We start from the raw sequence: 72,089 nt of genomic DNA, 5'->3' as shown, positions 1-72,089 counted from the left end.
CCTTTTTTATCGTTGCAGGGACCTGTCCCTTGCACCATGGAGGTGCCCACCAGATGCCCTAGAATCCTTTGTCACTGGGGGCAAAGGAAAAAGAACATGTGCCTCAGACAACTTTAATCATGTTGTATAAGCAGCTAAATTAGGCGGCTGATCTTCCTTCCATCTCTTTATAATCTCTGTAGAGAGATCTTTCTTCCAGTGAGAAATTCAGAGCAGGAATTAACCTCATGCATAGGGAAGAGCCTTACAGAGTAACCTTTCTCTCTCCCCTGTATAGAGGAGCTGTTGAGCAGTCTAAGCCAGGCAGCTAAGTTAGACACCTTAAGTAGACACCTGGAGGTGGATGAGAAAAATACTTCTCTGGTACTCTACCCTTTGTGTCTCCATCCCAGTGGGCAATGCCTCATCTGCGCTTCAAAATCTGGACAACATCTTTCTCAACACCAAACTGACCAAGAATTGATACTGGACAGAAAAGTGACCTGAAACTCTTGTTCCAGGGGGTCAGAGAGGAGAGAAGCAGTTGCTTTCTTCGGTCTGCGGTGATATTCACAGCTTTCTCTGTATGTCATACTGAGGCAAAAATTACACAATGCCCTGACCGTACATTTATCCACACTTCTGATGCTTTAGCAATCTGGTTTCTCAGCTAGAGGCTGGAGCCAAAGTATATCAAGAAATGAGCCTGTGAGTTGAACATATGCTATCAGCAAAGTCTCATTTTATTGTTGCCACTTACTATTTCCTAACAGAAGGAGAATGCACATGGGGCTGTCTTGAGACAGGAACGATGTAGGGCAAAGCCCTGAATTGTTTTGCACCTTCAGGCCACTTGCTGCCACTCAGTCTGCATTGCAGAGGTGTCCAATTTTGACCTACCCAGTTAGGGCTAATGGAAGTAATCATTAACAACAAAAACACTACAGCAAGGACCTGAGATGATGGCAATCACCCCACCACCACGTTGCAGGCTAATACGGAATAAGAATGACTAAGCTGCAGATGAGCTCAAGATGGAAGATGGCTTAGGGACAGCTGTTCACTGCAGTCCAGGAGAGCAACGGGCTTGGCTAGCAGTCCCCGGCTAATGCCGAGTCCATCCTGTTTGGCTATAAACACAGAGCAGCACTTGGCTGCTGCTCTTTCTTGTATTTCCATTTGTGCTGATAATACACATTTTTAAAGGCGATGTTAATTGCAGCACTAGATTTATTAGCATGAATATTATCCATCCTTTCCTTTCACTCCCCGCCCCCCCCTTCAGCTCAATTCATCATTTTTACGAGAGGGCGAGTTGAGGACCACACCTCCTCTGCTTCCTGGGGATGGCACTACGAACATCAGCTTCAAGATCACCCATAGATCGAAGAGGATGAGTTCATAGAAAGTTGTGGGTAAGTGACGGAACTGAGCTCTGAGAGGCCAATTGCATGATTTTCTCCTGATAAACCCTGAGCAGCTCGAGGTGCCAGTAACATTGCATCCAGTTTGCAGCAGGGTAATGAGAACAAAGAGCTTTTGGGGTGGAATCCAAACCACATCCTCCTATCAAACCCCACCGAGCAAGTACGCTAAAATGGCTGAGCGTGCAGCATGAAGCTATATAAAGCTGCAAGGATAATAGCCATTGTTTGGTGCCAGGCTTGAAGCTGAAGTGAGTTTTACAGGAGGAAGGTTATGGGCCTCTAACGGGACGTAAATTGTGTTTCTGCGTGCAGCAGAAAGTGTGTGCCTGGTGTCTGTGCGGATCCTTGCAAATTGCATCTTTAAATGTAAGCATCGGTGGTGCCAAACAATTACGATGTTTATAGAAACTGATGGCCTACATCTGTTTAAAATACTTCTCAGTGTTTAGACTGACAGAACAGAAAACATTCTGCAAAGAGTAAGCATAAATTGGATGGTTTGATTTTTTTTTTTTAAGCAAGAAGAACTCACACTAAATTGATTAACTACTCAAACTCATTAGCACTGTAAGCACTGTAGAGTGAATGCACGCCATAAACCTGCCTTCCTGCGTGACAGAGAATTAACAAAATGTAAGAAAATTCTTCCAGAGGGTAAACCCTGTTTGGGACTAGAATGTAGTCTCCTATCCCAGCACCGTTAGAGTGTTCCTGCTTGATCTTAAGCAAGGCAAAGCTTGTTCTCCATTGAGAAATCAGCCTTGTACATCTTTGCCTCAGCTCCCAGTCTCTGCAATGGAGATAATTCTTACTCCAATTTAGCTATTTACAGCCAGAAAGAGCAGAAGAGCAAGCTGAGGTCTCAATGTGACCTGCTTGCAAAGGATAACTGGATTAGTTGCACCACACAGAAGCCGGACCAAACCCCTTGGCTTCATCTCACCTGCCTGAAGCGGCTTTTTATCTCCACCCCAACGCTTTCCTCCTTCCAGGGGGCTCTGCAGAGTCAGTGGTCCCTCTTCACGCCAGCATCCTGCTGGCACCATAGGATGTACCTTCTTTCATCCGGGCAGCTCTGGACGTGAGCAAAATTTCCACATGATTTGGGGATCAAAGAAGCAGAGATTTTGTAGATCATGACCATGAAAGCAAAGAGAGCAGAGCTATATGGTCCTGCAGTCCAACAGCCCTCAATGACACAGTGGCTCTTGAGGGACCTCAAGAAGCCAGTGCAAACCATAGCCAGCTTCAGAAAACCAGGCACTGCTTCAGCAATGGCCAGACCCCAGGACATACTGGGCTTTGGCAAACCGTCTTCCCTCGGCCACAGCAGCTCTCTAAGCAATGCATACAACACTGCAATACCCAAATTCTCATGCACGTACCCATAGGCTTGCTTGTACGGCCATCCTTAGCTTGCTCTTCCTTGAATGCGGACTGCTGTGCTGTAGTCCTTTGCCACCTGACTAATCAAAGAAACCTTCCTTCACTAGGAGCTTGAAATCTTGCTATAAATCTCCCCATAGGTCTCACTCTTGGGTGACAGTGTTTCAGAAGAAAGAGCCCCATTCATCAGACAAGCCTTTGGTGTTCACTTTCTAATTTTTAATGTTAGTCTTAGAGGGAGGTGCAACTTTTATGGGCAAAGCACACAGATACCCTAGAAGGGACACCCTGCTCTGGAACTAGTTATAATCAAGTCCCCTCAGGCATGGCTGCTGTGCGGCAAGTGGGAAGGTCTCTCCTCTCTCAGTTATACTGAAAACAAATGTATGGCAGAAAAAAAATCGAGCTCTGGAGCTTTCCCATAGTTAATTGCCAGGATTATTATGGTATATAGCTTAGTAAAAGACTTGCAGTTTCCATTCTTCTTTTCCTCCCACCCAGCCCCTTGTATTTTTAAGGCCACTTATGTCTCACACACACACGCAAAACTCCAGCACGAAAAGGCAGCCACATCAAACACAACATCACAAATAAGCAGCCTCCATCTCTTCCAAGCCCTCATTCCTTCTCTGTCGATGTGCTGTAAATTAGTATGCAAATTATGTCTATTAGAAGCATGTGCAGAGTGGAAGTCATTCTCCCTGGCACTGGCAGCAGGCCCTGCGTAAGCACTGCAGACTTCAGAGCGTTATCGTGACCACCGACATCTCCGGGTGAAGCATTGCATCTGTCAGAGCAGCTCCCTGAACCAACACGGGGGGGCACAGAGGAGATACCCCAGAGCAGCGCGCTCTGCAGATGAGCAAGGAGCAAGAAGAGCCCTTGCTTTTCCTGCTCAGCTCCACAATATCAAGCAGTTCTCTGCCAAGCACCACGCGAGTCCAGCTTGGGGCAGCCAGACTCATGCAGGAAGAGGACCGCATCTCCCATCAGGAAGCTCTCTGGGGCATTGGGACGGTGTTAGTGCTACACTTTGCAGCAAAGCTACTGCAAAAGCCCTGCACATGCCCAGCTCTGCGACACTGATGCTTTGTCCTGCTCGCCTCAGGTGCCCAGCTTGTGCTTGCTCCCCCGGGAGAGCATCCTGTCCCCTCAGCCATGACACTGTCTGCATGGGGCTCTGTGTGTTGTTCCAGCACTGCTGCCTCTCCCCTAGTCCTGGAGCGGAGCTGTGTAAAACACGCAGACATTTTCATCACTTAACTTATGGCTGCCCTGAGGGAATCTGCATAAGATTACCCAGTGCTCTTTAAATCAGTCCCAGAACAACCTTTTCCAACCACTGCCAAACAAAAGCTTTTCCAGCAGAGTTGCATTCTTCTTTTCTCTGTAAGAAACCCCCCTTTTTCAGACCAGCTCAGCTGTTACACTTGGGTACTAGTTGGTGGAAACACACACAAATACCTGTGACCCCACTGAAATTAATGGAAAAAACTGCTGTTAAATTCAAGGAAAGTGGAACAGAATTTTACATTCATTTTTCTCAGGAAGGAAAAAAAAGAAAGGAAGGAAGGAAGGAAAAGATCTGTTGAAGCCCAACTTTAGTCCACGCTGAAGCAAAGCTTGACTGCTTTCATATCACCTGTGAATGACATGTAAATCCTACAGAAGTGTGCTGCTGCTGCTCCACCACGATTGTAAGAGCTGCAAGGATGCAGTCTGCACTAGGCTAAGCCTTCGACCTGCTCCTCCTTGTGTCCAAGCTTGCCTGTTCCTGTATGCATTGCTGCTGCAGTGATGTAAACACGGTGAAGTGCTGGTCATAGGCAGAGCCTGGTTTTGTATAGCACCTGCATTGCTAAAGAAAGCGCCAGACAGGTAGGTGCAACATCTACCAAGCATCATCCATCAGGGGGTGGGGTATTTTTAGACCTTTATTCTCCTACCAAAATAATTCAGCCACTGACATCTCAGAGTGGGCTTTATAGGGTGAGGCTACACTACATTTCCATTCAGTTTGATGAGAACCAGAGGATGCACTATTCTGCACCCAGTTTGCACCCATTATCACCAGTCCAAAGGATCACCTAGGCTTTCAGGGAATGAAGACTCTTGTGCTTCCCCAGAAGCAACCCCCTGTTAGAGACCTGTTTGCTCTGTCCTCCCTCTCTGATTCTCTCACTCATAACTGCAGCTTCACACCAGGCAAGTCAATCAGAAATGCCAGTACCACATGAGAAGGGGTGTCCCTGCCAGGTAAAGGAGTGCTACGAATGGGCAGCACTTTAGGGCTCCCCTCAGTGATATCTGTTTACACCAGCCAAAGAGGTTGTTCCTTCCACCGGGATGGATAGGTGGATTTTAGGTGAAGCCAACCTAACAGGTCCGCTGCCAGCTCTCAGTCTGGCTATGCAGCCACTTTCAGACATCTGACATGATCACACACACCGGAGCTTTTAAAGTTTCCCTTGGTATCGGCTTGGACTGATTAATGTCTAAGGCTTATGAGGATGCCCAGCATGACTGTGTACTAGAGCAAGGCCAAGCCACCGCTGTCCATTATATGGGGACAATCCTGGGGACATCTCTAGCCAATGCTGAAGGACCTCAGCAGCTTCAGAGACTAGCTCCATCTGAAGGGATGTGGCATTGCCATCCGTGTGAGGAGACACATCAGGGTCAGGGCTCTGAGGTAACAAGTTGTCCCTACACAGCCAGTTGTTGGATCTGCTACACATTGATATTTCTATACAAATAGACTTGGAAGCTGCTCACATCAGCATTTAGTTGGAGGAAATCCCAGCCGCGAGCCCACCGGGATCAGGGGAATCAAAGTGTTACTAATAAAGAGCCATTTCTCACCCTTCCAAATCCACACTCCAAACAGTAGGATGCAAGAGGGAGGATTTCTCATAAGCTGAACTGCTCCAGCAGGAAACGGCACATTTAGCACTTCTTTCATGACTTTCTTTTCACCACATTTCCTTCGTGCCCTCTCCCGAACTCTGCTGATGGCGACGGCAGCACACTATCTCTGTAAGCAGACCCCTTCATCTTTAAGGGCAGCACCACGCACTTCTGCCAAAGCAACCTGCACCCCGGGTGCCTGCACACACCTTCTGCCTGGCTGGTCCCCGGCAGCGTGGCCACAACCCCGTCTCTCCAACTTAGCTCTACAAATCACAGTGGCACCAGATTAAGCCTTTGGCTGTGTTATTTCTTGAGGTTTACTCATCACAAATGTTGACAGTAAGGATCAGCTTTAAGTAACAAACCAGAAAACCAATTCCCTTCCATATATTCAATAAAATCCTGTTGCTTCCTTCAGAAGAAAACATGCTGCACTACGTTATTATACAGGCACAAGAGGAAATCACTCTCTGGATTTGGAGAGTTGATATTAATGGGCTCAGACTGCAATAGAGGGCACGTTCATTTTGCAATTGAGTTACTTTCTCTGATACACTCTTGATTCTATTTTCCTGGCAAATTGTGATTGCTAATAAATTGCAATAACTTTGAGTTTACATTATGACTCACAGAAGATTATTTTGGGCAGTAATGACATTCCCAAAGCAGAGGGTCTCTCCAGTGAAATACCTGGCATATGGAAGAAATTCAGTATTTACAGATTCAGATGAAACCTACATATTACTGATGAAGAAACCATATTTTGATAAGATAATCGGCAGCAGTGCAAGCCGACAGACATATTTCTTAAAGGGAAGAAAATATGAAGCTCCTAATGTCTACTAGGAAGTCAGGCTTCACCCAGAGCTTACTGAAGCCAATAGATTGAGTCCTCCAGGCTTCGCCGGGGTTGAAAGTCAAGTCTTCACCCTTCTTCACAACAAGAACATGTTCTGGGTCAGCTTGCTCCATCCCAGAACACTTTATCCTACAATAATATTCCAGCCTCCTGCTTATTATATGCTGAAATCTGTTTATTTCCTCTAATATCTAGCTCTCCCTCAGTGTCTCATTTTGAAACCCCCAGGGCAGCTAAAGCGGGAATTTTAATTTTATTGCTCTGTTAGTCAAACTTTTCCTTTTTTTTTTTTTTAAACACTGTTTACACAGAGCAGCCTTCCTCCCTGATCCCCTCTGGTTTGTCTTTCGCTTCGCAGGCATTTCCTAGCTGCTGTGCTTGGGCTCCACCTTGTCATGTAAATCCAATTTAATTTGCACAGTTCTGCTTGACTGGGGCTGTTTTCTAACAAATTCAAGCTCCATGAAAAATTCCAACCAGGTGATACACTCAGAGGCAGCAGCTCCTAATGCAGTATGTGGTAAGGATCTTCAAAACACACTCTAAGAGGAGGCAGGTGGCTTTCAAGGCCATTTGGCCTTTTACTTCTAATATTGACTTCTAATTACCAACAGCTAAACCTTGTTTTTCTATATAATCCATCGCTGCCTCAAAATTCATTTTGTCCTAGGGTTATTGACACAGTTGGAAAACTTACCATGTTTACTTTTTTCGAGAAAACAGTTTATTTTTCATGCATTAATTTCAAACCAAGACTATGCCCATGCTCACACTACAAGCTCTAATTCTGCTCTTCCCTAGGTTTTGGGCTTCTTCATCCCTATCCTTCATAGGGAGTTGTCTTCAGAAACCTCCAGTGCAGAGATGACAGCATGCAGGAAACAAGGACAAAGGATAAGTTTTATTTTATGGTTTTACTGCTTCTGCTTCTCAGCGGGTGAAATTTTGCGAATATTCAATAGACTAAAAAGCAAAAATCTCTTTGCAAAAGGGGGATGGTTGAGTCTATAAGCCCCAGTACAACACCACTCTGAGTTAGCACCAAGCAGGATCTGAACTGGGTGGCAACAGAAATAAGCGAGCACTGTGCTCTGCCCAGCCTAACACGGGCCAGGAAATTAAAGTCCAAAAAACCTCTTCTGCTATAAGCAGAGTCTGGGAGGCTTCAGAGCAGTGCCTACGAACAGAAAAAGGCCCTTTGCTCCATGCCTCACATTTCAGTGCAGGCTGGTGCCTCCCCACAAAACCCATTTTCGGCTGCGGGCTCAGCCCTGAGTGCAGGTTAGGCAATGCACGTGGCTTGCGACCACCGAGCAACTGCTGCTCCACCTCGCCTCTGAACTGGGTTTGATCCCCTGTGAAATACCTCCAAAAATAGCAGCATTACATACCTCGAGTACAAGAGGCCAGCTTGAGGTTTAGGTGGCATTTAATCTACTCTCCTGGGTACAAAAAAAACCCCAAAACTCAAAAAAACTCACAAAACAAGAGAGCCTCAGCTTTTGTTCTACTTGGTCAATAAACCCCCAAAATACTCCTCTAACAGCTTTGCAAATAAATACAGGGCACCACGACAGTTCAGGTGATTTATTGGCACTTAACATTATGAGGACGATAGAAAGCACTGCAATAGTTAAGTACCACAGTCATGGCCATTATAAACATTTTTTTTAAAGGGGTTTATTACAGAGCTGTAAAAGTAAGCTCTAGGCTAGAAGTTGGCATGTGAGTTCTCTCTACCTTTGAAGTATTTATTGACATTAGAAATTTGGAAGGGAAAAAAATATCAATTTGGAAACTATGGTTTCATCAGATTTTGAATAGCAAGTGTAAAAAAGCAAGCAGATAAGAAAGTGGGGAAAGAAGAGAGGGAGCAGTACCGTTAAAATGAATAACATTCAGCAAATCATTTGCCAGGGAGATCTTTTTGGTTCACCTTTTTCCATCTATAAGTGACTCACAAAGCAGTGGTTTCCACAAAGTTTCTCCGTCTTTCAAAATATTTGCCCAGCCATTTCCATGCAGTTATTGGTGTGTAATTTACAGCTTTTCACAGCAGGGAATGCAAGTCGCCCTGGGGTACGGCATGCCATTGAGCGCTGCTGGGAAAGCTGCAGCTCTCCGCCTGGCTCCCTGCTTTCACCAGAGAAGGAATTTGAATCCAAGTGGCTCAGCCCTGCCAGGTTACACATTGGCAAGAGCAAGGGGTAAATCTCACCTGGCCTGATTCTCCGGCTGCAAGGCTAGAGAGCTTCAGAAGGCTGATCCAGGCGGGAGGGGGCTGCTTTTCCGTTCCTGCAAGTACTCACCAAATGCAGGTACCTCTCAGATTTCAAATCCAGAAGGGACCATTGTGAGCTCCCTATGCAAGAGAGGCCATTCCATTTTTTGCTTACATATATTTGGTTAAATGTCGCCACAGCATTGCTCCTGCTCATCAGTTACTCAAGGCACCTGCACAGCATCACTGTACCACCAGTGCACATTGGAGCATCCCTGGGAAGATCTGTGCTCAGTGTTACCTTTGAAGACAACTATAGAAAAGGGCTGCATATAGAAAACACTTGGGAATGGGTTTTCCACAGAGGAGGACAGTAAGGGAACATTAACTCCTCTATTAGCACCACCCAGGGTTGCACTCTGAGCATGCTGCAGCTCAGCATCCCGTTTTGATGGCTTGTGTGTGCCCATCTGCACTTGGTGCACCACTGAGCACTGGATTCACGAAGCCCAGTTCAGAGAGACAAGAAGCTTTCTTCATTCATTGTCTCACTCCTCCAGGACAAACCCCACAGTGAAACCTACTGGGATGGGAGAAACAATCTGGAAAATCAGCTTGGAACATCTCAAACCAAACCGGTAAGGTGTGGGGAAGATGAACCACGCCTTGAGCAGGCAGCGCAGGAGAGGAGACACCCTGACTTACACCAGCTGGCAGCCTGGCCTTACACCCTGGGAAGCTGATGCTATTTTTGTCCGCCCTTTTCGCAGCCACGTTCACCACTGAAATCCTCCCACATGCTGAATTACGGGCTGGATGGATGAGTCCAGCTTGGAGCAAATGTTTATCTGATTTGCTTCCACATGTTTTTAAACATTTCACATGTAGGAAAACGATAAAAGCAAGAAGATTAAACATGGATGTCCAAAGTCTAATTAACATCCCCACTGGTAAGCTGGGTGTGTTTTATCTTTAAAACAGAGTGACACCAGCTTCCTTTGTAACACGCATGAGTCCCAGGGGGAGGCGATCAGAAATAACATATTGATGTTGTTAAGAAACATTTATTATTACTGTTACAAAGCTTGGGTGAATCAACTCAGTAAGACCAATACAACCTCTGTGAATCAGTTAAACTCTATTTTAAGGTCTTGAATAAAACTTTGATGGGACTGAGTGTAAAAACCTACATACAGGCAAGATGCAATTAAGGAATTTTGGCAAGGGCATTTGATCAACCCAAAAAATCCATGCATCAAACTGTCATCTTCACCAAATGTGCATGCCTCAGATTTTCCAGTTCAGCAAGATTATAGAACATTAGGGCTTTTTATATATTTAAAAGTGCGAGCTAAAATATAATTATAATATAAAAATGTTATAAAATAAAAAGCTTATGTTTTATAAGCGCGCCACACTGGAAAATTTGAGGCACAATAATCTTCTCTGTAGCAGTCTCCATATTACGGTTCCAAGTTTCTCACACCTTGTAATATAATTAAGCGTCCTCCTGAATGCTTTGTCACACTTCGATTTTTGCAGACTATCGTCAGAAATGGCTGATCAGGCTCCGCTCTCACCAACCATCCCAACACTTGGTGGCTTGGAAATAGATTGCTCTGAGAGCAAGTATGAGAAGTGAGCCCTAGGGGTAGCTTTGGCTCTATAAACTAACTGCATACAGAGAAAGAGAGAGAAGGGACAAAAATATTTTCTTCCCAGATGCAAATGTGCAGGCAGGTGCCAAAGGCTTCTAACTACATGACTTTATTTGGCCTGGTGACAAAATAAACCCCTGTGTAGGAAGATACAGTAGTTCTAAGCAATAGGTTAGGGTTTTCAGTTTAAGCAAGGCCTAAATAAGTTCTTTATCAGAGGGAACAGCGTTAATATATATATATATTCTTTAATAAAATGTTGGCCCTGAGGTCATGTGTCTGAACTGTTTTCTTTTTCTTATGTTCTAACAGTGCTTTCAGATGTTCATATCCTGCAGCTGCAGTTCCCATGTAAGCATGGTCCACGCTGCCAATCCTGTGGCAAAGGGATATTAGCACCTCATGGCCACTTGTTGCAAATTGGCTATTCTTTGGCTCAAAGGCTCGTGCATCTTTGAACTTCTGGGCTGAAGACGTTAGTGAAATAAATAAGAGTGAACCTCCTGATAATTACAGGAAATTCTGGACATGGTAGAGGTTCCTTGGTTGACTGATTGCAAGAAGTGTGCATGTCAAAAATCTCTCTAGTTATGAGCCTAGGGCTTGACTAAAGGAGCGCAGAGGATGTTTGGAGTATGGATTAGATCATTCTGCACCATAAGGACACCCCATCATCCCTATTTGTTGTCGTTCTCTTTCTTCCTGGCTCTGTGGGCTGGATTATCCAAGCAGAGCACAGTTGCCTCTCAGGACCCATAATCTACAGTCGTGATGAAATCAAGTCTTGAATTCTCAGACACTGTATGGGCCACGATGTTCACCTGGGAACCAAGGGATGAAGTGGAGAAAAGGACAGAAAGGTTGTGCTGTCCTGCCCAGATAAGGAAGAGACTAAATGGGTCTGACTGAGGGGGCAGGGAAAGTGTCCCAGTCCTGGTTCCCAGCTAAAACCCTGTATGTGTGCTGACTCCATGCCATTCCTCCATAGGGTTTGGTTTTCTTTATAAGGAGATCCAGGAAGGGGGTCAAAGAAGAGCTACAAGAGGCTCCATTATGCCCCAGCTTCTGGATGATGTCCTGTGCATTGGCTGTATTCCTTCCCGATTCAGCCCCAAATGATCCTGACACAGGAGGGACTACAAGGGTAAGGACCATCTCTATTGCATCTCTTGGGACAACTCACAGAGCGTGGACACAACGCTGCTAATCCAGCTGCAGGTGGTTGGGCGAAACTGGGTGGACCATGACAATTTAGGATGGATAAAAATAATCTGCAGCATGTCCAGGACTGACTCTTAGGTGTTAGGGAGGGCCATAAAGAGTGATATTCAAGTTTTGGAAGACTGAGTGGAACGTTCCAGTTCTTCCCAAAATACACAGTGGAAATAGTTGGGCTCAGAGAGAATGACTATAGCCAGGACAGCAAGAGAAACAGCAGTGAGTCCTAGTGCTGGCAGTGCTAGAGAAGTTGAGAGCTGACTCAGAAAGTGAATTATCTTTCATGCTGCCGATCATAATGTCCCCGCCCGGCCTTTGTTAATGCATTTCACTAGTGTACTGAAAGCCAAACCCCCAGCTATGGGTCAAGCCAAAGAGAACAGGCTTGAACGTGGGGCGACTGGAAACAGAACAGTTTCTCCAGACACTTACTGGGGGCCAGAGGTGAGCTGATCTATGATTATTATTGCAGGCTGGGAGGTGTGGTGTGCTTGGCAGCTGCTGTTTCCAGCTGCTTGCATGGGCTGGATGGGGGAAACCAGAGAGGCAAATTCATCCAGGCCACTGTCTCCAGCCACCCATGGGCCTGTCGAGGATGGTTGCCTTCTGAATAGATAAACCTCCCAGTGAGACAGTCTCTTCTCATTCTTTGTGCCTTTGTACAAGAGGTCACCATTTATTGATGAGGGATTTCTCACAAGGACGTTACAGCACCAAGAATCACAGGACAGAACTGTTTCTTTTTCCTTGTCTGCTTATTCTGTTTCACCCAAACCATCAGAGTTTCTTAGCATTTTGTTCAAAAAGTTGGGCAAAAGACAGTGAACTGCTTCCAGGCTGGACTTAGTTGACTGTGCACCTCTGCAGAGTCTATGCATGTTTCAGGGGTCACCATAAAACAGCCACTAATAACCAAAATTTTACTCCAGTTAAACAAAACAGATTACAATTGGCATCCCATCAAGGTACCACCAACTTCCTGGGCCCACCAGGACACCAAGGAAGACAAAGCCCCTCCTCAGGTCAACACCAACACATATAAGACCAGTGGCATGAAACTACATGAGTTATTCCTGCAATTTGTGGGAATTCAATCCAGGCATCAGCCAGAAGACCAGCTGCTCTTTTCCTTTTGGCCTTTTCCATACATAAATATGGGTCAGCAAGAGGATTTTAGGCAGCTTATTACAAAAGGGGCACTGTGTTTTGGGGCATATCCCACAGTACCACCCTTCTCATCAAATCAGGCGATCAACTGAAGCAAGACCTGAGCTGATTTTAGGGCGATGAGTCCAAATTCCCTTCCCACGGCAACCAGTCATAAAAGGAAAAACAGAGTCAGCATGTGTCCAGGGAGCACACCCGAGTCCCACTGTGTGGGCATCACCATGGGCTTCCTCCAAAGAGATGTGGTGGTGATGCTATTTATGAAACGAGCACTAACTTTTCCCCACCCTCACTGTTCAATTTTACTATTTTTGATCATCAGGCAGGAAAGCATAAATAAAATCCGCTTAATGTCACAGTCATTTTTCAAGCAGGAAGTGACACTGGTTGACACCCAGCCATTAAGTTGACATGGGGTAGTAAAATCATTTGATTCTGCTAGCAGAATTTTATAGGAATTAAGCAGTCTTAAGATTTACGGACAATATATTGCTTTCACTGTAAAGGCTGGTATAAAAAAAATGGAGCATCATCATTACTTATTGTAAAGGGATTTTTTGACTATGGAAACAGAGTCACCTAGGAAACCTTTGCTTTTCTGTAAACCCCACCCCCCAATTTTACTCTAATTTTAAAAAAACAGAACAGAAAGATATTTTAGGAGAAGCAGATGTTGTAAGAGGCATAGAGAAATGGATGGGTTTTTAGTGGTGTGTGAACTTTGCTCCCAAAGAAAGATCGCGCACATGTGCTACAACCAAAGAGATGGTGGCTATAGTTCAAGTCTCAAAGAGTGTATTATTGTCTAGTTATCTGCTGGAACCTGAGGTGGTCATGGAAGTCTTTGGGCCTGATGAACACCTTCAGCCAGGCAAGGGAGAAGGAAGGACTGAAAAGGCTGTAGCATGCTTGTCATAGCCATATGCCTAATCCTGCCTCACTCTTAGCACAACAACCAAAGGCCAGTGAAGGACTGTCATGGACTCAGGCTCTGGATTGCATCTTCCTGGTCCTGTTCTGCAAAGCCTAACACACACGATATCACCTCAGTTAAGCTAACCGCTTACATGCATTAGGACTCTCTCCCCAAGTACAAGTTTGCAGCTCACACTCTAAATCGTAGGCGTATTAGAATAACAAATACGGTTGTGTGCGCGAAGGGGAAGCGTGCGCAGAGGGGAACTCTGCCAAGTAGGAATCGTATACATTTTTCCTTGCAGCAGGCTCCAGCCCCAGATGGCAGCGGAGCAGGGCTGCGCTCTCCCCCACCCTCCCGCTGGCCACCGCCGTGAAATTTTCCCTCCAGCTGGGGGGAAAATGGAGGGTGGGCGGAAGCATGTGGAGATCCTTATCACGCTGCAGTCAATAACACCACATCAAGCAGCATGCCTGACATATTATACCACCCTCTTGAGATGAGCCAACTGACCCAAGCCCGTGCTCGCAGCCTCCACCAGCTCCCCCGACAGTGTCATCCCATGCAGGGGCCAGCTCCTTACACCACTGCCTTGCTCCTTCAGGCTCAGCCGCTGTCTTGCTCACTCAGCCTTCACACTCGTTTTCCCAGCGCTATTTAAAATGCTGCAGAGAGGGCAGGGAGATGTTCCCAGCACCTCCAGACAGGAGCGAAACCTGGATGCTTGCGCAACCGGTCTCACCAAGAGATGACCAAGGTACTAATGATAAGCAGATGAAGGATGATGCTAGAGTAAGAGTCCCTGGGAAGGGATGAGCTGCTAGAAAAGGACAGCAGATCCCAGAACAGCCATCCTTGTTCCTTCGGGTCGGTCCCCACTGCCAGATGCACCCAGCTGCGAGCCACCTTCAGCACAAGGAGCACCACAACCAATGCATCCAAATTTGATCGCTACAGTGCCTGAACTGATAAGGTGAGAGCTGATGTTTATTATTATGGGCATAGCTGTGCATTAACAGGCTCAGGTGGCTTCTGGCTTACATCCCGTCACCTTGGAGCAAGGTGGAGCCGGTCCTGATCTGCAGACAGCCGAAAGCCTATTGCTGTTCTCGTGTCTGCATTGCCTCTGCGACGCCTCACGGCCTCAGCCGAAATTCCTGCACGAACCAACCCACAGCAAGAGGGCCTTTGCACCAAGGAGATTTATATGCTCGACAGCAGGAGATTTTGGGGGAGCAGATGTAGAGAGAGAGGGTCATGCAAGGTCACATTGGAAATATATGGCAGAAGCAAGAACTTAGCTCACTTGAACTAAATTCTCGCTCAATGGCAAAACCATGAGACCATCCTTCCTCTTAAGAGTTTTTCCATGCCCTAACAAGCCTGGTGAGGAACTTAATGACATCTGCGTGCTCTTGCCTGAGCAAGGACCTCATGATTTGGCTGGACGCCATGAAAAAAAGATGTCCAGAAGTTATGAAAATAAAGGTATTTATCTTCATTGTTAGAAACAGAGACTGAGCCTTTTATTTCTCTCTCTTGGAGGATTAAGCTCGCAGATTTACAAAGAACTGGTTGATTACCAAAATAAATACATCGCCATGCCAATTTATAGGACACAAATGTAGGAAACCCATCCAACCAAATCAGGCAAAGTGTAATTCATGTGAGAGCCCTCAGCATGTGCAAAGGGCACAGTGCATGTGGAACAAAGTACATAGAGAAAACATGCTAGAAACCTCTATCTGCAGGAACAATTCCCAGCGCAGCATACAATGGAGCTATAAAATAAATGGCTTGGCTCTCCACTGGAAGCAAAGCCCAACTGTTCTCAATGCGAAGGAGGATCATGTATCTTTATAATGAGAATTCAGTCATTTTCAAATGTTGGCTTTGCTCATATCACCACCAAATCTGTCTGCAGAGCTGACAGGCTGCAGACTTCATTTGGATTTCTAACTGTGATTATACATGGCAGTGATGGATACCACAGGGTTTTCAGGGGCTTAGGGTTTAGGGCTGGCTTTTGTTTTTCAGTTGTTTGGGGCTTGGGATTGAGGGGTCTGTTGGGGTATTTTTAGTGTCACTGTCCAACGAGGCTTAAAGAGCTCTTTCCTCATTTTAATAGTTCTGATAATGCACAGAGATGAAAGCAGACCCTGAACAAGTTCTTCTTTATATTGGCAAAGCTGCCCCTTCTGCAATGAAACCCAAGAGCAGTTTCTGCTTTCAGTGCTCAGTGAGATGGAGCAGAACATGTTTACTGAGGCTGAACATACCATTGCCCTCAGAGGTGTAAGCACCACCCTTTGCAGCAAAGGTGATCCTCAGAGCACTAAAACATCTGCTTGCTCAGTAAAAAAACAACCCCGCAACCACATTAACGTTCAGGAGCATGGCACATTCAGGAGTTAAGGGAACTTTCCTCTCTGTTGTTTCTTACAAGGCAGAATCATTTTCTACAGCCCATAGCACATACAGGAGTGATGCATTTCACAATCAGATCAGCTCCTTTCACAGCCCAACCTGAAGAAACAGTTGTCCGTCTGAAAATGAGGTAGCCTTCATGCAAGGCTTAAACCCACATTTGGAAGCTGTTCTTTCCCAGTCCTGCCATCCACCTCAGATTACAGGGCTACAGACAGGCATAGCACTTCCATTACAGTGGGATGCAAAGCAAGAGACTTTGTAGCAGCACAGTGCAGCGATGTCCAAGGCATTACAGGAGATGGGCGCAGGTAGGGTACTTGTAAATTTAAAACTCCATTTCTCCAAATCTTTGCTCCTACTATTAAGACTAAAGAGCAGAAGGTTGTCTGATTACTGCTGGGGAAACCAAGTAAATGCTATGATCGCTAGGGACCACAGCCTGGTCTCCAATGGTGTCCTGGTTTTGGCTGGGATAGAGTTAATTTTCTTCCTAGCAGCTGGTATAGTGTTATGTTTTGGATTCAGTATGAGAATAATGTTGATAACACACTGATGTTTTTAGTTGTTGCTAAGTAGTGTTTATACTAAGTCAAGGATTTGTCAGCTTCTCATGCCCAGCCAGCAAGAAGGCTGGAGGGGCACAAGAAGTTGGGAGGGGACACAGCCAGGACAGCTGACCCAAACTGGCCAAAGGGATATTCCATACCATATGGTGTCATGGCAGTATATAAACTGCGAGGAGTTGGTCGGGAGGGGCAGATCGCTGCTCAGGAACTGACTGAGCATCAGTCAGCGAGTGGTGAGCAATTGCATTGTGCATCACTTGTCTTTCTTGGGTTATATTTCACTCTCTTTTTGTTATCTTCCTTTTCATTACAAATTATAATATTTTATTTTTTATTTCAATTATTAAACTGTTCTATCGCAACCCACGAGTTCTACTTGTTTTCTATTCTCCTTCCCATCCCACCGGGGGTGGGGAGGAGTGAGCGAGCGGCTGCATGGTGCTTAGTTGCTGGCTGGAGTTAAACCACGACAAATGAGAAAACCAAGCGGCATAATTTCAACTTCTACAAGGCTGTTCTCCACATATCCTGGGAAGAACATCCCTGCATTTGTGACGTGAGGCATTTGGAAAGCAGGAACCCACGTATTAGCCTGATTTGGGGCACTGTTAGGCAGACTGGAGTTTGGGCATGTGTGAAAGATGGTTGACCTGAAAACTGCTGCATCAGAGACGAGTTCAATGCATCCAATTTGGTGAACTGACGACATGCATCGAGCTCTCAGCATGTTCTTTGCAAGTAGACACAAAGCAGCTCAGAGGACTGCTTCAGATCAGTTGCCAAGAACAAATGTGCTCAACTGAGCTGATCTGGCACACCGTGGGGCTGGGTCTCAATGGAGAGGATCTCTCCTGGACTTCACAGCACCATGCGGTCCAAGGTGTGCCAGCTCTGCACAGGAGCTGAATAACACCGTGGGCTCCAGACTACCACGGCCTTCAGAGCAGCAGTACCTGGCCAGGTGGTATAAAAGCAGCTCAGGAATATCTAGACCTCACCACAGTCCTTGCAGTGATGGGAACACCCCAAGATGCTGTTTGTTCTTCGCACAGGGGTGGAAGGCTGGGCGCAATGCTTCTGGGACTCCCATCCTTGCAGCAAATATCATCCTGCCACTACACTGATAGAAAATTTAAAGGCAATAAGGACAAGTCCACACTCCCAAACAAACTAAAGCACAGATGCCCCAAAGTTCATCAGCAGCACTGTTGCAGCACAGCTGTATCGCTCCCAGTACCCCAGTTCAGTGTATAGACCAGCTGCAAGTGTTTTATAAAGGAAAGTGTTCAAAGCCAAGCAGGGCTCCAGCTCTCCTCAGCAGCATGCCAACCCCTTCAACCCAGCGCTCCTTCCCCAGCTTTAGCCATCTGTGCAGAGCCCTCGAGGCCAAAATGAGAGGAGCCTTCCCAGTTGCAGCTTTTGGAGCAGACCAAAGTCTCTGTACGTTGTGAGCTGTGAAATATATGAACTCCCAGGCTTTACATGAGCCTCACTCTTCTGTGCAATATCATATGGCTTTCAGATTTCTCTGCCCTGTCCACCTCTCCCATGTGTTTCTGATAATTGCTTACATATGGAGGGGTTTCTCTTGTTTGCCCTTAGAAGGGACCTGCTGCTGTTCCCCCTTCTTAGATGAGGCTACGGACGTACACATCATTTTTATGGGTGTATTTTATTGCCCCTCCTTCTTTACAGCATACACCACCGGTCTCCCCAGCCTTCCCTTTCAGTCCGCTGTTTGCCATTGCCTCTCTGTTAGGTCTCCTCATTCCCCATCTTTCTCAGTCAAAACAGGGGCCCCTAATTAAGAGAATGCCTTATAAATCTCTCCGCATCCAAATAAGATCCAGAGCCTGGCTGGGGAGACAGATCTGGAGACAGTGGGTAGGTCTGGCATTCCTCATGTTGCACACAGGCTTTCTTCAGCATCGCTTTGCTTGGCATGTGAGCTTGGGTTTGGCACCAGCAGCGTGTGGAGCACACTGCTGGTGCCGAGACCCAAGCTCACGTGCCCGCTGCTTATAGCAAGCAGCTAGGAGAGGGATGGGCTGGAGACGACTCGCTTGGACTCCAAACCTTGGTTATGCAAAGCAAAGACCCAAAATGGGATGCTGACCCTGCACGAGAGGCAGCCACCTCATCTAGGGCTTCCTTGCAGGACCCCATGGTGCACATTGGTAGGAGAGGTGGGTAGCAATCTCTCCCCCAAAAAGCTGGGGGATTCGGTGCTCTCTCAGAGGCATGGCCAGCAGACCCTTGGGTCAGGAGAGGAGCTGCATTCAGAGGTTCTTCTTCCACTGCCAGGGCATGTCCTACCCTCAACACCCCGCAAACCAACCCAAAAGCCAGGATGGAGGTTCCTGCTACGAAGCCCTGCCTGGATATGGCTTTGTGCCCAGTTTCACACTGACTGCTGCAAGGCAGCTCCCAGCTCAGCACACCAATCCCATACCTAGCCCATCACCTAAGTGCCCATGGAAGCACCTAAGAGGCTTGCCCTGGTTTAGGGCTCCTAGGATGCTGCGTGTGCACACAGAACACAGGTCTTAACCCAGGCAGGATCACCCTGCTGAGACAGAAGCCTGTGACTTACACATTGCATCGCCCAAATTATGGGTCTAAAGCAGAAGGCCCTAGTACAGACCTCAAAACTCACAGTGACACCAAGCACCTCACTGAAAACCTGCTCCTTGTGGAAGAGTGATGCTGGAGGCACTATAACTCAAAAAGCACAAAGGATAGTAGTGGCCTGAGACAGAAAAAACCCACCCCACTAAATCACCACGTTACTTTTGTCCATGCTTGCCCACAGTCCTGACTTTTGATCAATACTGTGCCTGCCCAGGGACTTAAGCTCAGCCTCCAGTGGTGTCTCTGCATTACACTCGCACACAATAATTTCCTCGGTGTACACATCGCTGGAAACACAGCCGGTGCCAGAATTCCCCGATACCAAATCCCTCCTTGGGCCAGTGCCCAGTACTCTGAAAAGACCGTCAACATCTGGAAGCAGTGATACTGCACATCTGCGAGACCCTCAGAATTACAGGATGGAGAGAGAACTACCTACAGGATTACTTATGTTGATAATTAAATCCCAAATAGCAGGACGCTAGATGTACTCACCTTCCCTAACACCGTAATGCTTGAACTATTACATGACCCATACATGATGCTGCTGCTGTAAACAACCCTTGGTGTAGAAATAGATGGAAATTTTGCTTGCACTTGTAACAGAAGTGCAGCTGGGGAGGCTAAGCAGGTAGGATAAATCTAAAGAAAACCTCTCTGATTATCAAGGGACTGATTTTGAACCTCTTATTCATGTGGAGTAGTAATAAAGCAGATCATTGCACCGGCTATCAGCATGACTCAGGGTACTGGATCCAGGCTTTAACCGCAACCAGGACCTCTAGGACCAAACCAGGGTCATATAAAGCTGCTCCAGGCTTCCCATGAACTTGGGAAACCCATTTACCCCCTCAGGCTGCACAAGACATGGCATTTCTACTATACCCAGCAAGATACCTTCATGCTTCCAACATACTGGTTTTCTGGATGCCTGGTATGGAGGAGCACAGAAGAATAGCTTGTGGTTTTAGTTGGGTTGGAAACATTCCTTATTCATCATTCTGGCACAGGTTATACCACAACATACAAGATACCTTGCTCCAAACCACGTGACACTGTATCTTTAATGCATTTTCTTTAAGTCATTTAGGTTTTTACTCCTAATGAAGTCCTGATTTCCTGGCAGTGGGGTCAGGTTTAGCAGAACAAAAGAAAGGACAAGAGGGCCTGTAAGCCCTCTCTGCTCTTCCCCCATCAGCACTGCATTAGCATTGCTCAGCCCATGCCATGGCACAGGGGCTCCGCTCGACACTGCACCCCACGTTGCAGCTTCAGCCCGGCTGGCCGGGTTTTTGCAGACACTCACATACACACATCGCTTCGCATGCATGAGAAACCCTACTGAAACCAGAGAGGCTGATCGGGCACCTGATGCTAGCTGTTTGCTGCACTGAAGTTTCAGTGACAGGAGTTTCATCAAGTCAACCAAAAGTCAGAGGTGTCAGAGTCAAGGAGAATTTAAAAAAGGGTCTACGTCAGCTGCTGTATTTGTGTACTAACACCTCCTGCTTGGCTCAAGGGCTATAAAAATTCAAAGAGGCATTACTAATGTATATTTTTCTATTCTATTTACATTCTTTATGCAAAATTCACCCCTTGATAGCCAAGATCAGGGATCTCGATCACTCCAGCTACCCCAGGAGCTTGGGGAAATGTTTCCCCATGGTGATTCTGAACAGAAAAGACATCTAGACCAACAAAACGCTGTTGATACAGGCTATAAAGCAGCAGAAGCCACCTGCACACACTACAAGAGCCATCCTGCTGGACGTGATATGCACACTACAGACAGATAATAATTTGCACAAAGAACAACATTTGCAACTGTAACATGAAACGCAAGTAATGAGGCTTTCTGACACCCACCTCTTTGATCTGAGACCTAGGCTCATTGCAGTTATTTTCTAAGTCATCACAGATAAATACTGTTGTGCATTTTCAATGACCCCAATCAAAAGCTTTTCCAAAATCAGAAGCTCACAGGACCGTGGTGCAGTAGCCTTCAGGAGTACATTTTGGAGAGGGTGGGGCAGATTTTTGCTCTTTTGCTAGTGAATCAACCCATTATGTGGACACCCAGTATTGAAATGATGAGAGATCTGGGTTCAAAACAAGGTTTTTGTTTTGCTGTAAATCCTATTTATGGCTTAGGGTGCAGCTGATATGCTGTTAGCTTTTATTTCATTGATAATTCTGTGATTGTAGTTGAAACCTTGCAACTTAATGAGCTGATGTTATTACTCATACTGTGTGGCCATCTGGAACCAGTTTGGTCAGAGAGCCCAAAGCACCAAAAGCCACCTGTAATGCATTAAGCCTCAGCCCAGTACCAGCTTCGTGGATTTGAAAAGCCAGGCCTGCATAAATACTAACCTGTGAGAATGTAATTGGAGAAGTGATATTTAAGAACTTACAGTTTGCCAGAAAGGCTCATTCTCAGGGGAATGTATGCAGAGGCTTAAAGTTTAAAGCCAAGCGGTTTTTAGTTTCAACATTGTGAATCAAGAAAAATCATTGCATATGGATGTCGTTGGACTGTCCAAACCACTAGGTCTATCCAAACAGGCCAAGCTATGCCAGGGCTTTTCAAAACCAAGGCTCCCTCCTAGCACCTGAGCCTCACGTTGCACATGTTGCTTATTACTGAGGTACCATCTCAAGATATCACTCCAAAGGGACTGAAGAAATAAGGGGCAAATCCTTCATAACGCTTTACAGTCACAAAGAACATGCAACTGCCACAATCACTAACAAAAATAATCACTACAGAGCTCTCATGTATGCAACAGATAACACCCAACAATTTGGAAAGACGCAAACCAGCATCTACATATCCCAACAAAACATTCTACTGAATATTGTGATCAGACATGAGCTGTCTCTGGGCCAAAAAAGGAGGTGGAGCAACTGCATTACCTGAAAGTCCCTGCTGTGTCCTGAGCAGACCCATCCTTGGTGGCCTTCTCCTGGGAGAGTGCATGAGCTAGAGCTGCTGGCAGCTCTGGCACTGGTGCACCAAAAGGGTAGGCTGTGATGGCAGAGACATAAATTAGCGTGGTTCCCCTCTGCTCATCAGTCCATTGCTGATTTACACCAGCTGGGGGTGTGAGTCACCAGTCAGATTTCAGAGATTTGGGTAAAATACAATTCAAGTAAAATACATTTTTTTCTTTTGATTTTTCAAAATCCTTTTGGCATTTCAACAGTAAAAAATCTATTGGGAATTGCTTAAACTTTACCTAAAGCCCCTGGTTCAGCTAAAGACACACAAAGCTCTGAGGCTTCAAGGTAAGAGTGCAAATCCAAAGAAACAGAGATGGCTCAGTCCTTGCAAGGGTTTTAATTTCTTTTCTTCCCTGTTTGTCCTGCACAAGGGGACTTTACAGAGCAAATATAAATGGTCGTCTTTCTTCTCACAGACATTTTCTTCTTCTACCAAACTAACACTGGGCAGAGAACTCAACCAAATCTCCGTATTGTTCCTCTTTATTCAACTACAGATATTTCCTAGTGTAACCATCCCAAATCACAAGACTTCAGAAATGCTCCCCTGAAAGCAGGATGCGATAACTGTGTCTCTTAATAACAAGAGAACAAGCCCTCTTCTACCTGAACTGCCTCATCCCCAAGATTTGGCTCCTTCTTTACACTGTGTCAGACCAGTGACATGAACTTCAGGGACAGGGTAATTCAGAGCACGGCTGGTCTGCTTCAGCCCTGGTTTGGTTTAGCAATGAGGAGTGCACTTGGTCAAGGAGGGCAGCAGTTTCTCATACTTGCAGCAAGCGGCCAGTTCTTACCGGGGAGCTATTAGGACGACAGAAACACAACGGGACAAGGAAAGCAGCCCAACTGCTTAGTCCATTTTCCAGCAATGTGACGGCATCTGCAAAGGGTAAAATGAGTTTTTGTTCTCAACAAGAAGCAAGTGTCAGTGAAGACCGTGCAGTGGACTCATGCAAAATACTTCTCTGAGGACTGCAGACTGCAGCAGTGAGAATGCCGGAGCATGCAGAAGCAGGAAACCAAAGCCATAAAGAAGCATATTCTGTGCTCAGCAATAGTTACAACATGGTCCAGAGGGCCAGCCAGAATGGAGAATTTTCCTTTAAGTGAAAGATTTTTTTTTTTTAAATCTGTAAGAATTGTTGAATTGGGAAATAAAAAGTACCACTCGCTTTTCCCAGGCTGTACTTGTATAATGCATGGACACCTCTTTGGAACACTCCGTAGGTGAGTGGACAACGGCTTCATTGGAAGAAGAGACAAGACTAAACGCTCTTACTTTTGATGGCCTCCCTCATACCCACATGATGGAGCCATTTTCCATTGAGCTCCAAGACCTCCCCAGCCCACAGTTAGACTTGGAGGCTGGTAAAACATACTAAGTCCAAACTTTCTACTTAAGGAAGTCTGCTTCAACAAGACGCCACTTTTTCAAAAGTGCTTAGTCCCACTGACTTCCACCTGAAGCTTTTTGAAAACAAGAGTGGAGCTCCAAAGTTATCCAGAACATCTCCTTTGTGAAGTCTCCTTTATCTGAGGTATTTGGAAATCATTTCTAATGTGGAACTCAAATGGTTGACTTTTTCTGCACAAGCAGTTACCATTTCTTCGTGATCTCCCAGTAACATGGTGACTAATGCAGCCATATCTGAACGGGGTAGGAGTAGGGCACGACGTGGCACAAGACACGTGTGTTGCAACGGACAGTGCCCATGGGGAATCCTCTTCTCTCTCCAGTAAATACAGGCCTGTTTGAAGACACAACTGGATGCATGAGCATTTTGTCTTACAGGAGAGCCTTAAATGTTTCACAAGGTCCATGTAAGCATATAAACATGGTATTTGTGTGAAAGTCATACTTTGTTCAGCATCATGCGCATTTTACCCACTCAAGATACATTGCAAAGGCTCAGCATGGCCAGCATCATCCAAAGCTCAACTATCACATCCATCTGTCTTGCCTGGACACAATTAGTTAGTGGTTTGTTGGTTTTTTTTTTTTAATGCATTTTGGTGACAGGAATGAATCCATTTTTGATGAAGGCTGGAAGTACCTTTTTTTTTCCCCCTGCGTAATCCTGAAGTGCTTTGAAATTTGCAAACAGTCATAAAAAAAAAAAAAGGGGGCCAAGGAGAATTTTTTCTGATCTGGTTTTGATATAAGTGATGCAATGCAATATAAAAGAGCGTCTACAGAAAGCCCACGATAACAGCGAAAACATGAAAAGGTTTGATTTTAAACCCCAAAGTGTGGTGCATATATTAACCAGGAGTTGGGGAGAGGTCATGCATTCCTCAGACATAGATGTTTTCCAATCCCATTCCCGCCTGGAAAACGCCCCACTCTTTTCCTCCCCCCGTCCCCATGGCCAGGTAGGGGCTGCAGCGGAGGCGGCACATGCCGGGGGCCATGCCCTTGGAGAAGAGGGTTGTCCCCTGGCCATGTTGACCAAAGCCCCTGAGACCCACCGCAGAACACGGGGAACAAAAACAAATCCCGAAAGAAGGGCTGAATTTCCATGTGGATGTCCAAAAAATGGATCTGGCGGCTGCTTGCTTTTCATATATTTTCTTTGTTCTGTGTCAGAATATATTATGATACAAATCTTTCTGGCTTGCAGACATAAAGCCTTTTTTGTGGGACAGTAGATACTTATTTATTCATGATCCTTCAGATTCCTTTTTTTTTTTTTTTCAAATTTCAGCAGATTTTTCAATATTTTGTGGTGGGGTTTTGAGTAATTCAGAGCATAAAACTGCCTAAGGAATTTTTCTTTGTAATAGTTCTTCGTGGGTTGACTTCCTGTGAACATACTTGAGTGAGAGCTCCATCAAAAATTCTAGCGTCTCTTAAGTTGTGTGAAGATTAGGACGGGAGGATAAAAACCCACAAAAATTCTGAAGGTTTCACAAAAGCATTTAGAAAAGTTACTGAAAATTGCCCAGTATTTTCTCGGAATTTTTTTTTTTTTTTAAATCAATGTTCTACCTTTTCTCTGAAATGTATTTGTGGCTTGGATTGTGACAGAAATCTCTCTTGCCAAAATTTTATTAGTCTGAGCATTCATAGCTCCATTTACATGGAGGCTAACAGTAAGAAATACTATATCATCCCCTATGATTGTTGCATGCTGTTGGAAACTTTGGGCTTCCACCCTACCTTTGAACCTCCAGATAAGTCCTTCTTCTTCCCTACTTTTTATTTCAAGTCATTTTCTTCCAAAGCTTTTCATTTTTTCTCGACATCTTATCTGAGATGGGCATCCCACCCATGCCTATATGCTATTTCCCCGATGGTGGCAGCATCCTCCCAACCTCCTCTATTGCTATTCCACCAGTGTTTCTCTGATATGTAAGATCTCTGAGGCTGGGATGGAAAGATTTTATTCCAAACTTCTTTCACACTTAATCAGCCTCAGGAAAAAAGAAAAAAGAAAAAAAGAAAAAGAAAAATAATTTTAAAAAGCAGGATTCCTGGGAAGCTCAGTTTGGAAAACATCACTCACAACACCTTGAAAGCCTCCCTCTCACTGATAAATCTGACCGTGAACAGTGCCACCAGCTCGCTGCTGGTGACAGCTCCTGTTCCACGTGGGCCCCCGCAGTGACAGCAGGGACAGAGCTCATTCCAGTGGTCTCTGAGCAGGTACCTGGCTTCCTTCAGGACAGGGAGGCCCAACCACAACCTACAGCAGATGCGTTCCCATTGCAGCCAGGAGCCACTCTTAGAATAGGATCCAAGCGAAGGTGCTGTTTGCTTTGCCACGCTATCTCATATAAACCGCTTGGATTTGCTCTAGGAATAACAAAAATGCCTTGCTACTTTGTTTGCATTTTACTCATTCACAGCTAGGATTTCCAAGAGCTCAGAAGTGTGGGCACACACAGGCTGCTCTGCAGTCAGTCCAGCATTTGGCTGTCAGAATAAAACTCAACCTACACTCAATGCCTACAAGGAAAGAAAAATAAGGAAACTCATCTAGATTAACTGGCTCATTCAGTGTCCCACAAGTTTTCATTCACAGCTTTTGCTGCCAGTGTTGCACCATTACAAATTGAATGGTTCAAAGCTTTGTTTCTCCAGAGGCTTTTTCCTTCATATAAAATACACGTTACTGCAATGCATCCCCATGGCAGCATGCCAGCCAAGATCAGCCATCTGCACACACCAGAGCAAGAAACTCGCTTGTGCTTAGCCAAAAAAAAGGGGAAAAAAGTTCATTCATGGACCACACAGTGTTAAGTAGAGGTACAAGGGCTATATCTGTCCTGGATGCCTGCACAGGGTCACCTGCAAACCCCAGCAGCATCTGGGCCATCTGCCTTAGCTCAAAGCTGTTCTGTGCACTGCTGCTATTTCCCCCAGCTGTCCCAAAAACCAAAGCAACCCCCCACTCCGCACACAAGTGCCTCTTCCAGTGGCAAAACCAAGTTTCTGGGCTTGGGTCTCTACAGAGAGACCAAACCTGGCTCAGCTTTTCCCAGCAGCTGCCTGCTCCTGCTACACGATTTGTACCTCGCTCCCTTCCCTTGTGTAGTGTGTTAAGACCTAGAAAGCAAAACCACCATGATTTTATAAACAATGTGGGGAAGAAAACCCCAAAACCAAAGCAGAGAGCTGACATGAGACATCCCATCCATGGTTTGTCCAATCATTTTTGCAACACATTACATCTTTAGACACTAAATCGCCCTACGTTCATCTCCCTGCATATATTGAAATCTGCCTGTGCAGACCAGCACTGGGGAGAAACCCCTTATTCAGGACAGACTGGGGGTGAGCAGGGCAGGGATTTCCACCCTCCTTCACTGAGCATGTAAAATACTTGATTGCTGATATAAAGCAATAGGAAATTACATCCCTACTGTAACAAAAACCAAGCACCATGTTGCGGACCCGTGAGCAGTTACCCCGTTCCTGCTCTGGGCTTACTGCTGCTATGCACTGTCATTCATCTACCAGCAACCTCCACTCCCACTTGAAAAAAATAGCATAACGTTTTAAAAAAATAGCATTCCACATACACAAACACATGTTTCTCTGTAAATATTTAGAGAACATGTGAATCCTCAAGAGAACGGGGCAAAGCAGTGAGAGCGTCAGCAATCGCTCCCATTGCTTTCCAGACCCCAAACACTAACAGTTACGGTCTTTCTCCATCTCTCTCTTGTAAGGAGTGTTTCTTCTTGCGGTAGCCCCTGTGCATCCCGTCGCCGTGGCGCAGGGATTGACACTGTGTGCTTGACACGTTGCACTCCGCTTGACACTTTACAGGGCTTTTAAAACAGCAGGTGTGCAAGATGCAACCCCGGGTCAGTCGGTGGGGATGAGAGGCTCCATCCAGTCAAACGAAACAAAACCAAACAAAACCGCTCCCTTTCATGGTTTGCAGCCGGTCATGAAAAGGCCGGAGAGCTGGAGCCCTCCTTAACCTTGGGGCTGCCGGGGTCTTCTGCAGGCGGCGGATGGGAGGGGAGCGGGCGTCCGGCGCAGCCCGCCTCTGTCTCCGTGGAAGTGCTTATCAAGTGGAAGGAAGTTATAATAAAATTTACTGCAGTTCCACAAAGTACCACTGTTTGTGTGTTATTAATCACTTACACGGGTCCCCGTCAGAGGAAATGGCAGCCCCGACAGTGATTTATACGCTATTTAGATAACCTGAAGAGAGCGCATTACAAGCTCCACACCCGGGCTGTCATCCGCCAAGGGGTGCCCCCTCCTCCAAACGCCTGGGGGTCCCCTCGGACCCTCCCTTTCGCCTTCAAAGCAACCGCGCGCCTTATCAAGGCCACCGCCAAAGCAGACGCTTTTCAAATGCACCCGAACGCAGCAGCTTTTCCCATCGTTGGAAGATCAAACAGTCCCTCCTGCCTGCAAACAAAAACCTGGCTGGAAAACAAAGTGGCCATCCCCTGCCTCGAGTCCCAAGGGACATCAAGTGCAGGTGGACGGCAATGCTGCTGCTCCCACCCGGTGCTGAGCCCTTGCAGGGCAGTGCCCAGCACAGGTCCCATCCCCTGGCCACCCCAGCATGGGAAAATCCCATTGGGATGTTCATTTTGCGGCGGTAAAATGGTTAATGAAGGGATGTCAGTGTCCTTTCAGAAAAAGAGAGAAATTTGCATAACTGATGTTTTGAAAAAAGACTTCTTATGTTAACATACGGCTTCAGTGAGCCTGGGGTGCAATACGCTCGGGTAGCAGAAGGTCTTTGGGTTGCAAGTGTTTCTGCAGCACTGCCCTGGGCTCCAGGCAATGCCCCGCAGCCACCAAGCCCTGTGCGATGCAAGGGAGGACGGTGCCGAAGGGACCGGAGAAGGGATCCTGCTCTGTTTGCTGGCACTGAGACCCAGGCTAACCATGTTATAGCACTCCTTTTCTCCTCCCGATCGTTCCTCCAGCAAAGCTTTTCCCACTCATCATCCTTCACCATACATTCGGGGTGCTCTGGCTGCTGCTTCAGGCTTCTGTAGAATGACATCTTGCTCTGTGGTCCATTCTTGGACGCACAAGAAAGGATTCACGGGACTCAACCCTGCCCGGTCTGAGCTGCGGGCTGGATGTGGCTCACTTTTTCTCCAAAAAGCTGCAAAATTTCTGTTTCTTTTTATTTTTTTTCCCCCTTGCTTTCTCATTTTGGTAACTTCAGACAAGCAGGAAGGCCCAATTTCACTCACTCAGTCTGAACCGAAACATTCTTCTGCACAGAAAAGCCCTCAAATCTCTCTTTCCATCCTGAATTTTTTTTTCCCCTGTGATGTGGAAGTCTATGTATCCTTGAAAAATCCACGTCCCTGTTTCTGAGAGAGCCTAGAGGAAGCGGTTCGGGGGGAGAAGGCAGCAGCACGGCTCGTCTCAGTTTCGGTAGAAGGGTTGTTTTCCTTGCCCCTAATCTCTTCTGCATATCGCATTTCCTCTCTTTTTCATAAATGAACAAATTTACTGTAATCATGAGAGTTTTACTCCAAAATTAAAGGCAGGCTAATACAAAACTACGCACGTATTAACTTTGACTTTGCTTTTGTTAAGTCAGATGTTTCTTAATCAAAACCATATTTTCTGCAAAGTCTGGTGATTTTAGGCACCTTTAAAAAAAAAGGGGAAAGAAAAAGGAGTTAACCTTCCATTAAATATTAACCTTTCTTCATCATAAACAACTCAGCTCTAGATCAATGGTGTTGACATTTGCTTTCGCAAATGCAAGTGTTTGTTTCTGTCTTTTTGTAAACAGAAGTAATGTCTTCGTGGCCTTTTCATTTTCGTTGATGTGGAGAAACACACAGTATAAAGACACAACCCAGAAAGCTCTGGCTGCAGAGCTGGCGCTTTCGGAGAGGTTCAGAGTCCCACGCTAAGGGTGGCTCTGAGGTTCAAGCAGAGCTCCACGGATTAGAGTGCTTGACATCCAGAAACTTTCTCAGAAGTTCAGTTGGAAACCCAGATCTGACATTTTGGCCTCTGAATCGTTCCAGCTGGTGAGGCAGAAACGCTGCCATGTACTGCAGGTTTCAGCCAAGCCCCAGGCAAGCTCAGGACTCAGGACCATACATTCAGTGGGGCAGATGCCCTCACCTCTGCCTGCATGATATAAACCATGATTGCCAAGAAGTAACAGAGGTTGGAGACAAGCGTTGGAGAGAAAAAGGCCATCCTGACTTGCAAGTATGCTGCACCCAGCAAGGGGCTGCTCGCTGTGTGCAATGCAGGTCTCCCCTCCTTCCCATGTTCCACCTTTCAGTCCCATGTGGATGGCTTGGATACCATCGGAGACTTTAAACAATATTAGATGCCTGTGTTCACCTGAAATGATCCCTTGTTTTCCCTGGATTTGCAGCTTACAATAGCCTTCCCATTTATTAGGGCCTGTTGAAAACCTCAGTTGCTTCTGCATCTTCTGGAGCCTCAATGCCTTTCTAAAACATGACCCCATGCAGAGGCAAGTGCAGATCCCCTCAGACCCAGCTGGCAGGACTTGTATTTCAGCTTGGCAACACATCAGAAAGCCCTTCCCCAAAGTGGCGGCCTCCGTGGCATCCGTGCTATTTCACTCTCCTACTCTGGAAGCACTGAGAATCCCCAAACAGGACAACTCCCCCCTCGTGTTCGGTATCGCACACCCACAGGTCTGAATGCACACATTCCTCCTTAGCCCTGCACGGTACAAGTGCTGTATTTGCTGGAGCTTCTTTTGCCCCAGTCAGGTCACAGGAAAGGGAACACAAACACTGCAAGGTGAAATGTGTCCTCACATGGGTCAGGTCCAGGAGCAATAGGGTCTAACGTGGAAATACGGGAAGATGCCGGCACTAAGTGAAAGGTTCCCTTCTCATTCCCCCAAAACCTATTGCAAAAGCTTTCGGCGCATGCCTTTCATCGCTCTCGAATTTAGAGATTGCACCTGAGGCTGTCAATACCAATCCCACTTCTTCCCACTTTTCCCCACTATCCCATGCTGCAGCTCTGAGCTGCTGTCTGAAGCAAGCATTGAAACTGCCAGAGAAAGGATTTAACAGCCCAGGAGACCTTACCCAGCCGTGGCATCCCTGTCTCTGCTTCAGCCACAAGCTCCCATAGTGGCCACAGGGCTAAAAATAAAGTAGTGCTATTTAAATCAGAAAGCAAGATGTACTTTTTCTCTCGTCCTGCAGGTTCGAGTAGTTGCAGCTAAAATAACTGATTTGTTTTGTTGTTTCCCTCAGCTTATTTTAATCCTCATATGGATAAGTTATGAAATTGTGGTAGCACATTTATTGACTCAAAGTATTCATTCAGAAGCTGCAGACCACTGAAACCCACAATTTTACTCATGAAGCAATCCCTCTCCGAGCAGAAGCACTAGTTTCATGCTCATAAATAACAACAGTAGAGAAAGAAGAAAAGCCTAAGTAAGACGGAGAGAGAGGGTTCAATAACAAACACAGCTCGCTTTTCAAAACAGCCTTACAAAAATGCTGTTTGTACCACAGGTCTCAGCTGGACAATATGAGGAATGTCAAGAATCTCATTTCTAGAGTCCAGTCTTTGGGGAAAAGGCATTTTTTAAGAAATACTCGATGATACGATCCTGAAAACAGTTATATAAATCACAGCTGACGCAGCCCAGAAAACAGCTACTTTGGAGCTCCAGCAACCATGGCAAGAGATGTGCGCGTATCTGTTACTTTTGGTCTGTGTCTCTTACAGGACAGTTTATTCCAAGACCTGAGTGCTTTATAAGTATCTTAAACACCTCTTCAAACCAACACGCTGGAGGAAGGTGTTTGTGCCTGAGCTCTTATGTCAGTGGGCTCATTTTGGCTGGCGTGCCATAAATGAGAGAAAAATAACATTTTTGTGGTAGTAACTCTAACTTATTTACATCAACATGAAAAATGTTTACTTCTCCTTCCTGAGAGTGTGGCAAGGACAAATGAACCACTCATGGTGACGCAGGGCATCAGTGGCGGTACGAGCGATTTGTGACTTGCCAACGTCCTCGGCGGCGGCAGCAGTTTGATCCCGTTCTGAATCAGCGTTTCTAAAAAGCTTTATGGACTCAAAAGCCCTTTCCGAAGGGGGGGGGAAGCCGGGAGGTTTGCCCCTGACTCGCACCCTCCTAAAGGAATTAGGAGCTCTCATCTGCTAAGCTGACATGACCCAGTAATGATTTCTCGGCAGGCTTTGCTTTATATTTTTATCTCCCCACTTCATTTTCCTCCTCAGCACACAAAATAGCCGCTTTTCCTCGCCGACTCACCACCACGCTCCTGCGGGGCGGCAGCGAGCACTGTCCCACCTTCGCTAGCATCGCTGACAACCAGCAGAGGACAGAAACTGCAGGAACTCAGCCCAATTTCCCCCGTGGCATTTCCTAATTGGCAGCACCAAGCGGCAGAGATGTGAAGGCATCTACTGCCCACGTGAACCCCGCCGGCCGTGGGATCAGCTGCGTCCCTAGACTCGCCGCGTCAGCAAGGTATCAAAGGAGACATCCAAAGTGAATCTCCAGACCTGCTGGATGTAAACCTCTGTTCGTGATGTGCCTGTGACGCAGAGCAGAGACATGACACAGGAGGTTCCCGAGGATGGATGAGCTAATTAACACACTGGCTGTCTCTGGGGAGCTGGCTGGAAGGAGCTGGCTTAAAGGATGGAGGCTTGATGGGCAGGCGGGGAGTCCGTGCACTTCTTTGACAGGCTGCAGTAGCGATTTTTTGGTGAAAAATGATGACAGCTTTTGAAGTTGAAGGATCAGCCCAGGGAAGGGAGAGAGAAGATCTAAAGTAAATTGAGACGGTGTCTGCACTGGCATGCCAGTGCTGCCAGGCACCCCGGCGAGGGGGGGGATGACCCTTGGAGCCCCGTCTCCTTCCTGGAGGAGGGGATGTGCTGGCCATGAAGCCGTGGGTTACGTAGGCTACTGGTCTTCCCACTTTCCCCAAACAGGGAAGATGAAATGGCACCCAACAGAGACAACAACAGAATGAGGCTGGGTGTTGGGAGACATCCCCCTCACGGGTGGTCTGTGCAGGAGCAGCATCACACCACAGCTCAGCCACCTCCCCCTCTTCAGAGCCTGTCCCACACCGTCTGTAACTCTGTAACAAGGCAGGGAGCAGAGGCTGCTGATGCCAGCAGACACATTCCCATTCCTAGCGGATCAGGGCTTCACAGGAAAAAACAGCATGTTCTCCAGACACGTCTCGTGTCTACGGAAAGCCACAGACCTGTTCCCTTGCTCTGTCATTAGCTCTGCGTGGACAGCCTCCACGTCCACCTTGGTGGTACCCAAATTCATCCTCCCTCCCCCAAGCCCCCCAGCTGCAGGACATCGGGGTGTCTCAGCCCGTGCTGCCCCGCATCCGCAGTCAAGAGTCTGGCTCTGCTACCCCCAGTGTCAGTGGCTAAATTCCCCTTATTCGAGTGTTGCCCTGAGTGATTAACCAGACAAACACCACCGTACAGCGGACCAGCTGGATGGGTGACTTGAAAGCAGTTTTGCTCATGACGTGCTTGGACTCTGCCTGGTGAGAGCGAAGGGTGAAGCTAAAAACATCATTCACCAGAGAGCACATTTTTGCATTTCAAAGAAAAAACAATTTTACTTGCTAATAAATGATTTGTTTATTTACCCTTTCCTCCCAGAGAATGGTTTCATGGCTGCAAGTCCAGATAACTTATGCTTCTATTTAACCCCCGTGTGACTTCGAGGTCATCCATTCAGGGAAGTGTAGTATTTCTTACGATGGTGTGGAACAAAAATAGGCTGGACTCTTGCCAGATGGGAGGTTTGCATCTCCCCACGCAGAAGACACCCAAGTGGCCGTCTGGCTGGTGGCCATGCGGAGCGGAGAGGTCAGGGGCTATCCATCAGGTTGGGTCCCTTCTGGGTGAGCAGAGCCGAGTAAATAAGTAGTTAAGTCGCCTGCTCCATCCCTGGAATTGGAAAAGCCATTGGGAGTGGTGTTTTTTTGCCGTGCAGTACAGCACAAACTGTCAGCCAGTTTGTTTTGTTCGCTAATGTAGCCCAACAAGTGACTGGTGGGTAAATTTAATCGGTTTGAGAACACACAGTTCCTGGATAGGTTTTGAGATATGCCCATGAGTGAACCCATTTCCCTGGACTGCTACAAGGGTTGGGGTTTTGGTTTGTTTGCTTCCCCTTTGCTTTGTTTTTAACACAGAGCAGACCTCATTTATTGTAACAGGAAAACCAAGAGCTCTATTAAAGTCGTGATTATGCTGCTGCCAAATATTTGGAATGCTAGAGTTGGGATTTTTTTTCAGTAAGAAAAACCTCCCTGCTCCCCTTCCCAGGTAAACCTGTTAAACACTTTTCAAAGGTCAGTTTTCCTTCCTGTTCCCCTTGTGTCAGAAACATTTGTTTCATATGTTGGTAATTTTCTGATGAAAACAATAACATCTCAGTGATTCGGAACTGAAGCACCCATATTCAGGTTTTCAATACAAAACAAAATTTTCCAATGAGACATTTCAGTTTCTTCAGGAGCTCCAACCCTTGCCCAAAGAGAAGACTGCAGTGCTACAGATGCCGTCTAATTAATCCTCCTTGCACCTTTGGTGTATAGAGGGTATTAACCTCAATTTACAGATCAGAAAAATGAGACAGGAGGGAGATGAGTGACAGCTGTAATGAAGCACATTGCTTCACTCAGCCAAGGATTACAGCTCGTGAACCCCTGGTTCCCAATTCCCTAATTAGTAAATTACATAGCTCCTCCAATGGACCAGAAATTAATATTTTTGAATAAAGCAAAATATTTGCCTTCACATGTTTGGGTTCCTGCAAAATACCTTGCTACTGAAGGTGATTACAAGCCCTGCTTCTGACACTGTCACCTCTCCTGGTTTTGTTAATGACAAATTCATCTTCAGGGAGGAAATATCTGCTGTCACACCACGTCATAGGAGGAAGCATTACAGAAATGTAACTATTCAGCAATCTTCAGGGGATCTGGCTGTGCCAGGGGCTGTTCTTCACATGCTGATTACGGCTCCCATGCTGTTTTATTTGCTGAGTGTTTAGGTCTTGGTGCCAATGGAAGCCCAGTTTTTTCTGGCATGAGAACATAAATTTGATTAAAAATTAATTCAAATCACCTCAGTAAAGTTCTAGAGCTTTGTATAACTGTAACAAGTGAAAACCAACACTTCTCTGTAGATGGCATAGTTTTTTGCATACATTGCATGCAAACAGCATGCCTTGGTATGGGCAACAACCCCTGCTAGGAGAAATCCCGGTGACTCCAAGGCATTGCCCTGTGACAGTTGATTTCACCATTGCATCTCTTCTAGATCTAGTCTAGAAGAACAGATCACAGTGCCACGGAGAAGCCTGCGTATTTATGGCCACATCCTACCTACCCATACCCCTTGAATATTTCCTATCTGTGCACTTTTAAATCTCAAACTTTCGTAGGCATTTTGGGTTTAACAGAGCGGTTTGCACGTTTTCCAGAAGAAAGTTGTTTGGGGTTGGTTTCCCCCCACACACACTGGAAAAGAAACAATATTCCATAAAAATCTATAAGCTTCACAAATTTTGTATAAAAAGAAATCTCCTCTGCAAAAAGTGTTCTGATTTTCCTGAAATGGAAGGGTTGACGTAACTGTGACTGGCATATTTCAGCTTCCTCTTTTGTTTGCAAGACAATGATATAATTTTAGAGAAGTGAAAAACACTTTCATCAGTGAAAAAAATCAGTTTATTTTTGTTTTTGAGATTTTCTTCCCCTTTGGAAAACGTTTTCTTTCCTGTAATTTCAGAACGCGTTTTCTCTAATTTCAGATTTTTTCCATAAATAACAAATCCGACTCCTGCCCGGCTCTATTGCATCCTTTCTGCAGGGTCCTCCCAGGAATGGCATGCCTCAAGGATTAAAGAGATGTAATGTTTGTAGAGAGATAAAGATTAAGTTCACTTAGTTCTTAGACCTCATGCCGGCTCTGAGCACAAGACTGAATTTCACTTTGTATGAGTTATCACAACTGAAACTGCTCTTCGGTGGAAACCACTATGCAACCATCCATTTGCAGTTGTAAAAGTCAATATATTTAAGCCTGCAGTGCATAACAATGACCCCTATGGATCCTCCAACGTTTTTCTTGGATCTGTATAAGCCTGTTTTTAATATATTACTCATCTAAATTGTTCCTGGGACTTGATTATTTGCTGGAGTTAAAATATCCAATCTTAAAAGATTTTTAAACATGTGCATGTTGAATTCCCCACTGCAATAAGCTTCATTTAGCTCAACTAAAACTGCCATGCCATAAAAAAATGCTTTAAAAAATCTCAAACTAACTGCTCTCCTGGTTGGTGGAAGCTCCCCAGGCAGGATTCCTTAGTGATGATAATCTCTGGTTTTGGCTGGCTCTGTTTGGTCCCTGGAAGAATAAAATCCAGTTTTCACTGAGCTGCATATTGAGGTGAAAACAGAGGGCACAGCCATCCCCTCTCCCCTGCAGCGTCCTTCCCCATAGTACACGGATACTGGATGTTCCCCAAGGAAAAAAATGTGGCAAGCCAAGCGATCTACAAAACAATATTGATTTATGCTCCGTCTCTGAAAAGCGTATGAAATCACCCTCGTTTGCATGCGCAAGTGCTCGCTGCATTCTTTCCAGTCACCGGGGCCATGGAGAGCCCTCCTCGGTATTCAAAGGCAAATGGCTGCACATCCAGCCCAGCGCAGGGTCCGTCCCTTTGTAACCATCGGCTTCTGGGGCAAAGCCTGCTGAATTCAAACGCCGATCGAATACTGTTCAGCCTTTGCTTGGTTTGCTTTCTAAGCCCCAGCTCCTTTTCATGATGCTGGTGTAAATTAGGGGCCAGTCTGTTGAAGGAGATGAAGTTATAGGAGAAAAGAACTGGGCCAAAAAAACCCCAACAAAAAACACTGCACAGAGTTCAGCAGGCGACTTTTCCTTCTCTGTTTCTTTCGCAAAGAAGGAGAACTGGGTCATCTTGAAAATCACTGCACAGGGGCCAGCATTTTGCCCCCTCCTCTCCTTTTCTATATGGAAGGGCAATTGGGCAATCATGCGAACAACTGCATAAAGTTCAGCAAAAGGTGTTGGTGGTTTTTTTTCCTCCTCCTCCCCTGAATAATCTTCCCTTTTGCTCTACAGCAATGAATACTTACAGGGTGATGATACTGGTGTGTTTTCAGAGGGTTAGGATGGTGTTCAGAGGAAGTGCCAAACATTTATTTCTAAAACTTGAAGTTTTGCAAATTGTTCGGCTTTGTGACTGAAGTCTGGGGGAAACACCCTCATTTATGTATCTTTGATTGATTTTTGTGGAAATTCAGAATGTCTTTATCTCAGCCATCCAGTCAGATTTCTGTGGTTTTGGCCACAGAGCCTCCCTACAGTTTCAACAACTTGATATCCAGAATGAATAAATCTGATATGTGCATGCTTTTACAACCCCCTTGTCTTATTCCCCCAGGGAAAAATATCATCTGCCCTATTGTTGACTGCTTGGATTTACCCCCACAATATCCCTCCCATCAACATGTGATTAATCACCCTACTCCAGCAGGCATCTCTCAGGAACTCAAGACCTTTTACAAGCCTTAATTAAGCCTTGCAACATCCCTGTAAAATAGGTTGAAGCTGGGGTTAAATGATTTGCCTGGGGTGACAAAGCAAATCAGAAGCAGGGATAGAAATAAGAAGGAAAGCTGCTGCTTCTGAAGCACGTGCATGGCTCCCAGTATCGACGCAAGATACCAAAGTCTTTGTATTTCTTTTTGGAGATAGGGTGCTGCAGCCACAAAAGCCACGGCAGCCATGCAGCGAGGCTTCCCCAGCTCTTACCCACTGCACGAATTTGCTTCGATCCCTTCAGCCTGGGCATCCCCTGCAAGCCCAGCCTCTCCTCTCGCCCGTGGTCCACGTGTGCAGTTCCCTAACCAACTACTTGTACAAGCTTTAACTGCCTGTAAACTGGCAGCTGAGCCCTGCCCCAGAGCTGACTCTCTTTCATGAGCCACCTCTCCCCATTTGACACCCAAATTGAAGTCAGACCCTTGACACTTGGCACATCATCAATTTTAGAGAGCAAGCGGGGAATCAGAGCCAGGTGTGAGGATGCTGGGGTCCGGGCATCTCTCACCGCCTCTGCAATCGGAGGGGAAAATCACATCAAGGAGGGTGAATCCCATGAAGCCTTCTGGGAGGCAGAAGTAGCAAAGCGGGGGGGGGAAATGCATAACTTTTTTTTCATGGCCTGGGAGCTCCTGTCACCTTGCCAGGGGTCTTTTTGTGGGATCACTTATTTTCTAGACTCAGGAATTAGAGAGTCTCGTGCAGGTGGTGGTGAGGGCTGTCCATGTGCTCGCTTCTTCCTCTCCACCGAGTTATGAAACACAATGTGGGTTTCTGAGGTTGGTTTTCTTTTTTTCTTCCCAAGAAAAATCTTTGCTTTGTTTTTTCTTAATTTGCCCCAGATTTTCATGGCAGACTCCAACACTAAACAAACAAACCAGCAACCCAAAATCAATGTGCTCTCAGCTGGTTTAGTGGTTTCCTCAATGACCCAGCAGCAAAAGCAGACTGGCAGGGGTAGGGAGATCTCCTCATGGTACCCACCAAAGGAGGCTCTGTTGGGAAGGATAAATACCTACGGCTCCAGGAAAATGTCCCTTTTCCTTGGGGAACAGGGTCCCCCTATCCTTCTCTCCGCTACTTGTGCAGCTCCTTCAATGTATTCCTAAAGGTCATCCAAGGAGACATTATTCCTAGAAAGTTCCTCCTCCCCCAGGGCTTTACATCTCCTCTCACAACCTTTACCCAGATTGGCATAATATCGAATAAATAAAACATAATGAATTCTATGAGGAAATGATGGTCTGAGACCCTCGTGCATGCTCTGCCACTCAGGGGGTGGCTGTGCTGGACGACAGTTCAGCCATGGGCAGTGGCCTGTGGGAAGCAGCGAGAGCATCAGCCCCGTACAGCATTACTGAAAGCTTTAATGAAACATGAGAATAAGCAAAGCCAGCAGATCCCCACTTCTGTTTGGCATCTGTCTTACCTATTTTCTTGGGGGCCAGCTCAGATTTTTGGCGTATATCTAGGCTGAGGGCATCCCAGGGACATCTTGACAAAGAGATTAATTATTCATACAGAAAATATTACCCACTGCTGTGACCTCCTGAGCACACAGGACCTTTCCAGCCCGGTGGCCTGGTCCACCATGTGTCCCTAGAGACAGTCCCTGCAGCATGCCAGCTGATGGGGACAGAAGGCTGGTAGAGCTGGTGGCCCCACGCAGCATCCCCAGGGATGCTCTCGCGTGCCTGTCCATGTGGGCTACTCCCAAGAACAGCTTGTCTCCAGGTTTGCTCTGCTCACACCATGATATAAACATCTGGGCAAGTGGCATACCGCAGCGCTCAGGCATCTTTGCCTCGAGAGGTCCCCTGGGAGCTGCATCAAAAATACTCCTCTTCCTTCTTGAGTTCTGCTCCACAGTTGTATCAGCCACCCTGTCACACGCATGCTGTGCGCAATCAGCACATGAATTCCAGCGACTCAGACTATCCCTGTCCGATGCTCTCGGTCTGGAAGTAGTTAATACACAAGGTGCCAGGAAATGGTGCTAAAAATATGCTGCATGGTTCCTCCGTAGAACATGCCATGCTTTACACGTAGCTTTTTCAGTGCGGTTCTTCAGATCAGCCCTTAACAGAACATGGTAATTTTTTTCCCTGTACCTATTTCAACATCCGAAACAGAGCCACAGGCAACGGGTGGGTTGCTCCCCCATCCTCTTGCAAGGCCAGCATTCCCAGCTCCCTCAGTCCTTCTGGCAGGTTTTGCAACATTTGGCTATTTTGAAACCCCAAGATGAATTTCCAGGCCCATGTTTACAGCAAAAGGCTTGAAAACACGGATCCTAAACCCCGGAAGACAAATAGACACAACTCTAATTGCAATGTTATTCTAATCCCAACAATTTTAATTAAGTACTTGGATTCTCGATGGGATTGTGCTTTTTTTCCTGCCTTTCGGAAACACTTCTAGAAATACAAATAGTCTCAACAGTTGGACATGAAAATGGGAAATCAAAAAGTGTGCAGAAAATGCTAATTAAAATGGAACCAAATGGCCGAAAGCTCAGCATTTTCCCTGCCACGCTCCCCTGTCTGGCTTGGCTGCTCCAAACTCACCTCTCCACGCTGCAACGGGAGCTTGGCAGGCAGCATCCTCGGGCTGAGACTTTGGAAACGGAGACTATTCTTGTTTCAAACACCCAAAGGTGCAGGTCAGACAGTCCCCCCTGCATGGATCCGATTGCTGCGGTACGGCCACAGGCTGCTAAGACCCTCGCACCATCCATTTCCCTAAGTAAGTCAGCCTTGGTACTGTTGCTGTTATCAACTGAGTAAAATAGCACTTGCTCCACAAAAAGCAGCCAGGAAACAGTTAATCCCAATTAGTTCAAAACAGCAGATATCATTCTTTATATTTTGGCAGTTCTCATTTTGAAGGAAAAAATATGTTTGTGTTCTTGGAGTCAGTCTGAACAATAAAATCGGATGCCAATTTTCTGGTCTAAATTAGGTGAAAGACCAGACTTTTTATCATATGTGTGTGTCTGTGTGTTCTGTTCTGTTACATGTTTATTTTACTCCTCTGTATATTTACCACCGAAATCACAGGCTGCCCAGAGCATGCCGCAGCGTGGCAGAGAAACACGACGGCCCGTTTCATTTACTAAGGTTGGAAATTGAACCTGGCACCAGGAAAACGCGAGACGCTATCAATTGCAAAAGGAGATATTGCCAAAAGATAAACATAATAAAGTCAGTCATTGTCAGCATATCGAATGAAAGCCTTTCCAGGGTGTACGAATAAGGGTTTTAAACTTTTGCACTGGTTGAAGTGTTTTCATGTCTGATTTCAGTGTGCGCTGAAAAACATCCAAACGCTGGGCTTCAAAGAGGCTAAAATCAAAAGGATTAATGAGTGGTAAAATGCCATGGGGAAAAAAAAGAGGCTGGCACATCTTCCATGGGACATATTGTCCACTGTGAGCCCATAGCCGAGGTGCAGGCAGCATTGCCCCCCATCAAAGGGGAGGGAAAAGAAAAAGCGAGTAAAATAAGCATGCTTTCAGCTCCGCTCCACACGCTGTTGCCATCTGCTGAGATCAGCTATAGGAGCCCAACCAGGGGAAAGCGATGCCGTGTTACCAGCTCTCTGCTGGGCAGCTCTCGGACCCCACTGACACTGGCCAGCATGCAGCTTGCCTGGTGACACAGGGCACAACCCAACCTGCGTGATCCACCCGGGAAGGCTCCACTACCCACACTTTTCTTTCCATGCAAGTAAGGTTTTCATAATCTTGTTTTCGTCGTTCATTTTCTTCAGATGTCACTAATTTTCAGGACAGGCAAGAGGATGCCAGACTCGCAGTCAGCACAGACGCCGGCACGCAACGGAGAAACTATTCCTGCAGTGGAGCAGAAGATACAATGCAACCCAGCCAAAACGCGCCTGATTAATCAGCCGAATCAGCCGGCGGCAGCTCTGCTCGCAGCACGATGCTCCCCATCCAAAATCCCTCCAAGCCCTGTCCTCTGGTCATCAGTGGAGGTGCACAGTTATGGGGAGAGCTTGCTGACGTCTGTTTTCTGCTCGCTTAACTAGGAGAGCACCTTGGACATTGAATCTCTGACATCCCATTTACCTCCTTCAAATTGTTTTCACAACACTAGAGGGAGACAGGATTCAAATAAGGTTTTGCAATCAGAAACCAGTATTTATCAATGACAGAAAACATCCAGAAATGCTCACAGACCCCAACGCACCCAGGAGAAAGTAGGTGCCACCTCTGAGCTCGGCCAGCTGCAGCCTGAGCAGACCCTTTGCAAAAGGGGATTCAAGTGTATTTTGGGTATTTCACTCAAGAAATGCACATAAAACAGATAAAATTTGAGCCCAGGCTTAAATTTAAGCACATACTTAAGAGCTTTCTGGTGCAAGGGCTCAACCAAGGATTAAGAGCCACACACCATATTACTTTTAATTGAGCTACTGTCTTCCCATATGTTTTTCCCTGGGGAGATCAGTGGCTGGCTTATGAGTTCAAGTAACAACATCAGTTAAAAGAGTATTCGAACAATTGCGGTTGGCAGTTCTCTGAATAATATGAATGTTATAGAGTGTCGGAAAATGTCGTATCATCAATTTTCTGGTTTCCTGCACTCATTGCTTTTGATCTCCACTAAAAGATTTATTGAATGGTTTTCATTTTTACATTAACCTAGTCCAAATTACACCGATTGAGAGCTGGGATTTTTTTTTTTACTTTTTTTTTAAACATACAAAGAGAGATTTTTAAAGCTGAGGCTTTTGATTCCTTCCAGTTTTTATTGTTTGAAGCAAAGGGCTGTTTTGGCAGGTTTATGAGATGGCGTCTGTTTTGCTGACAGACATGCCTGATAGATTGCTTGTTTGTGTTTTATTTTTGGAGCCATTGCTGTGTTATCTGCATTTGAAAAACCATTTACTTTGATTAAAATTTAAATCAAATATATGGAAATATCAGCCTTGCTTACAATCAGATCTTACATCTATCCTGTTGAGCATCTTTTCCTCATTGTAGGTGAAATGCAATACAGAAAAAAGTGATTCCTTCCCCTTCGGCAATGCCCATGCTCAGTCATTATTGCTCACAAACGAGGAATAATTCCTCCCCATGAACCATGCAATGCCTTGAAAGGTGAACAAGGACACTTCTTGTACTGCCTGGCTAACCTAAACATGCTATTGATGAGTGTGAAATTAAAACATTCCTTAAAAAATAATAATTCCTTAAAAAAAATTTCCTAAAAAATAGCAGCCAGGACATTTGACTTAGATGATTTCCTGCAGCAGTGAATTTTAGAGTGACCACAGCGTACGTGAAGGATTATCTCCTTTCATTTGTCCTGGGTATTTAATCATTTGTAGCCTTTGAGCTCTGCCCAGGGATCATATTCCAGGAATTTGTTGTTGTTTAACAAGACTATTTTCACTAACCTGTGCCACACCATAAGTTGTGGGTGAGTTAGAGAAACAAAACTCAGAACTTTTAGTGCCAACACCACTATGCAAGGGAGCTTGCCAGTCGGTGCTCTTCCTTCAGTTTTAAATGATACCATTTGCCATCCTCTGAGGTCTTACAAGCCCATTTTATTCTCTGTTAAAAGAAGAAAAAAATGGATCTTTCATTTAAGCTACATGAAATAGAGATGCCTCGTGCAATGCATCGAGACCTTCAGTGGCAGTTGTGGGGGGGGTTGGGGAAGAGCTCATTTTCCTCCACTGCTCTTTGCTGTTAGACAGCCCAAACACGTTAATTCGATGAGCCAAGTTCACACCCACAAAGTCCATCTGTGACAGTACTGATGAGCTTGGCCTTGCTGATGCTTCTTGAAATAGCCTCCAGCCCCAAAATAGCCCTGCACACACAACAGCACCATTTCCTGAGCGTGAATCGCAGGGACGAGGCGGGCAGGGAAATCTGTGGCAGCTCATGACTGAACATCAGATTTGAGGATGGTCCAATTTTCTATAAATACGGCTAAACAAGGCAGAGCGTCCCTCCTCTCCTTCTCTACGTTCTTGATCTCCCTTCTCCTATCTCAGCTGAATTTTCCTACCAGCTTCCTGAAAACACTTCCCGATTTCACACCATAAACATCCTCCGCTTTTATTTGACGAACACTTCCTACGCTGCGAGGCCTTCCGCCTGGCTCCTCCAGAGCTACTTCTATGTTTCCCCTATCTTTGATATCTCAACAATAAATGAAAAACAACCTTTCCTGTGCTTGGTACTGGCATGCTTTCGGCTTTTTTTTTCCCTCCCCGCCCCACTAAGCGGTGAGTGCAGGCCATTTCACACCTGGGTTAGCCAACAGCCTGCTTTGCAAGAGGTAGCAACGGAGTTGGAAGGACTCATTGCTCCCAAATCAAGGGCAGGAGGAGCATCACGCTCCGAGGGAGCTGACATGGTGCTGGGGGGTTGCTCCTGCACTGCGAGGATCCCTCCAGACCCACATCAGTGGAGGCACATGGGGAACGGGACTGTCCCTTACTAGAAGACGGAAGGTCACAGCCACCCTGGTCTCCACAAGGAGTGCTCCCTCAGAGCTACACGCCACTGTCCTCAGATCACCTCCTCCTCCTCCGCTGGGGAATTCCCAGAGCTCAAGCCAAGGCCAGCTGAAGGCGAGAGTTGTTGTTTATGTTGACTTCAGCAGTGTTGGACAAGGCTTCCTAGAAGAAGAGTTTCCTGGAGAGCCAGCGCTGATGGACGGAGAGATGCTTCCTTGGGAGACGTGCTGCTGCCAGCCAGGTAAGGTGCAACCTTCATGCTGTCTCTTCCTCCTATGGAGAGCTTTAGCCACTGATGGAGACCGACCATGCCTTATCATATTATTGCCCTTTTTCAACTTTTTATTTTGCCACTCAGTGCCACATGAACTCCCCAGAACTCCAGTCATGTACGATGCTTATTGGAGCCCCAGCAAACAAGAGATAGGGCATGTCCTCCACTGCAGGCAGCTCATGAGCACGCAGGACCCATTTTGTTGGGCTGATGAGCACCGACTGAAGCTGGAAGAGCAGTGTTCAACCATGCTGGAAGTCAGCCTAATGCCAGGGCTAAGGCGGTACATAAAGGTTCTGTAGGTGACTCAGCATTTGGGTGCTTGAGTTTTGATGGCCTGGTAGTAGGATCTGCAGCATCCAGAAAGGGCCTGATTTTTGGAAACAGCATCACATCAGAAGGCTGAAGCACTCCAAACAATTCAGCTCTGATTTAAGGAGAGGTCGTGTAACCTCAGCTTCTGCAAAAGTCTTTACAGAGGCATTTGGCTAGTGCACTTCAGCAGCAGCTTTGGGAAGATCTTCTGACACATGAGAAAGCAGAAGAAATTGCCAGGGAAACTAGGTTGAGGAGCAGCAATGCATATTTATGGACACCCGGCAAATGGGCCATCTTAATTCACCGTGATTGTATCGGAGCCACAGATGGACAAATGCCCTGCTTCTGATGTAAAAATAAGAAGGCGAGGATTAGTTTGAGAACTATTATATTTTGTTTCAGCCACGTTTTGTTAGTATCAGATGCAGCCAGGGATATACTACCCTACCTCTGAGCGGCCAAAGACAACATGGAAAGCTTTGCTAAAAAGGACGACTCCGAAAGCTGAGGGAGTGATGGGGAGGATGCACAGCATCGTGCGTTCAACCAGTAGCAGACATGCACAAAATACCTGTCCCGTTACCTGTCACCCACACTCTCCCCCCTCAAGCAGCTGTATTTTTTCCATCCTGCAATTCTTAAGTGACTCTCATCATTAGATTTCATTTGACTGCATGTAGCGTTGATTCTTTTATCAAACTTTGGGTAGAAGCTAAGAGCATCCTTTGCTTGTTAGCCATTTTTGATTTGAAATCAGAGAGGCAGGAGGTTCTCTGATTGTTCACATAACGTGATGTAGGAAAACTGGCAAGGGAAGCCTGACTGCTTTAGTTGCAGCAGCTCTGCATTTATTATTAAAGATAAAGCACACTGTTGAGAAAGTTTAAAGCTGTGAGAGCCCTGGGATGCAGAAAAAATACTGGCCATTTCATTTGTGTTTTACCCTGTTGCTTTTTTCTTAAAGGGAAAGGACAAAAAAAAAAATTACCTTTTCACAGTGTTCCGTTCGGGCAGGATTTTAATCCTCCTTGCATCACTATAAAAAACTGTTTGGTGAACAGAAAAAGAAATAGCAAAGTGGTTGGTTTCATAATTCTAATATTTCTGCAGCATTAGAGCACGATAAAGCAAACCTAAGTTGTCCTTATTTAATGCTTACAACATAACAGTTATGGAGACATTTTTGTGATGCTTTAGGAGTCAGGACACCTGCCTGCCACATGTCCCATCACATAATTTAAGTGTACGCTGCCAAGCATGCCAAGACCTTTGTTGGAAGAGACATAGCTGGGTGCAGATGACTCTTCCTCTTTAATGCTCATGTTTGGAGCTGAGGAAGGCGGAGCTGAAGCAACACTGACTCCATCCTAACCAGGGGCACCGTGCCCCTAGCAGCAGGGAAAAACATGACAACACGTAGCATTTGTTTGGCCTGCCATGGTGCTGCAATTTAATTGCCAACTATCCAGTCACTGTGAGACACAATAAGGATTTAATAGGATTTATATACTATAATACTTTGTATATTGATAATATTGTGTTATGATACAGGTTTGTGTGCAAGTATAGATACTGCCTATACACTCACATACATATTTTTATATATATATATGTATAGGCACACACACAGATATGCAGGAGCAATGCAAAAAGAAAAAAGAAAAAGAAGGTAAACATTATGCAACTGCAAGCCTCAAACTCAGAAGCATGATGTCCTGGTTTTGGCTAGGACAGAGTTAATTTTCTTCCTAGTAGCTGGTATAGTGCTGGGTTTTGGATTTAGTGTGAGAATAATGTTGATAACACACTGATGTTTTTAGTTGTTGCTAAGTACTGTTTATACTAAGTCAAGGACTTTTCAGCTTCTCATGCCCAGCCAGCAAGAAGGCTGGAGGGGCACAAGAAGCTGGGAGGGGACACAGCCAGGACAGCTGACCCAAACTGGCCAAAGAGCTATTCCATACCATCTGACATCATGCCCAGTATATAAACTGGGGGAGCTGGCTGGGAGGGGGGATCGCGGCTCGGGAACTAACTGGGCATCGGTCAACGAGTGGTGAGCAATTGAATTGTGCACCGCTTGCTTTGTATAGTTTAATTCTTCTAGTATTACTATTGTCATATTATTATTATCATTGTTTTTCATTCCTTTCTGTCCTATTAAACTGTCTTTATCTCAACTCACAAGGTTTTTTTTTTTCCTGATTCTCTCCCCCATCCCAGGGGTGGGGGGGCAGTGAGCGAGCGGCTGCGTGGTGCTTAGCTGCCGGCTGGGGTTAAACCACGACACATGACAAGAGCATATAGCAAAGAGAGGTCCTGTCTCAGTGCCTGCAAGCAAACGCAGCCAGAAACACAGACCAACCCAGCGGGACAGGGAGTTCAAGGCGAATGTGAGCACACACTGGATGAACCTTGCTCAGCTCACATCAGCTCCGTCAATTTTATGCCCGTATCGTATGAGCAAAGAGCTTTAAGGAGGGACTTGTAGAGGGACAGCACGGGACTTGAGCAAGTTCTCGGGGCAGACGGCTGCCGAAAGCAGCTTGGCAGGTAACCTGGTCACGCGCGACAGCGGTGATCCGCACCCTCGCAGAGGAGAGGCTGCTCTCAGCTTCCCAGCACCGCGCCAGAGATGACAACAACGTGAAGCTCAGCCTCTAAGAGCCTTACAAGCAAAAACAACTCTAAACTCTTTTTTCCTCCAATAAATTTTCGCTCGTGGTGAGAATCACTGGAGAGTTTAGTTATTTTTTCCAATACACAAAAAGCAACCGTCCAGTCCAATGTCTGTGTAATATCTAGCAAGAACAAAACAAACGAAGGACAAAATTAAAGCTGAAATCCCCCAGGAATGGGCTGCAGGAATCCTTGGGAACAACATGCTGCCACACATGGCACACCAGGAGAGCGCTGCTAATTACAAGACAATGAACCACCCCGTGTCAAAATACTGAAGACCCGACTCCACCTCTCCAGCATCAGGGCTACATTCAGGACATGCTGTATCTCAAGTGCTGGTTAAAAATCAGTTATTAACACTCCGAAACAGGCAGGCAAGACTTTTTCAAGAAAACAGATTTGCAGAGAGTCAACAGATCATGGGAAAAAAAAACAACAAAAAAACCCATTCTGTGTTTTCCAGCTTGTCTTTTTGGGCCAAAGCTTTCCAGGTGGCGGCACACACCAACTGAATTTATACCTTGAAAAGCCTCAGAGGCTGCATTTTATTGCCCCCAGAGACAGTCAGATGTATCTTCAGCCAATGCTGTCCATCAGAGCCGTAACAGGGTGACGGATGTCCCTGCCCCATGGGTCCTGGGCCCCCACCCCGTCTCTGCAGAATAAGGGAGGGACCACACTATAACCAGAAACCTGGTGAGCAAGAGGATAAGCAACACCAAGAGACTCAGACCGACAGCAAAGACACCTTTCTCCGCTGCATGCAATCTCCATTGACCTTCTCCAGATCATCCACTGCCCTCTTCACCTCTCAGCGAGTTCCCAGCTCACACAACAACCTCCCAAAACATGGAGACCGGGGGACCATTAACACCAATGGGAGTGAGTATCCTCTGGCATCATTCGGCACCACAGGTTTGGGTCCTCAATGCAGGCAGCTCATCCCTGCCTGATGCACCATTGCCCTCGTATCCTCTCAACACAACGAAGACCACCAAGTTGTGCATATTTGTCCCAGGCGAAGTTATTAGCTCCCAGCAGCTTACTGTCTTATTAAAATAACACCCTTTTGTCATCCAGGCCCTGAACACCTCTCTGGAGCACTTGTTAAAGGCCTGAATACCCAAGGGTTTCTTAGAGGGAAGAAGAACTCGCGCTTCTCACAGGAGCTCAGCTGAGAAGGCTGATAATCATCTCGTGATCACAAATTACTTTTCATAAGGACCATTTATGAGGTAACAGTTGGCATGCAGAAAGCATTTCATTTCACCAGCAGCTTACTGAAAACGAAACATCGTGAACCCTAAAAAGAAACCGTGAATCAAAGGCTGCATTCTTCTCTGCCACAGTGACCCCTTTGTTTGGTTCTACCCAAAAGTTTCATTACGAAAGTCTGATACAGGAGCCTTATTAAATTGTGATTAAATGACGTGTCCGCGTAGAAGTCTGCTTGTTCTGCTGTTGATGTGGGCTGGCTTTCTTAGACATTTAAAACATACAGGCTTATGAAATAGCTGCAATATCTTTTCCCATGATTGCTAGGGAACGGAGGGTCTTTGCTGCTGCTTTAGTCGTACCTGGCCTCACTCCAGAGGATAACATTTTCATTAAAAGTGCATTAGGTGCACAATTCACCATGCAGCCATCCTGACGAAGCGCCTGATCCAAAGCCCGTTGACCTGGCTCAGAAGCCTTAACAGGCTTTGGTGAACTTTGCTGGCCTCTATAAAAACAGAATCACCCATCACTAGAGTTACTTTGAGCTGCTTTTGCCATCAGTTGGATCCAGTTTGTTCCCACTGCTTCCCCCTAACTCTTTCTATGTTTTGGGATTTAAAAAAAGTAGCACAAGCTGAATCATGGCTCGGGCCAGATAATTGCTAATTACTTTCTTAGAGCAACAGGGCTGACATTGGGACAGTTGGGACACCTAAGAAAGGGTTAAACAGTAGAAAGTCAAACCCAATGACCTCTCCACCATTTCTGACCAAGTGTTAGTTCTGAGCCTCCCGTAAGCTCGCAGCAGTGCTGCATCTTTTCCTTCAGATGACTCACTTTAAATAGCGCCCAGTGATTTACGCACAGAAAAATGTATTAATAAATACGGAAATGCACAAATTTGTACGTTTTAAGGCCAGGGCAACCGTCACACATGTTCAGTCTGACCCTCTGGAGACTGCAGCCTCACCCAGCAACTTCTGCTGAAATGCATGGCTTCTGTTTGAGTGAAAGCATCCAAATATCACAGTGGAATGCTTTAAAATACTTTCTTCTAATATTTGTCAGAAGGGATGTTGTAAAAACAGAATCCCCCTCTTTCTGCTGTTTCAGAAAGTCTAAGTCAGGGCAGAGATGTCAAGATTTTTTTTTTTTTTTTTTTTTTTTTAAATCAGTATCCCTTAGTGCTATGCTGCTTCCATACTCAGAGCTGTGCAGCATAGGGCTTTGGGGCAAAGCTGGTTGGCAGCTCCCAGTCCATCCCACACCTTCAGCATTGTCACAGGCAGCCCCGCTAGCCTGTCTCACCCAGTCACACCCATCTATCCCGTAGGCCCTTGCAATCAACACAACACTGGAGTAACGTAGCTGGTTAACAAAGCCACTGCTTCACATAACCTACAGCTTCCTCTAGGCAAGAGCAACGCTGTGCTCATTCAGCAGATAGTAGATCAAGCTACTCACAAAAGGTGGCAGAGGATGGCCAGAAGCTTTTATGGCAATATGGGTTATTTCTGGGAGATGCTGGCAGCCTTCTGGCTGAGTCAGCAAGAATTCTCCATGGGGCATGTATCACGGGCTGGCCTCCTCGCAACCCTGGGACCGGAGGGCCGGATCACAGAGGCACCGTCTCACTCGTCCAGCAAAGGCAATTTAAATCATGCTTTACAAAGTACAAATGCGTGTAAATATTTGTGTAAGATAAGATCGGTGAGCAGCCTACCAACATTTCAAAGAGCTAAGCAAGGGCAAAAAACAAATTATATGTACTGCTTGAGAAAAATAAAATGAGGAAATCTAGCAATGTGTTTATGTTAGGGTAACATTTGCTCTGGAGTGGGTTTCTGTCGATGGATGTCCTACACATGGAACAGGCAGTGGAAATACGAGGACAGGGCATGCAAAGAGATTTATCTGAAGATCAGACCTGAATCTCATGAGGGACTCCTAATCAAGCCATTCACCAGCCACAGGACATCAAAAGGCTTTTGGGAAAGGTTGGTGGGTCTGGTTGACATATGCAGGCACAGGCAGCTGATTGCTAAGTTGTATTTTATTCAGAGCAAACACAGAGTGAGCATCTCTGAGATAATCAATCTTTTCATATTCAGGAGACGAAGTTTGTTATCTGAAGTAGCTGCAATGCTTTCTGACAGGGATACCTTCCAGATTTTCTCCTTTTAAATTAATATTTTTGATTAATACTTATAGCCCAGGGTCACAACATCGTGGACACCACCAAAAACCATCCTGAACTGGAGGTTCGGAGAAGTGCCGTACCACCCTGCCACCCTCAGCAGGCGAACACTGCTAATGCTGACCTGTGATGCTTCAACACAAAAGCCGAATCTACTTACAGAGAAGGCAGAAAGACCAAAAAAAAAGGCCTGCATATTTTACAGGTAGGAAGCAGACAGTGCCAGTCTCTCAAATGGTTTAGCTCAGAGAAAGAATAGCAACACTCAGCTTTTCATAAAGACCTCCACGTTTCCCAGGGATGACCACACTGCAGTACCAGATGACTATAAAAAGCACTACATCATTTTATAACGACTTTGTACACCTCAGTTGCATTTTGCATCACAAACCAGATTCTCAGCATCTCTTAATCACTTCGTCTAACACTTTAATCTACAGCAGTCAACGTAGTTTCTTCTGCCACAGCCACCGACATCTTCACACTGGGAGCAAAACCACTCAACCCTTCCCTAGCACCTGGCATTCAAATCCTGCACGGACAGCACAAGGTGGTAGGTAATCACAGTGGAATGACTTGAGCTTTCTAATTGTAGCCATCAGATTTGAAAACATCGGGCGACATGACTTGGGCAAGGAATGAGAGAGTTGAGCAAGGAACCATGCTCCAACCACCAGACAAACAACTGCCTCCCTCACTCCGCAGCCTCACTTTTTTTCTCCAGATGCTTCGCATTTCCCCTTTCCGCTGCCAGGTGCTTTTAGCACATCAATGCTAAAAATTTCAGCATGTTCTAGGATCCCAGCCTGCTTTTAAATAAACTACCACAGATCTGTCTCTATGGAAGACGTTTCTTGCCAGAAATATTATCTAATTTGTAAGCATTTTATGATTTTCTAAGAGTTATAAAATACAGTATTAGGAAACAAATGGCCAACGGAAAAGATCCCTTCTGGTAGCCAAAGTGACCATATAATTGATTTTTATGAACAGCATCTGAAGAAATGAGTCACAACCCATATGGCTATTTTGGAATCTAGATATACATCGCACTTTAAGCCTCTCAGAAGATTTATCCAAGTTTTCCACATATAATCAATGGTGATTAGACGAGGATATGAATCATTACAGTTCCTAAGGCTGAGCACATGTTCGAAGGGTGAAGGATTCACACATTCTTGCTCTATAAATACCCATCCAAGGTTGTCCAGAGCATGAGAAACTCAGATGGCAGAAAGTAAAAAGGTATCGCAGAACAAACTGCAGACTCATTACAGAACCAAAGGCCTCCTCCCTTAGATGGGTGTAAATATTATTAACTTAGGACATGGTTCAAACTTCAGTTGAAGTCAGACGGAAAAACTTTACCTCTAAGGAGAACTGTGTATCCTCTTTCTCCATGGCTTTAACCATTTTCTCATAGCTTGGCCCCAGCCAGTGATGAGGTTAGGTTACAAATTTGCTCACTCAACTGTGATGCTATACAAATAACGCCCACACAGTTCACATGTGCACACTCTTCCCATGGACATCTGGGCTTTCCAGTGGTGCAGAAACATCCCTCCCATGGGCCCACATTTGCACAACCACACACATGCACACCTCACACATAACACACCTTCATACACCCAGACTTTCTCCTGGGCGCTGCGTGCAGCACCACCATTTAAGCCTGCACTACCTTTTCCCGTGCCAGAGGATTCACATTCATTCCGTGTCAACACAGGACTGTATCCTGCATCTTCTGAAAGATGCTGAGAGCCTTGTTTGCAATTGTTCAGGACTTTTGTTACTGTATTCCCATTGATCCAACAGCGGTGTTGGGAATTTTGCTTGCAATGACAGTAGGTGAAACGGGTACAAAATCCTGAGCAACTCAATCCCTGCAAACATGGTTGCTAAATTATATTGCTTTGCATTCCAGCCTCAGGTGCTGGTCCACAACACCCTTCCTCTGCTCATGACATGCAGCACCGGAGCACCTACGTATCACAGAGCATGTCAGTTTTCAAGGACTCCCAGAGAGGGAAATGTCTCCCAGTACAAAACAGCCTTCTTGTTACCATTGAAATCTTGGCCAAATACATGTTTTGCAAGTTCATTTGCCGTGGAAGAGAAAAAAGCATAAGCCAGGATTTATGCATGATGCTTCATGCATAGTATCTCCAATGCATTTCTTTCCATCCATCAGACTTCCATGCAGCCACAATTTCCAGCACCCAGAATAGCTGCTCACAAATATGAGAGATGTTGGGCCTAGACTGCACATTTATAACTTTGATAGACTTTTAGAACCAGAAGGGACTGTTATTATAGTCCCATCCAGCTTCCTGTGAAACACAAACCAAACAGTCTCGGCTGATAATTTCTGTATCAAGCCCCATGACTTCTACTTGAACCAGCACCAGACGCACTCCCGATGTGCTACAGCTACTATATTATATACCTTACAGTTCCTGTATTCCTCCAGGCAATGCAAAGGAGAGAAGGGAGCTGCAGTCCCTTTTGCTGCCTATTCGCCCTGATAAATGAGCAAGCGAACTGAGTGCCAGCAGTATTTTTAAAAGCTGTCTAGTCTTGGAGGCAAGTAAAGCCTCTGCATTCCTTGGAAAGAGACGATCGGGTGAGAGAGAATAGACCAGGATCCATAATCTGTTATACAGGTTTAACTTCATAACACTAGCACACATTCAGATCCTGTTTTAAAGGAAAGCTGAAAGATTAACATCGGCTCCTAGACCAAGCCTGTTGTAATGAAACCCTTGCCTATAGTTTGACAGAGGCACTAACGGGGTCTTTTATGATGACTGCCAAGGGAAGTCTCCAAGACAGCCGAAAACTTTGAGGTTAAAATTTGAAAGGAAGACAAACTTATCCTCATATTCATGTTACAGCACATGATAAACTATTCCAGAGGGGATTTTTACCAGGATGCTAAAAGAAATTTTATGGAGAACTAGAGTCATTCATCTAAAATGAGGATGAAAGAGTAGCATATTACCTAGGAGGAAACAAAGAAAGGTAATATTTTGCCCTCAATTTTATTGTGTTTCTAAGGCAATTCAGTCAGATAAAATTTGCAAAGCCATTTGAAGATGAAAAGGCCTGTACAATAACCAGGTCCAGAGGATCATGATTTAAGGAAATATTATGCCAGTTGTAGCAAAAGTAGAAGTTTTCATATTTAAGTTATTTCATATTATTATGAAACATACCAAGACTAGCATTCTTCCACTGGGAGATTTCCCACCCACATAGAGTCTGAAATCTCTATATAAGGAGCTTTTCCCCACTTCACAGATCAAAGCAACCTTCCCCATGCTGGCAGCTCAGCCAGAAATAGGGCTGACGTCCCTCAACATGCAGTTTAGCATCTTTAGTCTTGACTTTAGCCCCTCAGTTAACCATTACAGCAACAAGTAGATGCTTTGCAGCCCACTCTTACTACTCTTTGACTAATTGCCTCCGGAGGCAGTAGACATGTGAGTCTTCTGAGCACATGGACAAAGATTTTGTTCCTTGAATATTGGGGGCATCTATCTGGTTGGTTCCCAGTTAGCACAGATGATTAAATCACCTTTCCAACACAGGTCAGTGCCCCCTGCCAATGTGGGGCCGGGGGCTCTGTCCCCTCCGGCGTAACAGGAGCCTCCGTGGTGCCGAGGAGCCATGCTGAATGCAGCCAAACCCAGCCTCGCAGGCTTGGAACTGCTCCCGCGCCAAGAACAACAGTAAATAACCTGCTCTCGACCAAGAAGCACGAGGGTTTCCAAGCTCAGCTGGGGCCTTTTACCTCTTTTTTTTTTGCCTGAGAAAAGTCAAAACGCTCCGAGATGCCTTGGAAGTACAGTACAGCAAGTGCTGCTGAAGGGGATATTTGCAAGGAGCCCTGCCATGACCTCAGCTTTAAAAACACTTCAATCAGAACGACTCAGAAGTCATGCCAATGCCAAATTATCCCCATGCAATACAAGAAAGGAAGCTAATCCCTGCTTCTTGATGATAATTAGCACAATGAGAAACACCTTTCTGACATGATTTAGCTCAGAGCCAAGGCCCAAGCTGTCTCAGAAGAAAACTTCTTCGAAGGAGCAGATGATGACAAAGTCTTGAGTGGTACATTGCACCACACCGGTGGTGTTCAAAGAAACAAAACACCTGGCCTTCCTGGCTCATCTGCTGCATCTGGCCATCATCCATGATTCACCCCCCACCGTTTTGCACACAGGCAGGAATTTCTTCTTCTTTCCAGTGGCCAGACATACTTGATTTTCTAGCTATTCCACCGAGGAAATAATCCCCCAGGTGATTATGTGCTACAAGACTCTGCACAGTGACTCAGCCCTTGTGGCTTTTAGTGGAAACGACTTCACAGGAAGATTTTTTGGGGGGGGGGAAAAATATTCTTAGTGAATGTGACAGTGAATAGATGTGGTAGTGAAACTCCAGGCAGATGCAGGTTTAACTCCCAGGTGACTTTCCAAGCACCTACCCTCATCCCCAGGCTTGAACAGGCTCTTTTTAAGAGAAAAGCCATCACAGAAATAAAACTTTCCATATGGGTAATTCGGAGGGGTTGACTGGAGTTTTACCACTGGCACCTACAAGATGACAGGTGAGGGCTTCAACCACGGTGCTGCCAAGCATTACTGGGGAAAGGATTACACCAAAACAGAACCACCTCAGACTCAAGACCTCACTGCTGCTGTTTTTCAAAGGGCTTGAGGCTGGGAATCCAGAGCTCCCTCAGCACCAATCCTTTCCAGCCACACCCCAAGGTATAGGGCAGGGGAACAATGCATTTCCACTAGGATGCCTTGATTGCCTCTGACCCATTAAAATGGTAAAGTACAGCAGGACCAGAAGCTTTAAAAGGTCCTGGCAAGATCTGGGAATGGTTTTTTATGTGCAAAAAGCCCCAGGTGCCAATGCCACCCTGCATCTCATCAGGGCACAGATGCCACGTGCCCCCATAGCCAGAGCAAGGGATGCATCTTTAGCCCTGCTTTCCCCAGCATAAGCAGTGAGCAGGGTGTACTTGCAAGAAAATTTAGAAACCCTACAAAAAAAAAAAAAAAGAAAAAAAAGAACTGAATCCTGTTCAGAAACAGTTCTCCTCTGGGGGAGATAAGATGAGAAAGAGCAAATCACTTGTGACAGATGGCAGGGGTGGTGGGGAATGCACTAATGGGAAGCACACACATCCCAGGAGGATGAAAGCAGTATAAAACCTTATAAAAAACCAACTGCGTGTCTCATTGGGCTGCTTCACTGTGGTTCCTTTTATAAAAGATATATTCATTCAAAGGCAAATCTTGATTTCTGTCATGAGCCCATTATTACACAAGTGCTGTGAATTGGTGTTAAAGATACAGTAAGTCTATATACACCCACATGTATATTGAACCCAGATTTATATAGTCAGTGCTACAGGAAACTAGGCACTCTTTATATTTACTAAATGTTGAATTCAGTGCAGCGGCAGCATAAACTGCAGTGAGCTTAAAAGCAAGGTGCTGACTGCACTGCAGCATGACACTGCAGCTGCATACATTATTTCTGTCTAGAGCCATTGCGGCTGGGTCAAAAGGCAGCATTTTCTTTCTTTCTTTCTCTTTCCTGGCAGCGCCTAAAATTAGCATTATTACAGGAGTGCTGCCTTTCAGCAGTGTTGGTGTACAGCTCAGATTTCACTTTCGGATCCAGCCTTAATCCTTTGTCATCGTGGAGATGCAGAGTTTTGATGGAACCTCCTTTCCAAGCCTTCGTGCCGGCTGCTCCACCCACAGCCCGGTGATTCCCACCGCTCTACCAAGTGATGCATTTCATTTTGGTCTCCTTCACTTTGTGTTCTCCAGTTATACACCCTGTTCAAATTAGTGTACCTGCTCAGGGAAAAAAGAAAAAAAAAACACACAAATACCAGTGCCTGGGCAACTGGGCCTTGGAATGGACGGGGACATTTACCCAGGTACCTGAATATACGACAGGACAAAAGATTAGTAATGAGAGTACGACAGAGTGAGTCCTCCTTGGTTCTCTACGGTCTGTGGGTTCTCATCTAATTCAGGGGAGTGCTTAGGCAAAGGCTTAGCTTTAAGCAACACTTAATCATCTAATTTACTTTATAAAGCCAAACTACAGGATAAAATTCTCTGAATGGAATAATCCCACCAAACATTGGTGAAAGAGTAGAAGGGGTGGGTAGGACCTCCAAAATCTACATAGCCCAATAGCACACTGCACAGGTCCCCCAGCCAGCTCCAAGAGAGTTAACAGGACACACGAAGCCACGATAGCCTGCTATTGTATTATTTGAGTTAAAGACATATAGATATCTATCTCACATCTCAAAGCTAGTTATCATCTAGTACGGACTCCTACCCCAGCATGACATACTGCTTCTGGTACAAGCAAGGTGGCAGAGATACTCAGCATCCTTCCAGGCACTACCCACCTCCTTAGCAGAGGCAATCCTGGAAAGCACTTTTGAGTTTCATCAGAGCACATGCAGCATAATGTGAATTTATTGTTTCTATCTTCTGACACAAATACATCTACTGCCTGCTTTCAGGATGTGCAGACATCCCACCAGGCTGTTAGATATAAAAAACTATCAAAAAATACTGTATGGAGAATATTGCATTCCAGCCCTCAGTGGTATAAAGGACCAATTTCATTTCTGAAATGCAGCCCACTGCTTTATAATAGCACATGCTGGTTTTATGAGATGGTCCAGAGGAAAACATCCAGAACACTTATCAGCTGAAACCACAGGTAGCACACAGGGAAGCAGGTTAAGGGAATAACATGTTTTGTGCAGGCAGCCATGCCCCATGCACACATGAAAAGCCCAGGGGACAGTTAACCCCGAGTACAGCTGCTAGGGTTTAGTGCTACAGACCCACTGAAAGATTTATCTCTAATTCTCAAACAGGCAGGAGTTTGGTAGGGATTCAAGGAAAACAGTAGTGAGTCCCCTTTCATTTAGCATCCTGAGCAAGTCTGGACAGAAGAGAAATTTCAGCATGAGACAGCCACAGGTAGGAGCTGCTAATTTCTTGAATGAAGCTCAGACCATGGGAGGTCAGTAGTAAATCATGCCTGTCACCCCCCCACGACACATGCAGACCAGCCCAGCCAGGGTGCTCAGGAACCCTGAGCTGGCAGCAGGCACCAAAAAATATTTCAGATCATTAGAGTCTGGAGGTGATGGAACCACCTTCCACTATGGGAACTGGGGTTAAGAGAATATAAACAGCTTTTAAGATGGGTCTTGACCAATTTAGGAAAAAAGATCCAAGATATGGACTTCTCCAGCAGCTGAGGACAGTGATCCAGGACATCTCTCAATCCAACGTCCAAACATCTGTGCTACTCACAGCAAAACATTTTGAGGTTAGATGTTTGCTGGACCAGCTCCAAACTGTTGTCCTAAACAATTTCTGTGATCCCCACTATAACACGTTGCTCTTTTTCATTATGTCCAAGTTCTCCATCTCTGGGTGTGCCTTACCATCGTGAAATCTGACTCTGCCACTTAATTAATACCATAACTGCACACTGTAACTGCTTGCCCTCTGCTGAGCACCATCCGCACACTCTGAGGTATTTGTTGCTGCGACAAGGGAATACAAAGCTTTACATGCAGGAGATGGAAAAGGTTAAAGTCAATATTTTGGCTGGTGGAAATATTTATGGAAAGAACCCGTGAATTAGTGAGCTGTATTCATTCCACTGACATTTCCTAACTGCGTTAACCTTTTATATTTCTTGTGGTTGGCTCCTGTTTAATATGTTCTAATTATATGAGAACCAGGAAGCAAATGAATGGCTGAGATTAAAGTTAAACAACAGCCATAAATACTGCAGGACAGATTCTCAGCACTGAGCCTACAGATTTACGCCTCCAAGTTCAATGCCTTGCAGATGAGACACATAGGGCTATCAGACACATGTGCAGAGCTCATAGTTTCTTGCCCACTCCCTCATTTGAGGGCAGAATCTGTCCCTTCTTTGATGGCACCGTGTTGATGTTTCGTTGCGCATGTAGTAAAGCACATCAGTTGATTCAAAGAGGGTTCACAAAGGACAAATAGCTTCTGCAAAAATCACCATTTCCTCTGGTCTTCATACAATGAGAAAAGCAGGAAAGGAAAAAGGGATTCGAAAGCCTTGAGTTAATGACGGGCAGATGTTCTCAGAGGCTTCGGCCAACCTTAGGCACTGATCAGGTACGACTGCATGCGCTGTGTGCAGTAATAGCAATTCCATCTAACATCCGAGCAGGCAGTCACTCAGCAGTGATTTACAAGCACAGCAATATCTGTTACAAAACACACAAGATTGGAATAACTTTCTCCCAGCAAAACGTTACATCACAAGCGAATGCAGACAGTTGCAAAATTCAGATCCACAAGTGGAAGATGTTAGCAATCTGTTCTAGTTCAGCTTGACGCACGGAAGTGCCAGATGGCTACTCTGCTGTTCACCACCTCCAAAAGTGGATGGAAGAGGTTCATGTATGCAAGTTGTCCCTTTTAACAGAAAATAGTCGAAGCTGGTGAACAAGGGAGTACCGGCAATTTGCTGACACTGTCACAAACCCCCCAGAATAAAGCTAGCTAGAGATGCCGTCCTGTGGAGCAATTGCACCTCTGCTGGAGAATTAGATGTAGCTTCAGTGTGAGACACTCAACCATCACCTCCACTTTGGGGGTTAAGAATGACAATACCAGCTACACCAACACTTACACATGGCCAAGGTGCTTTCAGTCCGCAGTCCTGATCGCACTGCCATCCGTATCTGCACGTCTGCTTCCTTTGACTGCCACAGGACAGTACTTAAGATGCTTACAGGTTGAGCAAGAGGTCTAGTGAGATTACATGGGCTACTTTTGATCTAGCGACCTCCTGCCTCCTCACAGACAAAGCAGAGATCCATGTATAGCGACAAGGAAAAAGGGCATCATCTTTTATCTATTTGGCCTGTGTAAATGCGTGTCCTCTCAGCTCTTTGCTCCGCTCTCTATCCGTGATCCATATGATTGCTCAATAAGCCTAATTGTTGTTTTGTATCACAGCTTCCGATATGATGCAGCATCAAAGGGATTCATGCATGTGGTTACAATTAAATCTGTGCTTAAGCACTTTGCTGAACCCAGGCGTTCATTGAACTGCAATTGTTTCTGAGGTGGGGGCCATCTTTTCCTATAAGATGCCTCACACAGCCAGTTTGACCCCGATTGGCCTTCTCTATCCCACTAAAATAAAAATAAATAACTAGGAGTAATAATAATAAATGGTGTCACCCTGGTAAAAGTTTATTTCCTTTGTGTTTCCAAGAACGGTACACAATCTACAAGGAGGGATGTTGCTGTCTCCTACCATCAACAATGCCAAAAATAAATAGAAATTAAGTGAAAGAGTCAAGTTTCAAGCAGCATAAATTCAACCACAGCAAATATTTTGTGTGGATGCGGTATAGCTTAGACTCCCAACATGTTTCCTTATGGTCTATCTACTTCCTCAAAAAATATCAACCATAATCCCTCTACAACAGCCAAGCCTAACACAGTATATCAATTCAATAAACATCTCTATTCCCCTATTGCTTAAGGGGCAAAAGGAATCCTAGTAGGTCTGTAAAGGATTTTTTGACAGCAAACCTCTTGGCTGATCTGTTAAAAATCACAGTGTTTGCCTTACACAGCGCTAGCAGAATCTGTTAATAGCCCAGACAGTCTCTGCTTTATTTTCAGTAACTCTGCTTCCCTTCCCATGCACCATTTTTTTTTAAAAAAAAACTAATTTAATATAGTGATCTTGGGTATTTTTTGTAAATACATACATCTATATACATATATATACAGTGCCTATGCCACCACAGCCTGCATGCGTTAGGCAACGCCTGTTGCATTGCACAGGGACGAATTTCCCCTTTGACTGGTAGGTCTGTGTGTTTGCGAAAGGCTCCGACTCTCACCGCAGTTTTCCCATTTGTAAAGCCGGTGTGATTAGAGACTTGAAGCACTTAATGATTTAACACACTTTGGGATAAACAGTGTTACATTAGCACAGGTGCAAATAGCTTTCTAATTATTATTAATTTAATAATACGGTGCTGCTGGTATGCACTAATTAGATCCATGTTGTTCTATACTAGGGGAACAACACTAGAAATTTCCACAGCTGTCAGCTGCTGTCTTCTCGCAATTGCTATGGAAAGCAAACAAACCGTAAAGGCAATTCATAATTATTATAAACACTCCCTAACCTAAACCACGTTGACATTTCTAAATCAGAGTTGCATGCTTGCTCTTGTCTGTGGTGTCAGAAAGGGAACAGAGCCAGCTGAAGAAAGGACAACCAGCTATTAGATAATTTGAGGGCCAAGCAATTAGTTTGGTTTTAACGAGCTCTTTTAACATGCAGAAAGTGCTTCCTCCATTGCTCTGACCAACCCATCCCACCTCTCACTCCATCATGTTGATCTTAGCTTGAGACAACATTTGGCTTTCCAGTATTTTCTGGGGTTTTCCTGCAAGGTAAGTGCTGTCCTGTTTGGAAAAGGCTTTGCCATTTCTATCCGTGGGGATTCATTCCCCCCAGCTAGAAGAAAGGAAGGAGAGATCCAGTTCCCCGTGCCCGCTGCTGAGTCCCTCCGGGTTTTTCTCATAAACTCATTCCAGGAACACGGCTTAAGCTCTTAAGTGATATTCAAAGCCCTCAGCATGAGGTTTATGGCTTTCAACGTCTGCTGAGAATATAGTTATAACTGACAAGTTCAGAGGCAGGTATTTGGATGCTCTTCCACAAATACATCCCTATAAAACAAATCTCAACTCTGACATTGACCAAGACTTAATTTAAAGTGGTTTAGTAGAAGCAGCTGACTGACAAAAAAAGGTCTACACACAGACAAAAGCCTACGAGGCTGAATCTGCAGCCGAATGCCTTTCTAGCACAACCAGGACACTCTGACTCTCCACTGAACTTGTGTATCACTCACTGATTTCGACTTTTTTAATTTAAATTGCTAGTTCCACCGTAGAAGAGAGGAAATCCTTGTTTGCTATTTCTTTTATGTTATGGTTTCATTTAGATTTCATTATAAGAATTCTGGTTTCAATTCATGGTATTTCATGAATGACTTGGTGTTCTGTGAAAACCCCCAGAGGATGGTCAGAGCCAACGAGCTCAGGGTGTGGGGATCAAGAGGCTCTTCCAGGGGGACCTGCATCCCCCTGCATGTTGCATCCTTGATGGACAGACATGGCTTGTGCAGAGGGATGCACAGAAAGGAGGCTGCCAGGGTCAGCCCATGCTAGCCTCAAAATTGGGGTGACTCCATTTGTCATCTCCATCTGGCCAACACAAAGGGCACTCTAGAGGACTCAAACTCAGCAGCATGAGAAAGCAAGAAGGAAACCAGAGCAACATGACTCAAGAGAAATCAAGTCCAGCAACGAGCAACCCTCCAGCCATGCAGCACAGGAGCATCCAAGCAAGGACTAATGCTCACTCACATATTCCCAGCCCTCCTGCAGACAGAAAATCCAACCTGCAAAAGAAACCCAAGCTCAAGTTTAACCTTTTTGGTTAAAGTGTAATTCTGAACCTTGGGAAGATCACTCTGACACATAACAAGATATTCATAATCTTCAAACCATCACTGAGTTTGGGTGACAGCAAGGGCTTTGCAAGAGTCCTTTTAGATGCAGTGAATTCTTCAGAAGTCAGACACTTATTTTACCAAGGTGCTCTGAGAAATGCCAAGAAGGAGCAGAGCCCTGTTGCATTAGGACCAGCAGAGCCTCCCAGCCTCAAATAGCTGATGGTTTTGATCAGCAGGGCATGCCAGCTCGGGAGCCATTGATGGAAACGTTCACTGGAGTCAGGGCAAAAGTTGTCACTACTCCTTTAGTGTAGCACCCAAAGGCTCAGTCACATCAAGGACCTGCACTGAACAGCGTAACAAGAGACACCAGTATTCAAATCTGCAAACGGCTTACTGTTTGAGCAGGACAGAAAGGATATCCATGTTGTGCAATACAAACACACCTGGATCAGCATCAGACAAACAGGGGACATGTCCCCACGGGCACCGTAGCTGGGAGAAACCCATTTGTGCTGTCCTCCAAAGCTCCCTCTTTGTGCTGAGACAACACTTTCCCCTGCCCCCAGAGTGTTGATAGGAAAGCAGGCCAAATGAAAAGTGGAACTAATCTCAAGGATTGTGTTTCACCGTTGTAAAACTCTTGGCAAAAAGGCTGCCCTCAACCTCCAGCTCCTCCAAGCCTCACCGATGCTGAGCAGCTCGGCCACGCTGCTGCACCTCGGCATGGCCACGCTGCTGCTGTGGTCCAGGTGGACACCTTCACCCTCCTGCACTTGTGTTCAAGCTGGGCTCAGACAAACCAGCAGGCGTGGGACGTGCTGTAAAGCTCTCTTGCTCTAAGTAGACAAGCAAACAGGAGTCAACCAAGATGACTGCTTAACTGGCCTCTTCCAATCACCACGTAACCCTTCCATCTACTGCACAGCCACTGCACGTGCACACTGAAAAGCAAAATAAACTGCCTCATTCGGAAACTTTCATTTCTTTTATATTGCACCGTGAAGTTTGAAACATCGTGTTCAAGACCTCCCATGCATGCAAAGTATGCTGAAAAAGACCATTTTTTCCCCACAGGCTGATTCCAACTTTGAACCAAAAAGCTATATAACACACTTTACCTAGGAAATCGGATATGGTACGCTCTTCTCACACTTTTACTAGGTCTCCACACAAGCTTACAAGTTTGACTTTCTAGCCAAGACCAGGTGGGAAAGTCCTGCTATTAAAACACTAACAGGAAGCTGTGGGGTCATTCAACATCCCTACTCTCAAATAAAAGCTCCTCTTCCACTGACATGTAGCTGACGGCTCTTGCTTGTCTTTCCCCAACCACAAAACTGGACTGGATGTTAATTTGAAATGGAAAATGTGTCCAAATGTGATGACAGTCTACTAAAAAATAAAATAACCTTAATGTAGTAAACTCTTTGTAACTACAAGAACCGCATGGTATAAACACTGCTGGCACTCATAAAGCTTCAGTTGGCTTTAACAGCTCTTCTTTCAGCCCAGCATATCCTCAGCAAAGGACAGTTTTTATTTCATTGTGATCACAGTGAAGCATCTTTCTTTAATAGTGTTACCAAAAATAAAAATAAAAATAAAATAAAAAAATAAAAAGTATACCGTGCTGTATATCTTACAACTTCCCTTCAAAAGCTCTCCTTCCCCTACCGAAGCTGGCGCGGTGCCTTTGGGAACCCAACGTCTTCTCCCCCAGCCCTTGTATGAGCCAGGGCTCACCTCCAACGATGGGCCAGGGTGCTGTCCTGCATCCTGGGAAATGCAGTGTGGGAACCAGCTGAAGCCATCGCCGCTGCAGCTCCCACAAGGCTGGCAGGCATCAGGCAGTGCCTCTAGGTCTCCGAGTGGGCCTAGGGAAAATAACCTGATTTGTCTGAACCTAAGTTTTTTCAGGACCTTATATGCTGTGTGAGATGTCTCAAGGCTGACTTTTCTTTACTTGCCATAGGGTGGAGTGAAAGTTAAAAATTTGCACCACCCAGAAATGTTGCTAAGCTTTTTAACCTTGGCCCTGGTTTAGAAATTGGGATCAAACAAATAAAGTTCAGCCACAGTTTATTGGACTGGAGAATTTAGATCTTCTGTTTTATCTGGGGATATTTCCAGCATAACTAAGCACATAAGAGTCCTTTCATTTCAGTGTTTCATGTCACCTGCTCTTACCGGGCCAAATAATTCTTCTTAAAAAAAACCCAGAAATATGGCAGGAGGAAAATGGAGAGAAATTATGTTGAGCAACATTCTCCTGTCAGGGACAGATCATTTTGGGGTAGGATAATTAATCAGCCACAGTCTAAATGGCTTCTGTCTTAAAGGACTTCCTTCTTCTCCTAACGTATCCTCTGTGGGTCAGAAATGCCAGTGCAGTATTATCATTCTGTCTTTGCATTTGAAATACTAGCTACCATGTTGATGAAACAGACCTTTATTGAACTTCAAAGGCCCATAATTACATATCCTTTCCCTGAGCTTTGAAATTTTAATATTCAGCTGGTGAAATTATTATCTATTCTAGCCACAAAGCATTTATTTATTTTGCTTGCTTTATCTCTGTTATTTCTGCGGTGGTAAGAGGCTGAGGAAGAAGCCCCCCTGCTTATTGGCAGCAGCAGAAAGTGGGAATTGAATGTACCAGGACTTTTATCTCCAGCAGCTGAAGAACGAAGCGTTTGAACTCCTCCTCGAACCCTAACGGGACTCAGAACCTCTCCCTGCAGCCAGTTCCTCTCATTTATGCTTTTCAAGAGCCAGCCAATTTTCTTTATATAGGTTTCCCTGTGCCATAAGGGAGCACAGGAGGGTCAAGAAGACACCATTCAGTACTAACGATGGTATGAATTTTTCATCTGAAAAGGGCACTTTGGGTTTGGAAGCTGCAAAAAAAAAAATCGTTGCTTGTGTTTGCTCAGCTCCAGCCTCACCAAGGTGGATGTACGTGCAACAGGGGCAAAAATATTTTATGTATACATCCAGCCCATAGAGCAGCAACCATAAATACACACAGGTAGAGCACAGCTCCCCTTGCCCGCCAACAAAACAAGGTGGTGTTTCATGGCTCTGCATCTCTCACGAGAGAAAGCCCCCGTGAATGCTTTGTGCCCTTCTTCCAGGGAGTTTCAACAACAGGACTGAGCTGCAAAATTCAGAGCAAACCTGGATTTGCCAAGCTCAACCTGCAGGCCTGGCCCAAACCTTCAACAAAACTAACTGAAAAGTGCATTTACATCATCAAGAGATTTCAAAATAGGGTGAAAACCCCACCATTTTCAGAGTGCCTCTGCATCTCATTGAAACAGAGCTGTAGCGAGGAGGTGCTGGAAATCACATCAGAATGATGTTATTGAGAGATTACAGTGTGATTTCTAAAATAAATCCCCTCGGATGCGCCTGGATCTCTCTCCTGGAGAAACAGCCTGATGGTTGATCCTGTGCAGGCATTTCTCAAGAGTCGTCACAAGCTCGCTCTCTCTCTTGTTGGGTCATTTCCAAATATTCCTGAAATCAAACCTGTGTTAGATGAGCCCAATATCAGCATATGGCTTTCATCAGATGATTTCCAAGCCTTTTAGGAACGTGACTTAATCAGACTTCACAGCAGCCCCTGATGGGCTTCAGCAGTCTTTGCTCTGCCTTGCTGAGCTGGAAACTGAGGAAAAGGGTCTATGTCACCTTTCCAAACTTGTAAAGCAAAGCAGCAGAAGTGGCAGAGTTACCATTGAGAGGTCTGAGCTCCTTGCCTCATGCTTCCTGGGACAGGCTTCCTAAAATCCAGCTCCCTGAAGAAAGTATTTCCCCACAAGGCGGGGGGGAAGTTAGCCAGTTGGAGTAGGACATTAATGCTCAAATGTTCCATAAAATTGTGACCCTCCACTTAGAGAAACATTTGAAATGATGAATTCTCACCATGGGCTTTCCCAGCACTAAAACTGAAGAAGCTCTTACTGCAACATACAGGGTGAGTGTCCAGGCCAGAAACCTCTCTTATTCAGTCCTCAGAGTCCAGCCCGATGATAAGGGGGAGGTATTAAAGAGGTGGGTGGAAGTCTCTAGGAGATGTGCATGGTTCCCACACGTGGCCTTGCAGAGGCTCTGCACGTGGCTGGGTTTGTAGCCTCCGGACACCTCCTGAGGCCATTCAAATCTGTTCCAGGGCTTGCCAGGAAATGCTGGTAAAAGGCATTTAAAAGGCAACGTGGACATGTTCCCTTCCTACCGAGCCGTGCCGTTATGCCCACCGAGGGACCCTTCAAGAAGCAAAGGCAAATGGCTGGAAGGTGTGCAGCCGGCATGCAGCTGCTAGCGCCAGCTCCCCGAGCAGCAGGCAGGGCTCACGGCACACAGCCCGGTGACGAGAGTCATCCGAGCCCACGCTATTTCTGCATGGCGTCATGCGAGCCTCAGACCTCATCCTTGCTCCTTCAAACCCTCACAAGTATCTCGCTTTTCATCTCTCTTGTTGTTTACCCAACATTTCCCAGTAATGCAGCCACTGGCGAGTGTATTTCTGATAGGCTGCAGGAGCCTGCTTGTCTGTTTGCAGGATTTAGTTGTTTATCTTCTTACGTGGGCCATCGGGAAAGCGATGATCCTGTTTACGTTGCAGTCAGTGTTGCCGTATTCCAGAAACATTAATGTCTGAAAAAAATAGTGATGCACTGTCTGGGAGAATGGGGACATTACACAAAGCAGAGAGGTGACTGGGAGCCAAAGCACCTCTCTGTTGAGCAATGGCTTGGCTTGGTTCTTCAGCTCACAGTCAGCTGAGGGATGCTCAGCACAGGAAAGATACAAAAGCCTCTTAAAGCCAAATTGGGTATGTATTTGACCAGGAAATTTGGGAAGAAGGAATGGGGGAACCTCATACGCCACATTCTTTTTGCAAATGAAAGAATTTGGGGTTTAGGTTTTAGTAGTACCAGAAAATCTTGGGGGTTTATTTGCAAATTTTCATACAAAAATGACTTTGTATTCGGAAATGTTAATGCTTGACTTTCAGCCCCTGAAAAGATGCAAAGGAAATGGAAATCTAAATGAGTAGGATATGCCATCTCCTCGGCTCCACCAACAAAAATATTTGGTTTCCACTTGCAGCTACCCAATCAAAAAGAAGTTTGAGTTGCAGGAATGTAAGTCGAAGTGAATGTTAAATTTACATTAGACATTTGTTAATTAGCCAGCAAATGAATCACCCCCACGGACTGGCACAGTCCGCACAATTTAAAGCAAACACTTGTGTCAAGTTAAACTGTTGCCCTGGAGTTGACTAAGCAGAAACATTCCAAAATGTAATTATTAATAAGATTTTCTTGTGTTATTAAAAACATCAAGATTAAAATACCTCGGTGGATATTTACAGGCAGGGAAGTAGGAGAGAGACTCAGCAGGTGTTTATTAAATCCATTTCCACATATATATCCACTCTTCGCGTGCTCTCCACTTCCCTGCGAGCAAAAGCCCTCTTTTATCTAGTGTCTGTCCCTGTGGGTACCTCTTTGGTTATTACACCCTGGCCAGCATGATTTGTTGGCTTAATCAATATTCAGGTTAAACAATAATTTCTTTTAGGGACTCTGTCACCCTTCTCGGTGTGTTGTGCCAACACATTAAGGGACCAAAATATTTTCCTGGGATGTTAAAGGAACATTCCCGAGACAGTGCCTCAATGGGGACTGGAATAGCTCTTAGGGCTGGAGGGGCTGTAGCACGCACAAAGTCTTGGCTATTGAGTCTTCCTCTTCCTCCTGAAGTTGCTGACACCTTCGAAAAGGCTTTGGTGGATGTAGGATTAAGGAATCACTGTGGCCTCAGTTCCTGATCCCACATGGTTTCTCCGCTGGCTTTTCTCCCCAGTGAACAGCCAAACAACCCAAATAAAGCTATTGGGGAGCTGGCTTTACTATTGACACTGAGATCCTGGTAAACTTTCTTGTACACTAACATCTGAAACTCAAGTGCCCCAAGACCTTCAGAAAAGGATATCATTATTTTTTTCGCTTCCTTTGAGCTGAGGCCAAAAGCCAAAGTCATAAATAGAAACAGTTATTCTGAGCTCAATATCACCTTTTGTGCAATGACAAAAATAATGTGTTGTTGAACTGTTTGGCATGACTGCCCAAGCATGTGACAAGAAGCTAATTACTTTTGAAGCCAAATCCACTCGAGAAAACAAGAATCCAACTTACAGCAACTCACATTTTGCCAATTTTGCTGCTCCAAATGCATATTTTCTTTCCTTTTTCCTCTCTCTCATGACATCCTTTCCTTCTTTTTTAAATACTAACACACAGTTTGTAGCTGAACTTGCAGTCAGTCTCTACAGTCCTTCTCTCAGCCTTGCTCAACCCGTGTGATAACCAAATCCTTCCTGCAGAGCTGAACTTTTTTTCCACCGTCACACAGTACATTAATTCACTCAACACATTTGTTTGCAGCTGTCTTCCATCACCAACCCCACACCCGGCTGGCTTCTCATAGGAGAGGGAAAACTTAATTTTCCACTAATGAAGGTATAAAGAAGGTCATTTTTTGTCCTTTGCTCCCCAGAAAATTTTGCTTTATTTTACTGGGAAAACAAAAAATACAGTAAAATGCTTGGGCTGCTAGTTTTGGTCTTAGGGTAGGTGATCAAATATGAGCCTCTTCCGAGAAGGAACAGCTTTCCGATTTTTAAGCAAGTTTAGCTGAATCCAACAGCGTCTTCTTAACACAAGCTGGTCATTCCTATATATGTGTATTTCTTCTAGGGTAGGTACAGCTACTGATTTGTTATGAATGATCATGTTAGTGGCTTCCTCCATTGCTCCCCCAAAACCATACCCTTGTTTACTTTCACCTGTAAATGCTAAAGAAAACAACAACAAAACCAAACCCAAAACAAAATCTCACCAAATGAACAAACAACCTGATCTCACACTCAGAGGTCTGCAAGAAGATTTGCTTGAAGTGATGTCCCCAAGACTGAGACTGCAAACACAGGATGGGGTTTTCTGTCCCTTGAAATTTGCTCTGCACCTGATATTTGGGAGGCATTTTCCTCTTTTCTCCCTCACTCTTCAGCTCTTGCTTCTAATGTCAAACACAGGCAGTAGCTTTGAAGCTTTTCCAAATGAAAATGCCAGAAGAGTCCTGGTTTTCCAGTCAGCCTGCCAACTCCAGCAATCATTAATTTTATGTGCTAATTTTAAAGTTGATTGGTTTTGTGTCTTTGACTTCAAAGGCAACTCCAGTGAAAAACCTAAAATATATTTTAAAAGGTAGAAAATAATTTTGTTAAAATGTCTTCTCTTGCAAAAAAATCCATTATTTTTATTTTAAGGAACACAGATTTCCTCCCTATAGCCTGCATAAATGTTGCTGAAGATTTTCATGCCAAATATTTGGTTTATTCCGAAGAAGTCTTTAAAAAAATTAAAAGAGTTAAATAAATCAGACTAAAAGTGTTTTCATTTGTTCCACTGGTGGCACTGTGGATTTTATTAGTGAAGTGTGCATGTAACATATGTGCAGAGCAATTAAGTTTTTCAGTTACAAAACACTACTCATTAGATTAAATAAAATGACAGAGATTTTGGTCTGGTTCTGCCCTCAGATATTACACAGTCACTTGACTGGAGTACAATTTTGACTGTTTTCCCAGCTCATCAGCACATTAAAACCAGCTGTGGGTCTCAATAAATTGTTTCAGCAGAACCCACTGAAAATATCTGTATTTTCCTCCCTCCCAGCCCAACAAATGAAACTTGGAGGTCATTATGGTAGTTTTAATTATGATTTGGTAGGGATGTCCTTCACTGAGATCCATAGTTCCATAAACAACATGCTTCTTCTGTCGTATTAGATTTCTTTATTTCAATTGTAAAGTCACAAAACCATGTGCTTTCCATTTTAGCTCCTGGACCCCCTGCTAAACTTATACACATGAAGGAGTGGTAGCAAAGGGAGAGCAGCAGCCAGGAGTGTCCGCAGCCTTATTCCTGCTTGTGAAAAGATGTTTATTCATTCTGCAAACAACAAAAAGGAAAAAAAAAAGAAAAAAGAAAAAAAAGGAAAAAAAAAAAAAAAGAAAGCCAAACCAAAACTCAGCAGACTGGGAGCAAAATCAGGCTGGTGTCAAGGCGGGTGCAAAGACAGAGCTCCAGAGTGATAGGGGTTTGTAAATGTATAACTGCATTAGCTGCGAGCCTCGTACATGGCTCTAAAGTGAAACCAGCTGCCAGCGCCTGGCTCCCGCCGCCTCGCAGCAGAAGCTCTGGGACACGTCAGAGAAAAGTTCCCCAGTGCTGCAAACAATTACCGTGGTTTTTTATTTGTTCCATTTTATCAAAGCCCTTAGACTAGAGGAGAGAAAAGAGAGGAAAAGAGAAATTTGAAGGGAAATAGGAACAAAATATTTAAGAAGGGCTTCACTTGGGTTTAGTTTGGTCTCGACTGGGTTAAATCCAAGAAGAGCTTCCCATATCTCGCTACTAGGGAAATTTTAAGTCCCTCCTCAATCTGCGGTAGCATTTAGGCTGTATTTTAACACAGCCCTTAAGCATGTGCTTCATTTTAAGCACCTGATTTATTCTATTGACTGCAAGCCTAGTCTACCAGTGAGTGGGTGATGCAAAATGTAGATAAACACTGATTTGACTTTATTCAATAATTCTCAAATAATTCAGGGCCCATAATATAAAGATGTCATTATACTAGTTTATTGTTTCTACCACATGTAATATGTTTCAGTGTCCTGGACACGACCAAACAGTTAAAGTGCTGCTGAGATAGGCCCTTCCAATCGGGAGAACACTGGAAAAACAGTGACAAACAATTGTCTTGAACAAAGCCCAAGCATTCCCTTCGACAATATGCATTGAATTTATAAGATAAATTTTGGCTGGAGAAGGGACATTTTGGGCAGGCATTAAGCATATTTGTGAAAGAAAAGTTCCTGTGGAAACCTGAGAAGGTGGTTTTGCACTGAAGAGTTCACACAGTTGGCTTGACCTCGTACTGATTCCCTTATAGCTTCACATAAACACTTTAATTATCTCATCACAGACTGGAAACAATATAATGAGGGAGACATTTGTTTCTGCCCCACTGTGAAACATCGCTTGTGATAACGAATTTCATCTTTGTCAGACGAAGAGTTTATGAGACCAAATTTAAGTTTGGGAAATATCACAAAATGTCAAACTTCTCAGACGGCAAACAAGTTCGCGAAAATCAAAGCCAGGAACAAACCAAAGTAGTGGAAATTCCAGTTTAAAATGTTAGACTGGTTCCCTGCCTTTTGTTGACAGTCGGATTTTGGAAAAGAACAATTAGTGTAATAGGTTCTGGGAGCTACTGAGCCAGAAACTGAGAAAAATGGAAACCAAGAGAAACAGCTGAAATATCTTCTCATTCTCATTTAGATTGCGGTTAGAGCAGCTGAATGGCTGTTTTTTCTGGTCCACTTGTGTAATACTGAAAACTGGGGAGGGGAGGAATTGTCCCAAGTCGACCTCATGGAACAAAGGGGGAAAATCGTGGGACAAAAAGAAAAGGAAAAAAAAAAAAAAAAAGATTTTCTTTAGAGAACTGAGAAGCGTGCAGCATTTTCTGTTCGGACGGATCGATGGCTTCGCTCAACCCCAAAATTAGATTATTTATTTTCTTTACAGACTATTTTTAGAGGGGAGGCGGGAGAGATATGCTCGGTTGTATAAGGAAAATTGAAGGATATTCCAGGAAAAAAAAAACCAACTTTGGACTGAAAGGCAGAATTTTTCAGAGGTCTTTT

This window comes from Gymnogyps californianus, chromosome 8, assembly GCF_018139145.2.
Source record: "Gymnogyps californianus isolate 813 chromosome 8, ASM1813914v2, whole genome shotgun sequence".
In the NCBI taxonomy this organism is placed as follows: domain Eukaryota; kingdom Metazoa; phylum Chordata; class Aves; order Accipitriformes; family Cathartidae; genus Gymnogyps; species Gymnogyps californianus.
The sequence above is the reverse complement of the archived record's forward strand: the minus strand, read 5'-3'. Positions refer to the sequence as shown.